Consider the following 72089-nt stretch of genomic DNA (forward strand, 5'->3'; position numbering starts at 1 on the left):
GTTGACTTTGACCGAGAGAGTTAACTTTGACCAAGGGTAAAAGAGTCATTTTACCCCAGTGCAGTGTGTAGCTTTTGATTGAGTGTGTTTATGGATTTGTAGCCGGGGAGATACCGGAGCAGCAACAGTTAGCTTCCAGAGCCATTCTTACAGCAGCAAGTTCACGAGGTGAGTCTCCTTTCAGTAGGAACGGGTCTACGGCCACAATGCCGTCCTGTTTAGTTAGCAGTAGTCCCGGACTTCGGTCCGATGCAGTAGTTAGAGTGCTTGATGTCTTTGTGATTCAAGCATGTTTGTGTTATGTGTTCCGGACTCTGTTCTGATGCAGTATGCAGTATATGTGATTATAATAGTTGATATGTGTTATGCTATGCCATGATCATCCAGTTCCGGACTTCGGTCCGTTGCAGGGGACAAGGTCCCACTCAGTTCCGGACTTCGGTCCGATGCAGCTAGTTCCGGACTTCGGTCCGATGCAGTCAGTTCCGGACTTCGGTCCGATGCAGTTAGTTCCGGACTCTGGTCCGATGCAGGGGACAAGGTCCCAGTCAGTTCCGGACTTCGGTCCGATGCAGCTAGTTCCAGACTTCGGTCTGATGCAGTGGGCAAGGCCCAGTATGTGCTTTATATGTATTGTATGGTATGTGGTATTTTGGGGGAGCTCACTAAGCTTCGTGCTTACAGTTTCAGTTTTGGTTTTAGGTACTTCCGCAAGCAAGGGGAAGAGCTCGGGATGATGTCATCGCACACACCACAGCTTCAGTTTTTTTCCTGGGAGTTGATTTAGTTTTCTTGATATGTTTGGATAACAGTTGTGATACAGTTTTTCTCACAGTATTTTATTATGGTTTTCGAAACACACAGCAAATGGTTTTATTATGTGATACTCAGTCTCGTGGTTTTGTTATAATAAAAATCAAAATTTTTGGGTGGTATTTTTGGGTTGTTTCATGCACCTGCCTCTAGGGAGGCACACCCGGCAATTCCTCGGGGAAAGATCCAGGAACTCATACACTACCGGAACATCGGAGATAGAACTCGGCCTCTCAGTGGCAACTCTCATATCCATCACATATGCTAAAAATCCCATGCATCCCTGCTGTAAACTCTGGCTCGCCCTGGCGGCAGAGTAGAAAGTTGATCCAGATCAGGTCCCCTCGCCATACACCGTAAGTACTCCCCCACTAGGGTCTCGTATGGTCACCATCTGATGCTCACAGTCAATCACAGCTCCAAACCTGCTCAACCAATCCTTGCCCACTATAACACAGATATCACCCATAATTATTGGCACCAGATCTAGCGGGAACTCAACACTGAAAATCCCTAATACACATCCCTGGAATACATTAGTGGCAAAAATTGCATGTTCGTCGGCTATAGAAACCCTCAGTGGTCGACTCAACGCCTCGCATTTGATACTAATGTGACGACTAAAGGATAAACACACAAAAGATCGACTCGTACCCGAGTCGAATAACACCAAAGGAGGCACAGAACTCACAAGAAAAGTACCTATATACAACACAATATAAGCATAAAAAAATCTCAAAATAACATAAATAAGGAGATACGTACCAGCCACAACATTAGGTGCTGCACGAACCTCCTTCGCAGTCTACTGAAACACTCTCCCACGAGCCCTCGGAGGCTCGGCCTTCCCCGGACGACCATCAGTAACATGTAAAGCAGCAGGAGCAGAAGCCTGGGCTGATCCCTGAGTGAGTTGAGGAAACTCGGCCTTCCGGTGGCTCGTTTTGTTGCAGTGAAAGCAAACCGAAAATCCCTTGGGGCAGTCCTTCACCATATGTCCCTCCTAGCCACATTTGTAGAAAATCCCGCTCGGCAAGACCCTTCATGACTCTTGCTACACTTTCCACAAGTGCAGCCCTTCTGGCCTCCAACTCTCGAATCAGCGGGCTTAGCCAGCTTCATTGTCGGCTGTGACTACACTGGTCTCCTATCCCTCCCCTGCTGCTCTCCCTCTTCTTTGGTCTGAATCTCTAGCTCAATCTCTCACCTCCTGGCATTGGTCTGCAACTCAGCCAATGTCCGATAAGATTAGTTTTCCACGAACTCCGGGATATCTCTCCTTAAGATGCTCAAATACGGGCTCGCACGTGCCTGCTCAGTAGACACGTGCTCAGGGCAGAGCAGCACCCTCTCATGAAACATCCTCGTAATCTTTGTCACGGTTTTTGTCTTCTGCTTGAGAGACAGAAACTCTTGGGCCAAATGTTCCCTCTCCATCGGGGGAACATAATCATCTCTGAACAGTTGGGTGAACCTCTCCCAAGTCACTGCAGCCTGATTTGCAAGAGTAAATTCAGTCGTCACAAACTTCCACCAATCCTTCGCTGTAACACTAGCCAAAATAGGTCAATAACAATCACATGTGATTATGCTAATAATGTATTGTGATAAATGTACTATGTATTTCATGATAAATTCCAATACAAATATGAACTTTCTTTATGATACAACTCAAAGTATACGTCCATACGATTCCAAAAATATAGAGAACGTCTGAATCTGACTTCGCATGAAGAAGTTATGATAAACCGAACACTATAAATCTCTATAGTAAGAGGAATGTAAAATATACTTCGAAGTATCTATTAAAATCTAAAAGAGAGTTGTAGTGCTAGTAAACACCTACGGGTGCATATAAAGAATGTCAAAAACGGAGTTCATATGTGAAAGTTACGACCTTCCGAAGATTCAGCTGTCAGAAACCCTAATCTGACTGAGCTCATGACGTGAGCATAGGACTCACAACGTGAGCATAGGACTCACGACGTGAGAAGTCATTTATCCATATCTCGGAATCTAGAAGGTGTGTGACGAGGCTGCAAGGAGATAAGATCCAAACTCACGACGTGAGCAAAGATATCTCACGACGTGAGGAGTCACATGGCCACCTTCCGAAGCCAGGGACGCAAATGGAAAGTCTACGGGATGAACATGCAGGACTCACGAAGTGAGAAAGGATATCTCACGACGTGAGGTTGTAAAATTCTTAATATAAATAGCACGTCCGACTTTAGCCATTCTTACACCTAAACTTCTTCCCTTTCTCTCCTTTGTTGAGGCCCTCTTGCATCCCGAGCCCCGACGACCTTATACGCTGACCGTTTCTACTTATATTACATCAAATCACGCTACCAGGGTGAGTTTCACATCCCCACTTTCTAATATTTTCTTGGGAAAACGCATGCTAAATATCGTATATACGTTACTATTATGTCTATATGATAGTATATTAGTATCAACATAGATAGTTATAATAACCGAGATTTAGTTGTTCTAAATATAATATTTTAAATATATACAACTATTATCAACCTGTCGGCATGTTATTTTACTAATTCAAATCTTAAGTTATGCTTAGGATTCTATATATATTTTATGTGTGATATAGTTCCAAAGCCATATTTGGAAGTTCTATATGTTAAGTTATAAAGTATGTTGCTATTATTGGTTTTATGTCAAGATAAAACTGGACATGTTATATGTTGTTAGTGTTTGTTTTATGTTAAGATAAAACTTAGTATTGTTATTGATTGTTTAATGTCAAGATAAAACTAGGAACATTATATGTTGTTATTATTGGTTTTGGGTCAAAAATAAAACCTAGTTTTGCTTCAAGATATAGTTGTTATACTGCCTAAATAGTATAGGAGTAATGTTTAAAAGCATAGTCTAGTAATTTATGATTTTAGACATGAAAATGCTTGTTAGAGCTATAGGAAGCCGTCAAAGTCTACATGAGTAATTGTATTCATCAACTAAGATTGGGGATCTTAGCGGAAATCCTCTGAACTGTAACCGTTAATCCCGTGTGAGCGAGGAAGTCGTGTATAAATAGTATACGGGTTGACCACCCCACTTGTGATTGTTAGCTACAGTCAACTAAAAGCAAGTGATGAACTATCCTTTTATTTGTTATTATTCCGGCGTCGATGAAGCGTACGGTGTTTTTTCTCATGGTAAATCATGAGTGTGTTTGTTTCTCATGGTAAATCATGAGTATATTCTATCAGAGGTATTATGTCATAGCAGCGGTTACAGGCTCATGGTAGCAAAATTGTTAGAAACATTATACTTGGTCGTATACAAGTATTAATGTTAAGTATAAGTTTTCCCTACTTATACCTTAGAATTAAAGAATGTTTAGGAATAACACTTAATTGATAAGTAAACTACTAAACCTAATACACATACTAAATGTTGGAGAGTCAAAATGATACTTTTAAAACTATACTTTTGAACGTGGAATATGTATTACTTTATGGAGTCAAAACCTGTGGACTCACCAACTTTATGTTGACGTATTTTAAAATGCATGTGTTTTCAGGAACTTGAAAAGTTGGTATGTATTCGAACACGAGAAGTTTTACTATTATCTTTCTGTTCATTAAGAAGTATCCCCTAGTCGGATATTATGTAATAAATACTAGGAAAACAATAATATAACTTTCAATCATCAATAAAGGTATGTATTTCCTTTAGTATTGCTCAATGTATGTTATATAAGTGTGATACGAAGAATGATGTTACACTACACGGTGATTCCGCCGATGGCTGGGGTGTGACAGATTGGTATCAAAGCTATTAACTATAGTGAACTGGTACATTCTTAGGAAAGCATGTCTATAGTTTAGGACTTACTCTATTAGGTTTAGGTATATCCCTTAGCCTGTAAATAAAAAGTATTATTAATAATTATACTGAAGGACTACTTACGGGAGCGGTGACAAGGATAGACATGTCGATCTGGGTTGCTGGATTTGAGAACGGTTATATGCTAAATTGATCCTGCTCTTTCGACAGTCCTGACTGGCCGGAGCCGTGTCAGATAGACCTGAAGTTACAAACAATAGTAAAAGCGTGAATAAAATAAATAAGAATATAGAGTCATACATATAGAATCAGACCCGCGATGAGAATACACCTTAATACCCGGAATGTTTTTGATCTCAAGGATTTAGATCAAATATTCCAACTAAAGTTTATATGTGCATAGATCCTATCACAACTAGGCGTAGGTGCGCAACTACATTTTATTATGATCAGATCATATGAACTATTTAATTTGGGAGAAATATTTGATAGACTAAACTCTTGGTGATCCAAAATGTATAGGAATCCGACATGGCACATTCATGAGAATGGATAATCATCGAGGATACGGATGAAGAAGAGGAAGTTTCATTACCTATGATGGTAGGCGATCCTTACTACCCTATAAATCCAACCACCTTTCATCCAATACCTTCTGACGATGGAGCACCTTTATCCTCCAATGAATGGGAAGAGAGTGAACCAATGGAAGAAAGCGAATCCATGGAGGGGACAGAGTCGGTGGCATCACCATTACCACCACTAAACACTCTTTACCGTAAAGTTCCAGGAGGAGTAAAAATGAAACGAACTGCACGTAAATCTATACCGATATGACAAAAGATTAAGAAGAGTCAGAAGGCAACATCTTCAGGAAGTCATAGAGTTCAAGATGAACTTGCACGGATCGCACAAACAGTTGATAGGTGGGTGGCGGAAGAAAAAGCTGCCAAGATATATGAGACTGGCCAATCATCTCGTCCACATCTCCCACATTCTGCTAAAGATAACACTTTATCTCAATTGTTTGAGAAAAGTGTGAAAATTGAAGATAAGATGGAAATTGTTGAAGGGAGGGCTACTCATCTCTCTAAAAGAGTACGAAGGCTAGAAGGACAAAGGACACGAGATCAGGAATCGGTGATGGATGTCCATCATCGTATAAATTTTGCTTATAATGAAATGATTACTCACAATGCCAGGATTGCAGAGTTAGAGCTCTACAATCAAACCTCAAGAAACGAAGAACGCATGGGAAGTCTCGAGCAGAGAACTCAAGCACTTGAAGAGCAAGTGGTTAATGTCACTGACGTGCTAGGTCATCACTTAGGTTTCTGGTAGATAAGCTACAACCAGTGGTTATGTAAATAGAGAAACTCAGACTAGTTAAGGTGAAAAGAGGAAATTTTATAGCAAGGATGTAGAAAACCTTGCAAATTTTGAAATGTTTATAGAAACTTTTCTCTTATAAACCTAAATAAACTGATGTAACCACTGGTAATAATATAAAAAGCATACGTTATAGTAATCATTGTGTTGTCTATTTTCTTTTACACTTTGAATAATAACTAGAGTATTTAGTACTCGTGTATTAAATGATTAACAAAACTCATAAAATTCTTATTATTAATAATAGGAACTAAAACAAAATGCCTAGAAGGAGTAATCGGCTAAACCCTAACCGACCATCAGCACCACAACAACAACAACCGCAACCACCACCAGAAATAAACCCCTCAATAAGTGTAGTACAACTTGAAGAAATCATAGCTCGAAGAATTGTTGCGGCTCTATCAAATGTCACAAGAGATGGAGTTAGAAATGAAGGCCATGTAGGGACCACTAGAACATGTACCTACAAATATTTTATGAATTGCAGGCCAAAAAGCTTTCATGGAAATGAAGGGGTAGTTAATTTGACGAGGTGGATAGAAAAGACAGAGTCCGTCTTTCAAATAAGCTTTTGTCCAGATGATTGTAAAGTACGATTTGCAGCATGTACTTTCACTAACGTAGCACTTACATGGTGGAATAGCCATGTGAATAAAATGGGAATTGATAATGCAAATTCCATGAAATGGGAAGAACTAAAAATGATGCTAGTAGAGGATTATTGTCCTAGGGAGGAAATACATAAGCTGGAACAAGAATTGTGGACCCTAACCATGAAGGGTTCAGAGATAAAAGCTTATACCGCTAAATTTAATGATCTTGTTGTAATGTGTCCAGCACTTGTAACCCCTGAATATAAAAAGATTGAGCAATATATTTGGGGTTTAGCATCGCAAATCAAAGGCATGGTGATCGCATCAAAGCCTACGACCTATGACAGCACCAAGAGGATAGCTCATCAGCTAACCCTCACAGATATCCAAGGAACAGAAGTGGTCTCAAAGGCTGAGTCTCCCAAATCTAGAACAAACAAGCGCAAGTTTAATAGGAAGAATCCCAAACAATCATCTGAGAAAAGACAAGAAGTGGCAACCAATTACGCAGCCACAATAGTAGTACCTACTCAACCAAAATCTTCATGGTGCAATCAGTGCAACCGTCATCATCCAGGTGACTGTTTTGTCTGCATGAAGTGCAAGAAAAAGGGGCATACTCCTAGTTACTACAGGAGCGCAACACCTGCAACAGTGAATCAGGGAACAAATACTGGAGCAAGCCATGTTGAAGGAAGAAAGTGTTATGAGTGTGGGGAGGTTGGACACATCAAGAAAGAATGTCGAAAGTTAAGGAGTCAATGAGGCATAGGACGTGGCAGGGCGTTTGTGATCGGAAGCAGAGAGGCTATCCAGGACCCTTCGGTCGTATCTCGTATGTTTCTTATAGATAATTTATATGCTATTATACTCTTCGACACTAGAGCAGATCGAAGTTTTATAACTCCGATGTTTAGAAAATTGTTAAGTTATAAGTCGAGCAGTTTAAAAGAAATCTATGAAGTAGAAATCGCTAATGGACAATCTAAGAAAACACATGAAATCCTAGAAAACTGTCTGTTAACTCTTAATAACTACCTTTTTCATGTCAACCTCATGCCAATGCTTATCAGTAGTTTTGATGTCATAATTGGCATGGATTGGTTATCTTCACACCGCACTGAAATTATATGTCATGAGAAAGCCATACGACTACCCTTACCAAACGGCGAAGCCCTGATTATCTATGGTGATAAATCCGGGAAGAACCTCAAAGTCATCTCTTGTACTAAGACCCAGAAATATCTACATAAGAAATGTAGCGCATTCTTAGCCCACATTGTAGATAAGAAGAGAAAGACAAAAGAAATCAACTACATACCTCAAGTATGTTATTTCCCTGACGTGTTTCCTTAAGATCTACCTGGAATACCTCCCATCGGACAAGTCGAGTTTCGAATCGACTTAATTCCAGGAGCAGTACCAGTAGTGAAATCTCCTTATCAATTGGCTCCATCTGAAATGTAAGAATGGTCTAGCCAACTACAAGAACTTCTTGACAAAGGCTTTATCCGACCAAGTCTTTCACCTTGGGGAGCACCAATCTTGTTTGTCAAGAAGAAAGACGGATCCTTTCGAATGTGTATTGATTATCGAGAGCTGAACAAGCTAACGATCAAGAATCGTTATACGCTTCCCAAAATTGATGATCTTTTCGATCAACTGCAAGGATCTAGCTACTACTCAAAGATAGGTCTCAAATCAGGATACCATCAACTCAGAGTACAAGAAGATGACATTCCAAAAATAGCATTTAGAACTCGTTATGGGCATTATGAGTTCTTAGTTATGTCTTTTGGATTGACTAATGCCCCAGTAGTGTTTATGGATCTCATGAATCGTGTTTGCAAACCATACTTGGATAAATTCGTGATAGTATTTATCGATCATATATTGATATATTCACGAACCAAGGAAGAACATGGTCAACGCCTGCAAATAATCTTGGAACTACTAAGAAAAGAAACGTTGTATGCCAAATTCTCAAAATGTGAGTTTTGGATTAGAGAAGTACAATTTTTAGGTCATGTAGTTAGCAACGAAGGAATTCATGTTGACCAATCCAAAGTTGAAGCAATTAGGAATTAGGAAGCACCAAAGACGCCAACAGAAGTGCGTCAATTCCTAGGACTTGCTGGTTATTACCGCAGATTCATAGAGAATATCTCTAAAATAGCCAAGCCGCTTACAACACTAACCTAGAAGGATATGAAGTTCAACTAGGAATACAAACAAGAAGCTACTTTTCAGAAACTAAAGAAAATGTTGTGCAGTGCACCAATCCTATCCCTTCCAAATGGGACAGAAGATTTCGTCATGTACTGCGACACATCAAATCAAGGATTGGGATGTGTGTTGATGCAAAGAGGAAAAGTTATCGCCTATGCATCATGACAACTTAAGGTGCATGAGAATAATTACACTACCCATGATCTTGAATTGGGAGCTGTAGTTTTTGCACTAAAAATTTAGAGACATTACTTATACGGTACTAAGTGTACTATTTTTACCGACCACAAGAGTCTCCAACACATATTCGACCAAAAAGATCTTAATATGAGATAAAGAAGATTGGTTGAATTGTTGAATGATTACAAATGTGAGATTCATTATCATCCCAGAAAGGCAAATGTGGTAGCAGATGCCTTGAGCCGGGAAGAATATATTAAACCCCGACGGGTATAAGCATTAACTATAACTATCCATTCTAACTTTACCGCACAAATTAGATAAGCTCAACTTGAGGCTCTAAAAGAAGAAAACATCAAGAATGAAGCTTTGCAAGGAATGGAAAAGCAACTTATACAAAAAGATGACGAAACGTGACACTTTATGAACCGAATTTGGACGCCTAAGTTCGGTGGAGTCAGGGACTTGGTCTTAGAAGAAGCCCATAAGTCCAGATATTCCATACATCCAGGCTCTGACAAAATGTACTTGGATTTAAAAGTACACTTTTGGTGGCCAAACATGAAGGTAGAAATTGCTACTTATGTGAGCAAATGTTTGACTTGTTCTAGAGTAAAGGCAGAACATCAAAAGCCTTCAGGTTTACTTCAACAACCGGGAATACCTGAACGGAAATGGGAGCAGATATCAATGGACTTTATCACTAAGTTACCTAAAACTCCTAGTGGGTCCGACACTATTTGGGTAATAATCGATAGATTGACTGAGTCTGCCCATTTCTTACCAATTAAGGAGAACGACAAGATGGAGAAGCTGACTAGAGTTTATCTTAAGGAAATTGTCAGATTGCATGGAGTTTCAAATTCTATTATTTCTGACCGAGATAGTAGATTCACTTCACGATTTTGGCAATCTCTACAAAAATCCTTAGGAACACGTCTAGACATGAGTACAGCTTACCATCCACAAACTGATGGTCAGAGTGAGAGGACCATTCAGACTTTAGAAGATATGCTCCAGGCCTATGTAATAGACTTTGGAAATACATGGAATACTCATGTACCATTAATTGAGTTTTCCAAAAACAATAGTCATCACACAAGCATCAAGGCTGCACCATTTGAGGCGCTTTATGGATGAAAATGTCGTTCCCCAGTATGTTGGGCAGAAGTTGGAGATACATAAATGGCCAGAGAACGTACAGGCGATACCTTACGTACTGGACCAGAAATAATCCACGAGACAACCGGAAAGATGTTGCAAATTAAGGATCGATTAAAGGCTGCACGTGATCGTCAAAAGAGTTATGCTGATGTAAGACACAAAACTTTAGAATTCCAAGTTGGAGATAATGTAATGTTGAAGGTCTCTCCTTGGAAAGGCGTAATTCAATTCGGGAAATGAGGTAGACTAAACCCATGGTATATAGGACCTTTTGAAATCCTAGCAAGAATTGGTCCTGTCTCATACCAACTCAAGTTGCCTTAAGAGATAAGTAATGTACACGATGTTTTTCACGTATCAAATCTCAAAATATGTCTATCTGATGAAAATCTTGTTGTACATCTCGACGAGATACAAGTCAATACCAAACTCAACTTTGTAGAAGAACCTGTCGAGATCATGGATCGAGAAGTCAAACGATTAAAGCAAAGTCGTATTCCCATAGTGAAAGTTCGATGGAACTCTTTACGAGGACCTGAATTTACTTGGGAACATGAAGATCAGATGAAAGCAAAATACCCCCAACTATTTGACAAAACCTTATCCACAAGATAAATTTCGGGACGAAATTGTTCTAACGGGGGGGAGAATGTAACACTAGCCAAAATAGGTCAATAACAATCACATGTGATTATGCTAATCATGTAATGTGATCAATGTACTATGTATTTCATGATAAATTCTAATACAAATATGAACTTTATTTATGATACAACTCAAATTATACGTCCATATGATTCCAAAAATATAGAGAACGTCTGAATCTGACTTCGCATGAAGAAGTTCTGATAAACCGAACACCATAAATCTCTATAGTAAGAGGAATTTAAAATATACTTAGAAATAGCTATTAAAATCTAAAAGAGAGTTGTAGTGCTTGTAAATATATACGCGTGCATATAAAGAACGTCAAAAATGGAGTTTGTATGAGAAAGTTACGACCTTCCGAAGTTCAAGCTGTCAGAAACCCTAATCTGACTGAGCTCACGACGTGAGAAGTCATTTATCCATATCTCGGAATCTAGAAGGTGTGTGACGAGGCTGCGACGGGATAAGATCCAAACTCACGACATGAGCAAAGATATCTCACGACGTGAGGAGTCACATGGCCACCTTCCGAAGCTAGGGACGCAAATAGCAAGTCTACGGGATGAACATGCAGGACTCACGACGTGAGAAAGGATATCTCATGACGTGAGGTTCTAAAATTCTTACTATAAATAGCAGGTCCGACTTCAGCCATTCTTACACCTAAACTTCTTCCCTTTCTCTCCTTTGTTGAGGCCCTCTCGCATCCCGAGCCCTTACGACCTTATACGTTGACCGTTTCTGCTTAGATTACATAAAATCACGCTACCAGGGTGAGTTTCACGGCCCCACTTTCTAATATTTTCGGGGGAAAACGCATGCTAAATATCGTATATACGTTACTATAATGTCTATATGATAGTATATTAGTATCAACATAGATAGTTATAATAACCGAGATTTAGTTGTTCTAAATATAATATTTTAAATATATACAACTATTATCAACCTGTCGGCATGTTATTTTAATAATGCAGATCTAAAGTTATGCTTAGGATTCTATATATATATATATATATATATATATATATATATATATATATATATATATATATATATATATGTTATGTGTCATATAGTTCCAAAGCCATATGCGGAAGTTTTATATGTTAAGTTATAAATATGTTGCTATTATTGGTTTTATGTCAAGATAAAACTGGACATGTTATATGTTGTTATTTTTTGTTTTATGTTAAGATAAAACTTAGTATTGTTATTGATAGTTTTATGTCAAGATAAAACTAGGAACATTATATGTTGTTATTATTGGTTTTAGGTCAAAAATAAAACCTAGTTTTGCTTCAAGATATAGTTGTTATACTGTCTAAGTAGTATAGGAGTAATGTTTAAAAGCATAGTCTAGTAATTTATGATTTTAGACATGAAAATGCTTGTTAGAGCTATAGGAAGCTGTCAAAGTCTACATGAGTAATTGTATTCATCAACTAAGATTGGGGATCTTAGCGGAAATCCTATGAACTGTAACTGTTAATCCCGTGTGAGCGAGGAAGTCGTGTATAAATAGTATACGGGTTGACCACCCCACTTGTGATTGTTAGCTACAGTCAACCAAAAGCCAGTGATGAATAATCCTTTTATTTGTTATTGTTTCGGCGTCAATGAAGCGTACGGTGTTGTTTCTCATGGTAAATCATGAGTGATTTTGTTTCTCATGGTAAATCATGAGTATGTTCTATCAGAGGTATTATGTCATTGCAACGGTTACAGGCTTATGGTAGCAAAATTGTTAGAAACATTATACTTGGTCTTATACAAGTATTAATGTTCAGTATAAGTTTTCCCCTACTTATACCTTAGAATTAAACAATGTTTAGGAATAACACTTAATTGATAAGTAAACTATTATACCTAATATACATACTAAATGTTGGAGAGTCAAAATGATACTTTTAAAACTATATTTTTGAACGTGCAATATGTATTACTTTATGGAGTCAAAACCTGTGGACTCACCAACTTTATGTTGACGTATTTTAAAATGCATGTGTTTTCAGGAATTTGAAAAGCTGGTATGTATTAGAACATGAGAAGTTTTACTATTATCTTTCTGTTCATTAAGAAGTATGTCATAGTCGGATATTATGTAATAAATACTAGGAAAACAATAATGTAACTTTCAATCATCAATAAAGGTATGTATTTTCTTTAGTATTTTTCAATGTATGTTATATAACTATGATACGAAGAATGACGTTACACTATCCGGTGCTTCCGCCGATGGTTGGGAAGTGACATTCGCTCCCAAGTGAAGTTGGTTCAGCGCAAACCAAACTCTCAAATGCTCCGGGCATGAACATGTATAAAAACACCCCTCAATTTCTGAGATCCATCTCATGGAAGCGATAGGGCCCTGGGTCCCGTCAAACTCGAGTGGCTTCGTGTTGCTAAACTCCTGGAACAACAACAAATCACCCCCCTTTTGGCCTAGCAGCAGCTACAGCCGTGGCGGCTGTGGCAGCAGCAGCCTCCGTGACAGCAGCATATCGCTCATCAAGTGTCTCAACCAACATGGTCTTACTAGAACTGAACATCTCTGGTATAGCCTCTCTGATAGTTGCGGCCACTTCCTCCGCAATGATCCTATGGATCTCCTAGTCACTGGTACCATTGCCCCCGGGGTTGTTGCAGGTAACCACCAAAGTTTCTCTGAAACACAAACACAAAATCATCAAAGACTAGCTCAAACACACACCCACTCAGTTACGCACCCCTACATGCTCCTTAGCATCCTAAGATTCTTACTTTGGTCGCATACAGATCCGGTGCATTCAGTAGTAAGGGCCTAATACTTCCTTCCACACCAACCTGTATTCGCCCAAGTCCTCCTCCTAGGATCCTAATTCACAAGTAGACTACTCAAATGCTCATCTAGGTATCTCTCCTAGATTATTTCTTGACTCAAGTCTCTCTCTCTCTCTCTATGAGGTTCCTGCTAGGTACTCCTACTCAGCACATACACGGAGAAAATAGCAGATAATATCAATCAATAGCATCCCTAGGCTAAGGTTTCACGAATCAGGCAACTCTAGCCCTAATTTATGAAATACCTAGCTTTATCCTCTAGCATGCAACTCTAATATATCATAAGTATCTCATAATATAAAAAAGTAATGGTATTTTGGGAAATCACTGTTCGGGCTCTAGCTGATTGTACACACTGCTCCGTCTCGTTTTCTTTTTAAAACTCCTACTCATTCTAGAAAAATCATTTCTTTTTAGAAAATTTTCTCAAATCCTCAGTTTGAGTCCAGACATACCCGAGAGTACATCCGAGTCCCTCAAACCATGGCTCTAATACCGACTTCTAACACTTTAAATGTTCAAACAAATTTTTCATTTTAAAATAACATAAAACCCAATATCACATTTCTCAACACAAAAAAATGTATAATTTGTCAAAACACAAGTCAACAAATGTTTGATAATATCCCAAAATCCTCAAAAACATCATCTCTAACGGGTGTGCACAATAAATCTGGCGCCTTCCCACGATCCTGAGAAGTACCTGAAACACATATCACACAACACGGTAAGCACAAAGCTTAGTGAGTTCCCCAAAATACCATATACACAAATAATAAGCCTCTCATGGCTATAGCGCGGCATGGACCCTCCAGTCATGCGTCTTGGTGAGGAACCTCCGGTATCATGCCTCGGTTTCATGTGTCTCAGTGAAGACCCTCCAGTCTTATAGCTCGGATTGGACCCTCTAGTCTTGTATCTCAATGAAAACCCTCCGGTCTCACAACTCGGTTTGGACCCTCCGGTCCTAACTCAGTAAGGCACATAATAATATAGCATATATCACAAAGAAAAAATACATAATATCACATAACTCAGTATAAGCACATAGAACCCTCTGGTAAATAACAAAAATAAGACCCTGCGGTCACATAGTATTACCACTCAGGTAAGTATAGTGAGAAGACTCACCTCGTAAGCAAGCAAGTAGATCTAGTACCCCACGAACAATCTAGACTCTGCCTACATAATATAATCATCTCTAATTAACACTTTATAACCACAACCCTAAAAAGTTAGGCTAACCAATTTTCTCACTCTCAGAAAGGGTGAAAGGCTATTTAACCCCTCCATGGTCTCCATAACTCATGTCTTAACCAAACCCTAAAAGTCAATAGAGGTCAACGCTCGAGTCACATTCCATGTTGACCCAACTCGTCGAGTGCATCTATGCGACTCGTCGAGTTCCTTCGTTTCTCTAAAAAATCAGGAAAGTCGAAATCAACTCGTCGAGTTGTCTCACCAACTCGCCAAGTTGCAACGCATCCAGACTATCCGGGAAAACCCCAGCCAACTCGTCGAGTCCCTTCAATCCATTATCTCATTCAGGCGTTTTTAAGAAGAACTAAGGCCTCATAATCTAGATCTACCCTTCTAAGGCTGAAGTATCACGTAAGGCTGCAAACTTTACGTCCATGCATGGCATATAGGGCTCAAATTGCCAAAACAAGCTTTATAAAGGTTCTAATGCATGATATCTGGCCAATAGCTTGATAAAGCTTGAATCTTTAGGCCCAAGAGACCTCATATTGTCTAGATCTGAAGTCTCGACTCCATGGCAAGCTGAAACAACTTAAGGACCCAAAGAAAGGATGTAAAATGGCCATAAACTACCTAGTCGTGAGATCTAACCAAACAATGATCAAGGTGATAACTTTTTACCTCCAAAAAGCAGCTAGCACTGAAAGAACACCGGATCCAGAGGCTTCTTCTCGTTCTAATCCCTTTTTCTCTTTAATCCCCTTTTAAAAATGCACTAGAACATAAAATCTTAGCCTTTCTCTATCTCTCTCTCTTTCTCTCTCTCTCTCTCTCTCTCACACGCATACAACGACTACAACTTGTTTAGGGTTTCATTCAGAGTGTCAAAATGATCAGGGAGGTGGAAATGAAGGCTTAAGGTCCTTTAAATAGGTGAAAACCCCTGAAAATTAGGGTTTTCACTCTCAGCTTCTACTCATCGACTTAGGGTCCTCCAACTCGTCAAGTAGACTCTAGAAATCACGTGGCCTTTTAATCCTCTACTCGGCGAGTTGGGGCCTCCAACTCGTCGAGTTGCTCGGACAACATGATTATAAATTAATTAAATATTATACCTGGGAGTCGGGGTGTTACAAAGGGATTAATCTAAATTAAGAAAGAATTTGTTCTTCGTCAAGTTTTAAAAGCTCTGCTAAGGTTGGGTTCGGTTCCTTGTGGGAAGGTTGTTGTATGCTCGGGGTTGTGGTTGTGTTCCTCGGGCCATATGGCATGCCTGGGATGGTAAAGAACGATTTTGAGGACAAAATCAAATTTAAGTGGGGAAGATTTGTGACACTTGATTCTTTGGACTTTTCAGTTTAAACCATCCGAGGTGTAAGTTTTGCGAATTTGGTCCCTAGGGAGCAAAATTGTCAACTTTGGGGAAGTTAGAGTATGATGGGCATACTCATGCAGGTTAGTCGCGTAGCTCATTCACATACTTTCGGCATACGTGGAGTTGCTTAGCGAACGTGAGCAGTTTGGAAACCCTAATTTTAGGGATTGTACCCTATACAGACCATAAGATATCCTCTTTTTGCCTTGTTTAACCAACCTCCAAACCCTTGAAAACCCGAATTTATTCCTTAGCCTTTGTGTGGTATTTTTGAGCTCTTGTGAAGCTTTTGGTGGGTGTTGTGCATCTTGAAGTGGTAGAAGAAGAAACTTGAAGACTTATTCTTTGGTGGAGAGCCTTGAGACCAGCTTTAGCACCTTCATTTAACACTCGTACCCTGGTATGTACCCTATGGCCCTTTTTTTTGAAGTTGTGCATTTTAGTCGCTAAAGTAGTACGCGGAGCGTACCACTTGGTACGCATAGCATACTAAGTTGTGGAGGAGTTTGGACCCAGGTCACATACGTTGGGCGTACGTATACTGAAACATCCAAAAATCATGATCAAAAAAATTTAATTATTAAATAAAAACCATAGTTATCAAGACATCCGTCAAAATCATAAGTCAAAGTATCCAAAACATCACAATCAGAGTATCCATATCAAAACATCTTTCAAATATATCAGAGTAAACATCTTAGGCTACAAACATCATGGTGTGTGCAATGCAATCATCCCGAACTCTTCCATTTGCTACCGGAAGTACCTGAAACCACAACTAAAAACTGTAAGCACAAAGCTTAGTGAGTCTCCCCAAACTACCACATACAATACACATAACACGCAACTAGAAGATACGGGGCCCGCCCACACTCAAGGTGTCATACCCCAAAACCTGAACGACGAAAATGTTCGGAGGTAGAGGACGTCTGTACAGTATCACAACAATGCATAATAGTAAACAAACAACATCATCCAGTGCATTAATAATATAATTTTAATACAAGTGTGTTTTGTATAGTTTATAAGACACCAAGAATATGAATCAAAATAAGAGATGAGTCTTGAACGTGCTCCATCTTCTTAAAACATGGTCATCGGTACCTGTCTACTGGTGACCTGAGAATACAAGTTATTTTGCAAGTGTAGATCAGCATTAAAGTTGGTGAGTTCATAAGTATTTTAGTGTCATTTCTTGTATGAAAGTGTTTGTATATGTTTGATGTAAATGTTTGTAAATGTTTGCAAATATTAGTAGTAACTATTTGTATCTCCTAGAAAATCCTATATTTTCTATTAATAATTAGCCTTCTACCAAGGCCCAAATGTTCTGTATGTTGTTTATTTGTAAAAGTGTGTAATTTTCCCCAAAGATAGACTATCATTTACTAGAAATGTACTTTACATTACCGTTTATGTGAGAAGATCACAATGTGAATGCAATAGGAAAATCACGGTGTACAGTAGTATTGTATGTAAGTAACTACCAATGTACTAACTACCTTAAACTAGTTTGTTAATTAAGGTAAAATGTGATATGATTGTAACCATACTTGATAAACTAGTATAACACGACGCTCTAAGGCATCGAAATGGTATGACATTAGTCACCCGTAGACCTGCAGGTCCCACTGTAGCTAGCAGCAAGTTATAGGATAGTCAATCACGTATAGATCTATACACCAACTCACGCTCTCCCTCCAGGAGACTCTAGTTGCAAAACATGACACATCAGTAGATTGCCATGCCATGAAGTAGTGGCTCATGTTAATGTTATAGTGTTCTAGTGTATTGTATGTTCTCTTGTACTAATGTAGTGTATGTTCTCTTTGTTTGTCATCATAGTATGTTCTCTTGTATAGTATAGTGTATTGTATGTTCTTTGGGTTTCTCATCATACTATGTTCTTTCTGTTTCTCATAATAGTATGTTTGTATTGACTCATGAATAAACTGACTCTTGTATGTTTCATTGTTTTAGTAATTGTAAGTAGTGACTTCCTAAACTATACATGTTATAGTTTACTAGTAATGTTGTTTGTACGTATGAACATGTTTGTGCCACTTTGCTACCAAAAGGTATTGAACTGAATGAAGAACTTTAATATCTATATACATACACATAATATATAACTAAAGATTCAAACGACCTTCGGACAAACAACCGATACCCTAAGTCCACAACCAAACAAAGAACAGGAAATAAGGTATGTTATCAGTCCTAAGTCTTTTCAATCCTACTTATATAACTATATCTATATAGATATGATTGACAAAGCATAAGTTTAAAAGAGTTTATAAATCGAGTTGAAGTAGTTTGTTTGATAACACAGTTTGAAGTATAGTAATTATGTCTGTTTAATAGTTATTAATCACATGTGGTTGATATAATAACTATAAAGTTTCAACTATTATCCCTCCCCCCCCCCCCCCATAAAATCATTAAAAAGGTAAGTTAAGGGGTATGAACTCACTTGCATTGAGTGATACGAATGAAAGATCGGTTTGTAGGATGCTAAGTGTCAAGTGAAGACTTGAGCACACACGGATCCTATTAAGCATATGATGACACATATATGTATATAATTAGTGTTTGAACAGCTAATCATGCCAGGAAAGACACCCTAGGACATAAGAAACACTTAGATTCAAGTGCTAGAAGTACAAAGGGTTGCATATAACGGGTGTATGGCCACACCTTGGAGTGTACGGCGAAAATGGTGTGTTTCATGTGTGTGTATAGCCAGAGTGTACGGCCCAAGTGGGTGTGCGGCCGCACACTCATGGTGAAACATGCCCATGAGTGATTTGAAGTCTTATTAAGCATCTAGGAAGTGTGTCTTGACCAATAGTTAGCCTTAATGCAAGTTTAATGCTATTTTGGGCCTTAAAAAGGGTGTGTATGACCGTACACCCTTGATATTCATGTAAAATGGTCAAAAGTGTATTTCAAGGTTCTATCTTGCATCCCCTAAGTGTTCTTGATCAAGTGCTAGCATAAAACATGAGTTTTGAGGCCATTAAGCACTAAATAAAGGGGTGTACGGCCACATGGGGTGTGTACGGCCGTACACTCCTTGATGATCATGGTTTGGATGAATTCTATGAAGTATATCCAGTAAGTAACGAGCATGAGGAGTGGTACTTACAATAAAACAGCCTTTAGGGGTGTTTGAGGTCCAAAAACTTAGTAGGTGTTCTTGGTTATGAACCATCAAATCAAACGAAGAAACACTTAAAACTTGAAGATCTAGAAGAAAAATCGGATGATACTTTAGAGAGAAGTTAATTTCTTGGCTTAGGAGTGTGAAAAGAAGTAAATGAAGGCTAAGACTCTCGTTTATACATGAGAGTGTATGGCTAGGATGGGTGTACGGCCGTACACCCATGTGTGCGGTGTTGAACTCAAATACACTCATCCCTAGCCTCATACATTGGTTATACAAGGCTTAGAACACTCAAATTGATTCTAAAAAATGCTAGAAGATAGCAAAAATGAGTCTGACCTTGATTGATCTGGATAAATGTACAAGATAGAAATTTCAGGTTGTCACATCATCCCCCGTTAGAGAGAATTTCGTCCCAAAATTAGAGTTTAAGCAAATAAGTAGTTACAAATAGCTAAGCGAATAGATGAGGATATTTCAATCTCATTTGATCCTCACGCTCCCAAGTGAATTGCAGTCCTCGCTTGGCATCCCAGCGAACCTTCACTATCGGGATACGGCTTTGCTTCGTTTCCTTGACCTCCCGGTCCATGATCTCTACAGGTTCTTCAAGGAAGTTGAGGCTCTCGTCGATCTCGATTTCGTTGAGTGGGATTACAAGAGTCTCATCGGACAGACACTTTTTCAAGTTCGAGACGTGGAAAGTAGAATGTATGTTACTGAGTTCGTGAGGTAGATTGAGTTTGTAAGCTACAGGGCCGATTCTAGCGAGAATCTCGAAAGGCCCTACGTATCTTGGATTTAGCTTTCCATGCTTTCCGAAGCATATCAAGCCATTCCAGGGTGAGACCTTCAATAAAACATGGTCACCAACTTGGAATTCCAAAGGTTTCCTTCTCTTTTCTGCATAGCTTTTTTGTCGGTCTCTAGAGGCTTTCAATCGTTTACGGATTTGAACGATCTTCTCCGTCGTTTCCCGAATGATTTTTGGACCCGTGAGAGTGCTGTCAGGAACACGTCCTTTAGCTAACTGGGTGTCACCCACCTCAGTCCACCACAGAGGGGATCTACACTTTCGGCCATAGAGGGCTTCAAATGGAGCAGCCTTTATGCTCGTGTGATAACTATTATTGTAGGAGAACTCGACAAGAGGTAGATGAATATCCCATGCCTTTGCAAAGTCAAACACACAGGCTCGCAACATATCTTCCAGAGTTTGAATAGTCCTCTCACTTTGTCCATCGGTTTGTGGATGGTAGGTTGTACTCATGTCCAACCTAGTTCCTAGGGAACTTTGTATTGACTGCCAGAACCTCGAAGTGAATCTACTATCTCTATCAGAAATAATGGATATGGGAACACCATGCAGTCATACGATCTCCCTAATGTATGTTCTAGTGAGTCTCTCCATTTTGTTAGTTTCCTTGATAGGTAGGAAGTGTTACTTGGTTAACCTATCTATGATCACCCAAATGGTATCGAGATAACCCGTAGTCTTGGGTAACTTGGTTATGAAGTCCATCAGTGATCGGCTCCCACTTCCATTCAGGTATCTTCGGTTGTTGAAGTAGACCTGATGGTTTCTGGTATTCGACCTTAACATTGGCGCAAGTAAGACATTTACTCACGAATGTAGCAATCTCTGCTTCCATGTTAGGCCACCAGTATAACTTTTTAAGATCCAGATACATCTTATCTGAACCCGGGTGGACGAAATATCGAGTGTTGTGCACTTCGGTCATGACCAAGTCTCTGAAACCACTGTGTTTCGGTGTCTAGATCCGATCCATGAAATATAAGGCTCCGCCACCCTTGACTTGCAAGTTCTTATCCATCCCTCTCAGGGATTCACTCGCCACAGTTTCAGGTTTCAAAGCTTCGAGCTGAGCCTCCTAAATTTGTGTGGACAAGTGTGAATGGATAGTCATAGTCAATGATTTAACTCTACGACCAGAGTATTCTTTCCGGCTCAGGGCATCAGCTACTACGTTGGCCTTGCCGGGATGATAACGAATTTCACATTCGTAGTCATTGAGTAGCTCAACCCACTCTCATTGTCTCATATTGAGCTCCTTCTGGTCAAATATATATTGTAGACTCTTGTGGTCTATAAAGATAGTGTTTTTTGTACCATACAGGTAGTGTCTCCAGATCTTCAGAGCAAACACAACTGCTCCTAACTCAAGATCATGTGTGGTGTAGTTGACCTCGTGCATCTTCAGCTGCCTTGAGGCATAGGCGATGACCTTACCTCATTTCATTAGATCACAGTCGAGCCCTTAATTGGATGCATCGCAATAGACCACGAAGTCTTTTATTCCTTCTGGGAGGGATAGTATCGGTGCGGTGCATAAGGCTCGCTTCAACGTTTGGAACTCTTTCTCTTGTTTCTCTTCCCAGTCAAAGGCCATGCCCTTCTGGGTCAATGTAGTAAGTGGTTTCGCGATCCTAGAGAAGATCTGAATGAATCTATGATAATAGCCGGCCAAGCCTAGAAATTGGCAAATTTATGTAGGTGTCTTTGGTGTTGACCAGTTCTCAATGGCCTTTATTTTGGAAGGGTCCACATGAATTCCCTCTTCACTAACAATGTGACCTTGGAATTCGACTCTACGAATCCAAAACTCGCATTAGAGAACATCGCGTAAAGCTTCTCTGGTCTTAATGTTTCCAAAATTTGACGTAGATGTTTACTATGCTCTTCCTTACTACGAGATTAGATAAGTATGTCATCAATGAATACAATGACGAACTGATCCAAGTAAGGACGGCATACCCTATTCATTAAATCCATGAATATTGTGGGCGCATTAGTCAATCCGAATGGCATCATTACGAACTCGTAGTGTCCATAACGAGTTCGGAAGGTTGTCTTCGGGACATCCTCCTCTAACACTCGCAACTGGTGATACCCAGACCTCAGATCTATCTTTGAAAAGTAATTCGCCCCTTACAGTTGGTCGAACAAATCGCCTATGCAAGGTAGAGGGTAACGATTCTTAACGGTGAGCTTGTTTAGTTCTCTGTATTCAATGCACATACGAAACGATCCGTCTTTCTTCTTCACGAACAAGACCGGAGCTCCCCAGGGTGAGAAACTTGGTCTAATAAAGCCCTTGTTGAGCAGTTCGTTAAGTTGACCGGATAGTTCCTGCATCTCAGCTGGTGCTAGACGATAGGGAGATTTAGCTACTGGGGTAGCCCCTGGAACTAAGTCGATTCTGAACTCGACTTGACGTTGCAGAGGTAATCTTGGGAGTTCTTCTAGAAAGATGTCGGGAAAATCGCATACTACTGGGATTTTCTTTATGTCTTGCGTCTCTTGTCTCACATCGACCACATGAGCATGAAATGCGTGACATTCCTTTCGCAAGTACTTCTGGGCTCGAATACTCAAGATGATACGAAGGTTCGTGTCGAGTTTCTCGCCATATACTACTAGAGTTTTGCTAGATAGCATATTAAGGCGAACGGCCTTTTCATAACACATGATGTCGGCACGATGTAGACTCAACTAATCCATGCCGATAATGACGTCGAAACTTTTAATTGAGATTGGCATGAGGTCGATTGAAAATGAATGGATATCTAGAGTTAGAGTACATCCTATGTATATACTGCTAGTGCTCTCAGTCTTTCCGTTAGCCATTTCTATAGTGAACGGTTCTTTAAGTGCGTGTGATTGTTGCTTAAGTAAGTGAACAAATTTATGGTTTACAAAACTCCTCTACGCTCCAATATCAAACAGAATGCATGCATAAGAGTTATCGAGGAGGTACGTACCAGTGACCACTGTGGGGTCGGCAACTGCTTCCTCATGGCCTATAGCCAAAACTCTTCCCACTCCACTGGCATACCCTGCCTTCGGGCAGTTCCTTTTGTAGTGGCCCACCTCGCCACAACTGTAGCAAGCCTGGCCCACACCAGCGTTGGGGACTTGGTTGATCGGCCTTGCCGGAGCTTTGCAGAAACGCGTAGTGTGCCCCCTTCCTGTTGCAGTTAGAGCACTGCATTTCTTGGCAAGGTCCAGTGTGGTGGAAGCTACATTTGTTGCACTTCGGCAAACTCCCCACATACTACTTCACCGGCGCAGCAGCGGCAGGTGCTATCGCAGCATGAACCACTACGACCTACTGCTTTTTGACATATTTCTGCGCAGCGTTCTTCTTCTTGTCACCCAAGAATTTTCTCTTGTTATCAGCGGCTTTGGAGGGTTCTGAGATGGCTAGGGTTGTTGACGGGGTATGGACCCCATCGTTTGGCACTATCAAAGGTAGCGGGGTGTGAAGCTAGTACATTCGCCTGGAATGGAGGCACCAGCCCCCATATATACCTCTCCACCTTCTTTGCTTCAGAAGGGACCATTCCCGGACATAGTGCTAACAGATCGCTGAATCTGGCAATGTAGGAGACTATGTCGGAGCCCTTCATGGTTAGGCTCCAGAGTTCTTGCTCCAACTTCTAAACTTCGCCCCTTGGGCAGTACACTTCGATCATGAGCTCCTTCAGAGCTTCCCAGCCGATAGCATTCGCCACTATAAGAGATAGTGATTTGACATGGCTATTCCACTATGTCAGAGCTCGGTCCGTGAAGGTGCAGGCAGCAAATTTAACCTTGCCCCCTTCCGGTCAGGAGCAAATCTCAAAGATCGACTCCGTTTTCTCGAACCGTTGCGAGAGGGAAATGATTCCGCCAGTTCCATTGAAGGCCCTGGGTTTGCAGCTGGTGAAGTCCTTGTACGAGCACTCTCTAGAGCGCACTGGAGCTTCGACAATAGTAGGAGGCACATTAGTTCCACTCCCACTAGTACCGGTCGAGGTGAATTGTGCTAAAGCTGCAGTAACAGCCACATTCACAGCAGCTTGGATAGATGTTGGGTTGTATTGAGGAGGAGGTGGAGGTAGTTGCGTAGGAGTTATCGGAGGATTACGCCTCGTCACTCTTCGAGGAGGCATTGTTCAACTAAAAGTTTTAAAAAGATGGAAATGATAGTAAGAATCAATTGAAAGTATGATTGAGTGTAGATCTAGTACTAGAAAGATGACAGCATTTGGATAATAATTTCCATGAGATTAGATATTTGTCAATAATATTGGTATTACAGATGTAACAAGTTTGGGAAAAATGACCTAGACGTAGGTCTTACATCAAACCAAGATAGGAAAATTTTGACAGACTAAAACTTAGCAAGATCTAACACGTTTAAAGTCTTATCATAGATAGGAACTAAAACTACAGCTTTTACATAGATCTAAGTTATATCCAAAAAGTAGGCTCTATCTACGACGACGACCACTAGAATGAGTCCTTGATTTGGCCAGACGACGCTCCATATCCCTCATGCGCCTTTCAGACATTGCCTGCCGAGCTCGAAGTTCCCTGACTTCAGCTTGGGTTGCAGTAAGATCTCTCTGCAGGGCCGCATTCTGGTTCTAAGTCCTTTCATAAGCAGACTCTAGATGACGAATGTGAACGGTATTGACTTCCGCATCGGCATCAACTTCCATGATTCGGTTGATGGCCGCTCTACCATGCTCATCATTACAAGCAATCCTGCGGACCAGAATAGGCAAGACTCTGTCCGCTAAGCCTCTCTCGCTCAAATTATAGAAGCTTCGATCTCCGTTGTAGGGTAAGGGTTGACCATGTTCATGGCTCCCTCTATTCAAGTTTGTTGCCCACAGGGGTGTGGGACCTTGAAATGTTGGATGAGGGTTGGGGTCTGGTATTTGAGGCACTGGGGGTAGGTTATTAACTTCGGGTTCGGATTCAGAATCCTCCAAGAAGTTCTCTGCGAAGTCGTCATCCAAAGGGATTGGATGATTCTCTTCTGGCTCCGCATTGAGCCATCCTCCGTTGCCTTGGTTGGGAAAGTACGGATCGTCGTGGGGATGGAATCCAGCCATGTTATCTACGCGAGAATAGGGATAAAAGAAATAGTTAATAGATGTACTAATTATAGGATGATCTTTATCAGTTACTTCAATACTAGCATAGTGCATACCAGTTACACGCAATCAAAACAGGATAGACCTTCAAATAAGTGACCCTAACTCCAAATCCACTACCAAACAAGGAATAAGAAATAAAGCAAAGATCACGGATTCTAATTCTATGACACCTTAATCACAGATAACCTTAGCGTATCCACCAAGAACTATTGACCTACTAATAAAGACCTTTAGTTCTCAAATAAGTAATTATAGTAACACAAAATACTCCTATAGTATTTTAAGTTTATGTTCTGTTCTAATGTTTTCATTGTAGTAGTGTTGCAAAGTTTTAGACTTGCTGCAACATCACAACCATTCCTAGGCACATGCAAATCACTTCTCGGAAACATATAGTTGATCAAGCTATATCACTCCCATATTTGATCATATGTTCCCAAGCCTACATGTGTTGTCCAACAATCGCAATACTTTTGTTCTGTCCTAGTGACATTGATTTTAGTTTGAATGCAGGTATGTATACTTCGGTTAAATATTTTATTATTTAAAAGTATATACTATTGGTCAGATTATTTAATCCCGTTGTGTTTACAGTTTGTATATCGTTTATGGGTTGATATACTCGATTCACTATAAATAGAGCTCTGATACCAATTTGTCACACCCCAAAACCTGAACGGCGGAAACGTTCGGGGTGGAGGACGTCATGTACAGTATCACAACAATGCATAATAGTAAACAAGAAACAACATCATCCATTGCATTAACAATATAATCTTAATACAAGTGTGTTCTGTATAGTTTATAAGACACCAAAAATATGAATCAAAATAAGAGATGAGTCTTGAACGTGCTCCATCTTCTCAAAACCTGGTCATCGGTACCTGTCTACTGGTGACCTGAGAATACATGTTATTTTGAAAGTGTAGATCAGCATTAAATTTGGTGAGTTCATAAGTATTTTAGTGTCATTGCTTGTATGAAAGTGTTTGTATATGTTTGATGTAAATGTTTGTAAATGTTTACAAATGTTTGTAGTAACTGTGTTTGTATCTCCTAGAAAATCCTATATTTTTTACTAATAAGTAGCCTTCTACAAAGGCCCAAATATTTTGTATGTCGTTTGTTTGTAAAAGTGTGTAATTTTCCCTAAAGATAGACTGTCATTTACTAGAAATATAGTTTACATTACTGTTTATGTGAGAAGATCACAATGTGAATGCAATGGGAAAATCACGGTGTACACTAGTATTGTATGTAAGTAACCACCAATGTACTAACTACCTTAAACTAGTTTGTTAATTGAGGTTAAATGTGATATGACTGTAACCATACTTGATCGACTAGTATAACACGATGCTATAAGGCATCGAAATGGTATTACATTAGTCACCCGTAGACCTGCAGGTCCCACTTTAGCTTGCAGAAAGGTGTAGGATAGTCAATCCCGTATAGATCATAGTATGTTCTCTTATATAGTGTAGTGTATTGTATGTTCTCTTAGTTTCTCATCATAGTATGTTCTTTCCGTTTCTCATAATAGTATGTTTGTATTGACTCATGAACGAACTGACTCTTGTGTGTTTCATTGTTCTAGTAATAGTAAGTAGTGACTTCCTAAACTATATCTGCTATAGTTTACTAGTAATGTTGTTTATATGTATGAACATGTTTGTACACCTTTGTTACCCAAAGGTATTGAACTGAATGAAGAACTTTAATATCTATATACATACACATAATATATAACTAAGGATTCAAACGACCTTCGGACAAGCAACCGATACCCTAAGTCCACAACCAAACAACGAACAGGAAATAAGGCGAGTTATCAGTCCTAAGTCTTTTCAATCCTACTTATATAACTATATCAATATAGACATGATTTGACAAAGCATAAGTTTAAAAGAATTTAAATAAAGTATTTAATTTGTAAAAGAGTTTATAAATCGAGTTGAACTAGTTTGTTTGATAACACAGTTTGAAGTATAGTAATTCCGTCTGTTTGATAGTTACTAATCACATGTGGTTGATACAATAACTATAAAGTTTCAACTTTTATCCCCCCCCCCCCATAAAATCATTTAAAATCATGTAAAAGGTAACTTAAGGGGTATGAACTCACCTGCAGTTAGTGATACGAATGAAAGATCGGTTTGTAGGATGCTAAGTGTCAAGTGAAGACTTGAGCATACACGGATCCTAGTAAGCATATGATGACACATATATGTATATAATTAGTGTTTGAACAGCTAATCATGCCAGGAAAGACACCCTAGGACATAGGAAACACTTAGATTCGAGTGCTAGAAGTACCAAGGGTTGCATATAACGGGTGTATGGCCACACCTTGGAGTGTACGGCCAAAATGGTGTGTTTCATGTGTGTGTACAGCCAGAGTGTACGGCCCAAGTGGGTGTGCAGCCGCACACTCATGGTGAAACATGCCCATGAGTGATTTGAAGTCTTATTAAGCATCTAGGAAGTGTGTCTTGACCAATACTTAGCCTTAATGGAAGTTTAATCCTATTTTGGGCCTTAAAAAGGGTGTGTATGGCCACACAAAGAGTGTACGGCCATACACCCTTGATATTCATGTAAAATGGTCAAAAGTGTATTTCAAGGTTCTATCTTGCATCCCCTAAGTGTTCTTTATAAGTGCAAGCATAAAACATGAGTTTTGAGGCCATTAAGCAATAAATAAAGGGGTGTACGGCCACATGGGGTGTGTACGGCCGTTCACTCCTTGATGATCATGGTTTGGATGATTTCTAAGCAGTATATCCAGTAAGTAACAAGCATGAGGAGTGGTACTATCAATATAGAATCCTTTAGGGGTGTTTGAGGTCCAAAAACTTAGTAGGTGTTCTTGGTGTTCTTGGTGTTCTTGGAGAACACTTGAAGATCTAAACAAAAGGAGTAATTTCATGGATGAAATCATGTATACTTACTAGGTAGTGTAATGAATCATCTAATCAAAGGAAGAAACACTTACAACTTGAAGATCTAGAAGTAAAATCGGATGATACGTGAGAGAGAAGTTGATTTCTTGGCTTAGGAGTGTGAAAATAAGTAAATGAAGGCTAGGTCTCTCATTTATACATGAGAGTGTACGGCTAGGATGGGTGTACGGCCATACACCCATGTGTGCGGCCGCACACACCTCATGAAGGCGTGTTTGGCCTAATTGAAAGGTGTTGAACTCAAATACACTCATCCCTAGCCTCATACCTTGGTTATACTAGGCTTAGAACACTCAAATTGATTCTAGATAATGCTAGAAGATAGCAAAAATGAGTCTGACCTTAATTGATCTGGATAACTATATAAGATAGAAATTTCGGGTTGTCACACAAAGAGATACAGGTCTCACCCACACTCGACTAACGGTCCCCGCCCTATACAATACAGGCCCTGCCCACACTCAGTTATCTAGGAGATACGGGCCCCGCACACACTCGGTTATGTAACAGATATGGGCCCTGCCCACCCTCAACTACTAGTGAGATTCGGGCCCCGCTTACACTCAGCTAACTAAGAAGCACATACCAATATCACACAGGAGTATAACCAGTCTACCAATCTATTCCATATCCATACACAAATATCGCTAAGATACGGGCCCTGTCCCATACTTAGCTGCTAATCAGCACACATAACATACACGGGCCGACATTGATGACTTCGATTCGTTCAAACCAGAAGGAAACTCACCCCACAAATCTGAATGCAAAATCTCACTGTAAGAAATATCTAGCGGGTGCTCTGATGAATCCCCGAGCTATCAGTACAAAATACCACATAGTCAAAACTCAATAATCCTTCTTAGGATAAAATGACCATTTTACCCCTGATCTAATCTAGTCCATGACCTAGGCCCAAATCCATAACATGAAAGGCCCAATTCTTGATAGCCTTCACAAGCCTACTAGTGGTCCACCAATGGCGTAATTTTCTAAATTGGGCCCAACTCCTCAAATGGGCCTTCCCTTAAGCCCAAACATATTCTTAGCCCAAAATAACTGATTTCTGATTGCCCACTACGGCCCAAAATAGCAAAGTCCATGGAATGGCCCAACCCGGGGCCCAAATAACGACAAAACCCAAATCCAGTGAGTACGCAAGGCGTACTCCTCCGTACGCTAAACGTTCAGGCTACATGGCGTGTACGCCCAGCGTACTACCCTGTTAAGCCATAATATCCATAAACACTTAATCCTTAATACCTTAGACTCAAAACACATATCTGAGTCCAATAAAGTGTCTTAACCCATAAAGTCGATTACTTGGTGTTTTGCAAACCCCCAAATGGACCCAAACTTAAAATATGAAAACCTACTTCCATAGAAATAAATAATACTCATGCATAGCCACGTCGAGACCTTCAAGATGGTAACTTTTCTGTGTTTCTGACTCAAATAGCACTAAGGGTGGTAACCCTAAGCCTAGAAACGGATATAGAACCATAAAGTTCCATTCTTAGGACCAAAAAGGTCCAAAACCCCATTACAAGAGATCTAACCATTCATGAGGCAATTTTTGAGCTTTTTACCTCAAATGAGTGCTAAATGATGATGATGTCTCAGATATTTAAACTCAACTTCCTCTTTCTCCTTCCAAGCTCCAATCCACTAAAATGGGCTTCACAATATCAAAATCACACAAAGATGAGGAATGTTATGTTTCTAAGGTTTCTAAGTTAAGGAGGTTGATGAGGAGGCTGGGGTGGGACATAATGATGTGTGTGTGTGTGTGTATATATATATATATATATATATATATATATATATATATATATATATATATATGGCCTAAACCCTAAAAACTAGGGTTTTGACCCAGCTCGTGTATGTTGCATGTATATGCATTACCCCTGCATCCAATGTTGCCACTACGCCCTATGTACGCTAAGCTTACGCCCAGCGTACGTCTTTAATCAACCCAAACATATAACTGCCCACTCAATAAAGGCTCAACTCAATAATCCAACATTAATCTAATTAATTACAAAAATTAAATAATTAGCATTACCTCAAGTCACGAGTGTTACATATGCATACGTTGGGCGTACGTGGACTTTAATGAAACCCTAGTTGGGAGTTTTGCATCCAATATATGCATCCATATTGATTAGGATTGGCCTCCCTACTAGCCTCTAAAGCCCCAAAACCCTAGAAACGAGTCTTAGCCTCCATCGTTGAGTGTTTGAGCCCTTGGAGAGATTTTGGTGTTCATTTTGTGCATTTTGATGGAGTTGGAGAAGATTGAAGTTGTTTAGCTTGGAGAGAAGGTCTTGGATCCAGAACCACCAACATTCTGGAAAATCTTTTGAGTTATCAAGTTCTCATCTTGACTTCTAGTTGTTTAGATCTCTTTTTGGGATAATTTGTCATGCTTTTGGCCATTTGTGAGTGGATTGTTAAGTTAATACGTCCTAAGGACTTATCCTTTCATATCTAAGATTATCTTGGGCTCGTTAAGCACAAAGGTGCCAACTTTATGGAGTATAGGGCCTCATGCATGCATTAAGTCCCTTCTCGAGTCCTTGTTGAGCTTAAGAGCTTCTTTTAGCCATGAATGGACATAAAGTTAGCAAATTTACATGGTAATCCAGCTCAAGGAAGTCAGATCTTCATTTAGGAGTGAAGTCTTAGCGGGTTAAGAGTTGAAATGAGAAGGTGGCTAAATTGGAAGAATACGTTGGGCGTACAAGCTTGTACGTGTAGTGTACAAGCCCTTGAGCCAGCATGCTTAGCGTACCAGCTGTGTCACACCCCCGGACCAGACGGCGGAAACGACTGGAGGCAGCTGACTTCATTGTGCAGTATCATAGCAATTGAATATAAATGAAGCATTGCAAATCCAATAAATAAACAAACTACCTTGTTTTACATCATGTTTATGTTCTCAAATTACACAAAAGAGACAATAGTGAGTAAATTCCAAACTACATCAAAATAATCTTGCATCTGCATTCCACTAATGTGCTTACTGATTTACTGAGAATACAAGTTGTTTGAAAATCGTCAACATAAAATATGTTGGTAAGTACATAAGCAATTTGTATAAAAATCTGTGATAGTTAGAAAACCAAAAAATCCAATATTTTCTTGTCAAAATAGTTGCAAGTCTTTTTTCCAATCAAGTATATCGTTTTCGAAATTGTATAAATCGTTTTCCTCCAGAAAATCCTATATTTTCTGATGTACAAAATAGTAGTCTTAAAACCCTAAGACTTGCGTGGTCAAAGCTTCATTTAAAGTATCCAAACAATCGTTGTTTATCATCAAAAGTTGTTTTAGTTTATCGTTTTCGAAATTGTATAAATCGTTTTCCTCCAGAAAATCCTATATTTTCTGATGTACAAAATAGTAGTCTTAAAACCCTAAGACTTGCGTGGTCAAAGCTTCATTTAAAGTATCCAAACAATCATTGTTTATCATCAAAAGGTGTAACTTGTGTATATTTCTAAATAATACATTGTTATATTCTAAGTGAGTCGTTATAACCATACTAATATGACGAAGTGTCTGTCTAGACATTCTTCAGGTGTCGGTTTCGTTTAAGACATTTGTCACCCTGGACTGGCCAATCTAGTTGTAGCAAACACCGAAGGTGCGGGGTATCAACCCCGTATAGATCTATACACAATTCCCGCTCTCCCTCGAGGAGACTCTGGTTATAACTCTTACAGGACTTTAAATGTACGCTAATATATATATATATATATATATATATATATATATATATATATATATATATATATAGCGAAGATGCGTCTGACTAGAATACTAACAGATATTGGAGCTAATAGTTGAAATTTATCGTTTATTTAATAAATAATAATAGTTATACTCGTTGTCTAGGTGTCTCGTTTTCGATTCGTAACGTTAGTTGCGTTCGTTGAATAGGAGTTTCACTTTGTTTTGTTTATTGAAAATAATCCTCATTAAATCAAAATGACTCGGTATTATCGATGTGGGCAAAAATGACCCTTTTATTATAAATTATCAATTAAGACTCACATTTGTCAAAAGTGTCGTGAGTGGTCCCATAATACTAAATGACCCACTTCTTCTAAAATACTCATTTTATACTTATTTTTAGGAAATTATTCAAAATGGCCCTTATTTATCAATAGTTCCATTTTTGGCCCACCTTAATTGAAATATTCATTAATAACCCAAATTTATCATTTTTTCCAAAATGGCCTTATACATATATTTATGACCGAAAAGAGTCTGAAAATAATAAACTTTTCATAATTTAACCCTTTTCAAGCTTTATGTCCAACAACGTGTTTGAGTAATTTCTTTGAGCAAAATCCTTGTGGTTTTTGTCATAACAATTTGTGACTTATAATTTGTAAAATGCTAGTTCTTGTTTTTATACATAATTTCTAGAATATAATTCAAACTCTTAAGACTAATTTAAGATTTCTAGTTCTTGAACTAACTCATAAGGAGTTTCATAACTCAAACACATATACTTAGCAGACATGCATAACAAGCAATTATATCAAGATATAAACAAGACATTGACTTGTATTCTCCCCCGAAAACAATGAAAACATTAAAAATAGAGGTATGAAGCTCACCTTGGGTAGAAGATAGTGTAGTTGAAGAGATAAGGTGAGAGATTTGGAGCCTAGAACACTTGATGTGTTGGATGAACTTCTTTAGGATTTGCTAGCATAAGTTTATGAACAAATAAATTTATGTGTGAGTAGAAGATTTAAATAACTAATTGTATGAATCATTTAACTAGGCATGATTTACTTACCAAATCTTAGGAAGAATTGTGAAGGAAATGGTTCCTGGAACTTGGGTGAAGTCTTGGGAGAGTTTACAGGGAGTTCACAGAAGTGGGAGATGAATTGTGAAATGCTAAATGGGGTTTACTGCCCTTTATATTGGATAAGGAATTTGATAGGTGCTTGGTTTACTGTTGGGTAATACATAGTTTACTGAGATTTGCATTGGAAATAACCAATTAACAACTCACAATCCGTAAACATTCTTGAAATGGGGAAGGGTTCACAGTACAAATGGACCTTAAACTGAGATTTATGGTCTAAATGGATTCCCCTAAGGGGTTTACGGTCAAAAGGATGGTCCACTAGGTAGTTTACGGCCTAAAAGTTATCTAGGATAGTGTTCATGGTCATTCTTGTTCCTTAAATGGTGTTCATCATCAAGACTTGGTGGACTTGGGTGGTTCACGGCCAAAGTGGTCCACTAAATGTGGTTTACGATCAACCTTTGCTCAAGGAGAAGACTTTACGGCCAAAGCTTGATTTCTTAAGGGTGCTTACGGCCTTGAATGCTTCCTAGGGAAGTGTTCATGGTCAAGAATGCAAATGAACTTTAATGTACTGGTTTTATGTTAATAAGATCAATATCTTGACGTAACGTAAATTTCTTATTGTTTGCATTTACTTAGGAGGCTTTAGGGTAGTATAATTCTCAAAACATTACGTTACCAAAGCATAATAATAGCATAGCTACCACTATTACATATATGGGACTCTTTTGGCTTGGTTTCTAGACTTGAAAATTTCCAGCTGTGACATCATCCCCCTGTTAGAAGGAATTGTTGGATTAGTGTCTAAGTCCATAACTATTTTGGTATGTACTTGACCCGATGGTGCATGGTCCTTTTGGGTTGCCTTCACCAAAGCAACTTAATTGGAGAAATAAATAGAGAGAGAGGTTATTATGATATGTTATAAGAATAATATATTAAAGGAGAAATCATATTTGTTTAATTAATATTGGTCAATAATTAATTAAGAATTAATTTTGTGATCAAATGTAATTAATTAAACTAGAGGGGCTGAATTGTAATTATGTGATAGTTGCAAAATAGGGCAATGGTTATCCTTGTTAAAGGATGGACGAATTCAAGGATAAGGATATCCTTAAAATCGTCCAAGGTCCAAGAGATAGGGATTTTCAAGGCTTATCTTATGGTTGCTTGATGGGCAAGTAACTAGATAAGGATAAGGACTGAAACCCTAATCTCAACCCTATATAAAGACCCCTAAGGCCTTAGGATTTCGTGCACTTGATCCCTAGAGCATCTAAGGACGAATTTCTACCTCTCTCCTCTCTCTTTATACCTTCTCCACTTGCTTATGGTGTTTGTGAACCATTAGAGGAGTGACACTTGTGACTCTAAGCCTTTCAAAGTCAATTCAAGGAGGAATTGGGATTGTTATTGCTACATAACAATCAAGGTAATATCATAAACCTAATTATATGTTAATATGATTATTTGAATGCTAGAATTAGGGTTTATAGTCTTGGATTCAAAGCATGTACAATAGAGAAACCTAGATCCAAGCATTAGGGTTTGTATGAGCATATAGGATGTCTTATGACCAAAACCCATAAGGAATTTCGTCCCGAAATTCTTTAGCGGTCATTCTTACGAACTAGCAAAAAGGTGAGGGTACTTTTGCATCATTTGATCCTCGTGTTCCCACGTGAATTCCGGCCCGCGCTTGGCATTCCATCTAACCTTCACAATTGGGATGCGGCTTTGTTTCGTTCGCTTAACTTCTCCATCCATGATCTCGACAAGTTGCTTGACGAATAGAAGGTCCTCGTTCACTTCAGTCTCATCTAGCGGAACTGTGAGGTTTTCATCCGATAGGCACTTCTTGAGGTTTGACACATGGAATACAGGGTGTACATTACTAAGTTCTGAGGGTAGTTGGAGTTTGTCGGCTACCGGACCGATTCGGGCAAGGATCTCGAAAGGTCCGATATATCGGGCATTTAGTTTTCTTCTCTTTCCAAATTGTATCATCCCTTTCCAAGGGGAGACTTTTAATAGCACCCGATCCCCCACCTGGAATTCCAGAGGCTTTCACCTTTTATCTGCATAGCTCTTTTGTCGGTCATGCGATGCTTGGAGTCGTGCTCTAATTTGGACTATCTTTTCCGATGTTTCTCGAATAATCTCAGGTCCAGTGAGTGTGTTGTCAGACGTTTGCACTTTTGCTAGCTGGGTGTCTCCCACCTCAGCCCAGCAAAGGGGCGATATACACTTCCGGCCATACAAGGCCTCAAAGGGAGTGACTCTTATACTCGTGTGGTAACTATTGTTGTATGAGAATTCAATTAGGGCATGTGAGTATTCCAAGCTTTTCCAAAGTCTATTACACATGCCCAGAGCATGTCTTCTAGAGTTTGAATGGCTCGCTCGCTTTGGTCATCAATCTAAGGGTGGTAGGCAGTGCACCTGTCTAGTTGGGTTCCCAAAGCTTTGTGGAGTGACTGCCAAAAACGAGAGGTGAATTTTCTATCTCTATCAGAGATAATAGATATGGGAACCCCATGGAGTCTCACTACTTCTTTTAGGTATATTCGCGTTAGTCTTTCCATCTTGTACGTATCCTTTATTGGCAGGAAATGGGGGGATTTTGTTAATCGGTCAACGATCACCCAGATAGCATCCAAGCCATCTGCCGTCTTTGGTAATTTGGTTATAAAATCCATTGTTACCCTCTCCTATTTCCACTCTGGTATTTCGGGTTGTTGAAGTAGACCCAAGGGCTTTTGATATTCCACTTTAACTTTGGCATAAGTGAGACACTTGCCCATGTAAGTGGCAATCTCCACTTTCATGTTCGGCCACCAATAATATTGTTTGATATCCAGGTACATCTTATCGCAGCCCGGATGGATTGAGTACCTTTTTTTTGTGAGCCTCATGTATTATAACGTCCCGGAATCCACCGAACCTCGGTGCCCAGATCCAGTCCATAAGATAATAGGCTCCGTCTACTTTGATTGTCAGATTCTTTTCCATTCCGTGCAATGCCTCATTGGCGACGTTTTCTGGCTTCAAGGCTTCCTGTTGAGCTCCTTTATTTGTGAGGATAAATGGGAATGGATGGTCACTGTCAGCGTCTTTACTCGGCGGCTCGAGTATTCCTTTCGGCTTAAGGCATCGGCTACCACATTTGCCTTGTCTGGGTGGTATTTGATCTTGCTTTTATAGTCGTTTAGCAGCTCGAACCATCTCTATTGTCTCATGTTCAATTCCTTTTGATTCAGAATATGTTGGAGGCTCTTGTGGTCTACGAAAATGGTGCACTTGGTACCATATAGGTAGTGCCTCAAAATCTTTAACGCGAAGACCACAACTCCCAGCTCGAGATCATGGGTGGTATAGTTTACTTCATGGGTCTTTAGTTGCCTGGATGCGTAAGCTATAACCTTTCTGCGCTGCATAAGCATACAGCCTAACCCTTGATTAGAAGCATTGCAATATACTATGAAGTCTTCCGTTCCCTCTGGCAATGACAACACTAGAGCACTACAGAGGGCTTGTTTCAGGATTTGGAAGGCCGCTTCTTGTTTGTCATTCCAATGGAAAGATACACCTTTCTAGGTGAGAGTGGTGAGAGGCTTGGCAATTTTGGAAAAATTCTGGATGAACCTTCAGTAATAACCAGCAAGGCCTAAAAATTGTTGGATTTCAGTTGGGGTTCTTGGGGTTGCCCAGCCCTCAATAGCTTTGATCTTGGTAGGGTTCACATGTATTCCCTCTTCACTGACTACATGTCCCAAGAATTTCACTCTACGAATCCAGAACTCGCATTTGGAAAATTTGGCGTATAGCTTCTCCGCCATCAGAGTTGGCAAAATAGATCATCGATTCGAGGGAGTGGGTATCAATTCTTGACAGTAAGCTTATTTAACTCCCGAAAATCGATGCACATTCTGAAAGATCTGTCTTTCTTTTTGACAAACAGGACCGGAGCTGCCCAAGGTGAAAAGTTTGGCCTGATGAATCCTTTGTCGAGGAGTTTGCTTAGCTGGCCAAATAACTCTTGCATTTCGGCAGGAGCTAATCGATAGGGCGATTGGAGTGGCTCTAGGTACCAGATTGATTCGAAACTCAACCTGCCGCTCGGGGGGTATTCCTGGAAAATCCTCAGGAAATACGTCGGGAAAGTCACATACTTTTGGAATATCACTAATGGTTTTCTCCTCCTTTGTTTTATCCACAACATGAGCAAGAAAGGCGTGATTCATTTTATGCAAGCACTTTTGTGCTTGGATGCAAGAAATGAGTCGAAGGTTTGTGTTGGGTTTATCGCCATAAACTATTACGGTTTCTTTGTTGGGAAGATGAAGGCGAACGACCTTCTCGTGACACATAATTTTAGTATGGTGGGGGCTTAACCAATCCATGCTAACAATCACATCAAAGCTCCTAATATTAACAGGCGTCAAATCGATTGGAAAAGAGTGATTGTTTAATACTAATGTGTACCCTACGTAGATATCGTTGGTTGATTCTGTTTTACCATTGGCCATTTCGACCATAAAAGTTTTGTTCAATTTGTGGGGATTTTTATTGAGTAGGTGTTTGAATTCGTGACTTACGAAGCTCCGCTCAACACCACTATCAAATAAAATGTACGCATAAGAGTTGTTGAGGGGAAACGTACCAGTCACTACAGTTAGATCTTGCATGGCCTCTCCTTGTCCCATGGCTAGGACCCTTCCCGAGTTCTGATTGTTGTTCTTGGGGCAGTTGCCTTTAACATGGTCGGTTTCTCTGCACCCGTAACATGCACGGCTGGCTCCGGCGTTGTTCTCAGTGGGCTGCTTGTTTTGTTGTGGGGCATCCTACAATATCGGACAGTGTGCCATTTTCGATTGCAGTTGGTGCATTGAAAGTCCTTGCATGCCCCGGAGTGGTGGTAATTACACTTGTCACATTTGGGATTGGAACCCGCATATGACTTGGTTGGCGCTGTTGTAGTTGAGACTGGGGCGGGTGGAACTGGTGTGGTAACAAAATGGACTGCTACTGTCTGCGGTTTCTGGGATGACCCTGATTTCTATCCCCTTTTTCGCTTGTTCTCCCATTTCTTCTTGTTACCTCCTTTTTTTTATTTTCCCCTCGGTCGTCTTGGTACCTTTCTTGTCACCATGATTATAAAGCTTATTAGCCAATCGTTTTGCACTGTCGAAAGTCTCGAGTTTCGAGGCAGTCACATTCCCTTGGATGGGAGGCATTAATCCCCAAACGAATCGTTCGATCTTCTTTCCCTCGGACATAATCATATGAGGACACGGAAGTGCTAATTCGCTAAATCTCGAGATGTACGCGTCAATGTCCGAGTTCTCCCCAAGACATTGTGTTTGGAAATGGGAGTGCCATGGCCTCAATGTGACCGTTCCACCATGACAATGTCTGATCAATGAATGTGCAGGCCGTAAATTCACCTTACTCCCTTCCGGACACTCGCATATTTCAAATACAAACTCAACCTTTTCGGTCCATCGTTTTAAGGCGATGACTCCTCCAGTCCCGTTGAAAGTGCGGGGTCTTTCATTGAAAAAGTCCTTGTAGGTACAGACCTTTGCAAGCCCTTGATTCATCCCTTGGTGGGAGCTTCCTGTCCCTTGGCCATTCCCACCACCGTTGTTTCCAATTTGAAAGTAGCCTAGAGTCGCTGTCACTGCAGTTGAAACTGCTGCTTGGAATGCGGCAGAATTCATATCCGGTGAAGGCGGCGGTGGTGGTGGTGTTGTGTTGCTATTCTTACGGGTTGATCTCTTCGACATCTTTTTGTCATGGAACAGAAGGATAATGAGTATATAATGATTTCGGATATCGATGATTGTTTAGAGATCGGGGTGGTTTGCTTACGCGATATTACACAATAATAGAAAACATAGCAGATACGTCTAAGATAAAACACAGAACTGTTTCATTAAGGATAATTTCTTAGTATGCGCATGAAAATTTGCCTTCGAAAGGCATTCGGTACATAGAGGAAACAAAATCTTCTAGCACATTGATTCGATAAGGAGTTCGGTTACTTAGCTTTTATAGTTAATCTTACATTCTTAAGCAAAAGAGAGTTGTGTGGTTAACGGCAGCAAGTAAAACGGGTTCTACTTATTTATCTTAATATGGTTAAATTAATGAGTTATAGGTGTATACACCTTGTATTCAAAGGTGTTGTGTGTTTAAGGAGGAAAACATTGGGAACCGAGAACCTTGTCCGAAGCACAAACCCTCGCTTCGACGGTAAACTATCAGACTGCAAACAGTTCGCAGCCGTAAACCTCGGTCTTATCCCCCCGGTGTGGTAACCAAGGAAGGTGTCCCATTAGTTTTGACCCCAATATAGGGGCTGGACCATGAACTCCTCCTCACTTCTTCATTTCCAACTGAAAACACATCCCTTCTCTCTCAAGAACACTAACCGAAAACACATTTTCTCTCTTAACTATCATCCTTCAATCCTTTGAATCATCTTAGGATCTTGCTTGGATCTTCAAGTGTTCTTCATTCATCAAGATCATTGGGCCGTAAAACCTTGAATCTGCTTCTTTTCATCAAGAACACTCAGTCGAAAACCCTAGAATCTTCTTAATTTCACCAAGAACACCAAGAACACGCCCTTTGAATCTTCAAGTGTTTACATCCGAAAACCACCTTGGGCCATGAACAGTTTGCGGCCGTAAACTCCAAAAAGCCCCTTTATTTCGTTTCTAACACTTCATTTGTAAGTAAATCTTACATCCCTGGGTGTTTCCTTAACATACTTGCTTATATATTCACTAATTGTTGTGTTTAGGACTTGATTTTGTTACGGGACTTCACTAGTGGAAACAATCATCCTATATCGAACATTCAAACGAATCAATCACATAAGGTGAGTTCATAACCCTACAATTTATCTTTTTAAATGTTTTTAGGGGATATAGGTAGAACACAATTTAATTGTGTTAAACATTTACAGGTGGAAACAATCAAACAAAAGGATTTCTTATGCTTAATATTGTCAAAATCATTTTAAAACTCTTTTAAACTACTTTTAGATTTCTTTTTATATCAAAATCATATTCATTTATATATTTATGTATATGTATGCTTTAACGGACTTAGGACTGTTGCTAAATATTGTAACTTCTGTTCCTTGTTTGGTTGTGGGCTTAGGGTAGGATCACTAGTCCGACTATCAGCTAAATCATAGTTATACTAGCTAAATATATACATAAATATTAAACCCCATTTTCAAAGAACATACTTAACTCGGTTTCATAGGTTGAGCAATTGAGTCTTTTCTCCAAAACATTTACAGTTCAAACAAACATACTAGTAAATTATAATAGGTATAGTTTAGAGGATCAATGCACACTATTTACTAGAACAAAGGAACATACATGAATTAATACATACATACTATTACTATTCATTACAAAGTATACTATTCATTTACAAGGACAAGAAAGAACTTACATACTATAACAAGAACACGATAACTAAAATGTGAGATAGTATTTCAAGGCATAGCAATATTCTTGTTATGTCACGTTTTGTAACCAGAGTCTCCTGGAGGGAGAGCATGACTTTATGTATAGATCTATATGGGATTGATCATCTCACACCTTGTTGCTAGCTACAGTGGGGCCTACAGGTGTACGGGTGACAAATGTCATATCATTTTCGATGCTTGAAGAACGTCGTGTCTTATACTAGTCAGTCAAGCATGGTTATAACCTAATCACATTTTAACCTTAATTAACCAGTTTGGTTTCAAGGTAGTTAATGCCTTAGTGGTGTATTTTTTACAATACTACTGAAAACCTTCATTTTCCATTACATTCATACAGTGATATTCTCACATGAGAATTGCATTCTATTTTTCTAAGTAAAGATAGTTTTACAAATATGGAAAACATTCATTTATACTATTTTCAAGAGAACAGATCAGACAAACAGTTTGGTCTTGGGTAGAAGACTACTTTTCATTTAAAACAGAAAATATAGAATTTTCTAGGAAGTATACAAACATTTTCACTAGACAGATACAAACGTTTTCACTAAACAAATACAAACATTTTCATGAAACAAATACAAACACTTGACACTAAAATACTTATGAACTCACCAACTTAAATGTTGATACTCTCTTTCAAAATAACTTGTATTCTCAGGGAACCAGTAAACAAGTACACTAGATCAGGTTTTGAGAAGACGAAGCAAGTTCAGACTCATCTTTTATTTTTGTTATACATTTTTTGTGTCTTACAACATTTCACAGAACAGACATGTATTAACTATTCTATTAATGCAATGTATGTTGTTGCTTGTTTTACTATTATGCATTGTTTTGATACTGTACATGACGTCCTCCGCCCCCGAATGTTTCCGCCTTTCCGGTTTGGGGGTGTGACAAGTGCATTCAAGGTATTTCAGGTATCTACATCTCTAATGACCCTTCTCTTGGGAATAAAAACAAACGGAATACTTTGGGTTAGTGTTATGCATTCTCTCTGAGTCGGCTTTTCTATTAAGTCCTTGATTGGAAGATCAAACCTTAGCTTTACCCTTAACGTGATAAAACTTATTCTTGTTTGTAATATGCCCAATAGCCAAGACATGAGCAGTAAGGTTGGAGATTTTGGTTTTAGCCATACTAGCTTCGACAGTTTTCAACATACCATGAAGCTCCATAAGGGTCTTATCAAGATTGTTCATATTATATATAACTCATGATGAGCTGGTAATACGAACTAGAAAGAGAGTTCAATACCATGTCAATAGCCAACTCCTTTGGAAATTTAACACCCAAATACCCCAGCCTGTCAATGAATGACTTAATCTTTTGAATGTGCGTACACGTAGAATTCCTATCTTGATGTTTGCATGCCATCAAGGATTTGACAATCTTGAATCTTTCTTTCCGACTTGCTCTTGGAACACTTCCCTGAGACACTTACTTTTTTCAAATGTCCCAAGACTCTTAAAACTCTTTTGAAGCTGAGGATACACGGTCGCTAACATAATGCATGGAACATTTGTAAATTCATCATTATGTTTGTTGTATGCAACAATATCTTCTTCAGAGGATTCATCAACTATCGGATTATGGTGCATAAGGTCTTAACTAAATTGACATATTAAATAAAAGTAAGTCCTTTTTGGATTGCCCTCATAACTTGGAAATAACTTGGATCATTAATAAGAGATAGATAAAAGATTTATTAATATATTATATTATTAATATATTAATTTCAGATAGTTAATGATTAATTAAGAGTTGGTCGAATTAATTGGAATTAATTTTGAGTTAATTAGAATTAATAATAGGTGCAAGGGTTGAATTGAAATTGTCCAATAGTTGAACAAGAAAGACAATTCTAGAACCCTCCAACCTATGGACAATTTAGAGAGGCTTTGGAAGGGTTCCAGAAGAACCCTAAATGAGATAAGGAATCAAGACCTGAATAGGAATAAAATAGTATTACATTATTATTCAATTAGGGTTTCAGGTAATCTGAAAACTATATAAAGGGTCCTAACCTTATGCTAAAAACTGATCTCTCCTCCTTACTTAGAGAAATCATTCTCACGCTCTCCTCTCTCTCCTATTTCGATCGTACAGTTTCCTAGGGTTTAGATGTGACACATTAGAGGCTTCCACATTATTAGAGCTGACATTCTAAAGAAGGGTTCCTAAAAGTAGGTTGTTATATTCGATCATATTCGAAGGTATTTTTCTTTCTATGTGACTTTCTATTTGCGTAGATTGGTTTAGTATTTTCAAAGAATGTTGCTATTATGACAAAAACCATAGAATTATAGGTTGCATGTGCCCATAAAATGTTTATGTGAAATTCCGCTCTTCAAATCATGTTAGATTAGTTTTTTAATTGTGACCTACAAAACTCATCGGTGGTATTAGACCATAAGGTTTTGTCTATAAAATCCAAGGTTGTAAAAATCGTTCGGCGGTAGCTCGGCGGTCGACTGGGGTTAATCGATTAATCAGTTTGGCAGGAATTAATCGGATGATTAATCAGGGACCATAAATTACTAATAAAACTATTTTAAAACTTAATATATCTTAAGAAAAAGTAGTATTTGAAAATTTAAAAATTTTAAATTTTGAAATATTTGGTATAATATTTGAATATTTGAATATTTAAAAATTTAAAATTTTGAAGTTTTGAAAATTTTGGTGTAATATTTGAAATTTTGAAATTTTGAATTTTTTAAAATTTTCCTACCAAGGACCGTCTATGACCGCCTAGCCTGAGTTTGACCGATATTGACCAATTTCCGCCAAGCACCTCTAATCGTAATCGTTTGCAGATCGCCTAGCGCCTAGGCCGATATTTACAACACTGATAATATCACATTAGTAGAAACCCTAAAAGAAACTGGAATTTTAGAAATTTTTACTCCACTAGGGTTTTCGATTTTGGCCTCCTACTTTCCTTTTTCTAAATTTTCTTGGATTTCCCTAGTTTCCTTATTTGTTATTTTACTTGCCTAAAATTTGAAGAGCTAAAACTAGGTAACTTAAATACCCTAATTTTGAACTTAGGGAATAGATTAAGATTAAATAGATTAACTAATTAATTGTTTAATTAAAGATAATTATTTAATTCTAAAAAATATTTCATAAAGTTTTAATTAATTGTTGAATTAAAAAGATAAATATTAAATAAAAGATGGTTTAAAAGATTAATTAATTAATTGTTATTCAAGATAATTAAATATAAACCTTCTAATTTTAAAAGGATTTAAAATACACCATATATATATATATATATATATATATATATATATATATATATATATATATAAGAGTATTAATATTGTATGTATAACATAAAAGTCAGTCAAATCATTAAAAAGCCTCACTCACAAAGCCACTATAAGAGAGGTATAAGAAAACATCTTATAAAATGACCATTGAATGAATGTCCTTTTCATCCACTACTTCTTTGTATGGTGGAGAGTCGTTAGCAGGTGTTTAATAAGACACTAATCACATTAAAAGTATAATGTAAAATTTGTAGAACACAATCACATTAAAAGTATAATGTAAAAGTTCTAGAACATTATGCATAATCACACTCTAGTTACTTTAGGAAAACCATGAAATTGTAAGCTAATACATGAAAAACCACATTGTTTCTTTGTGAGTTATTAGTGGAGCATGTATGGTTAACTGGCACACTAATTTGGTACTATAAAATTGAAATGACGGTACATACTCGAAATTTATGATTTCTGATGGAGCGTGTATGGTTAACCGACATGTACTGCATCCATACAAAGTCCTCGACTATAACGCCGACTTGCCAACTCTCCTATTGACATGCATATAACATACATAACAATCATACCTAAAATAAACGGGTCTCTTTCAACCCCAAGTGAATAGTATGGACCAAATCATAGTCTTACAATCGCTTCCTATCATGGGCTAAATCATGGTCTTTTCGTTGCAATGACAAGGGCCAAATCCTGGTCTTACACACAAGTTTCAGGGCCAAATCCTGGTTTTTCATACATTTTCCAGGGGCCAAATCCTTGTATTTCATACAATTCCCAGAGGCCAAATCCCGGTCTTTCATATAATATGTAAAGTCATATGGATCAAATAAACAGTTAAACAGATGATCCCACCCAAAAGCAATAAATCAAACAAGAATCATGCAATAAGGCTTCAGACAAATAGTTCTCAAACTATCTAACTTGACCACATACAACCATTACTATCATTAGCCTAACCAATCATGTAACCTAACAACATCATATAATGAACATGTAAGACCCATACCAGTCCAATATACCATGACACCAAGTGTCATATATTGCACATGTATAACAAGGATGCACATGCATAACAAGGAGTTATCCTAGTTAACTAGCATGCTTGTATTCTAATAGTTAACTAGCATGCTTGTATTCTAATAGTACATATATATCTTACCATACAAAGGATATACATCCTTGTTATACAAAGGATATACATATATATCCTAGTTAACTAGCATGCTTGTATTCTAATAGTATATATATATATATATATATATATATATATATATATATATATATATATATATATATATATCCTACCTTTGTGATATATAATGTCACATGAGGCATAAAAAGAAGACTCATGAAACAACAAAAAACAAGATAAAACCACTAAAGTGGCTACGATGGATTGTCCAGCTCCTTGAACATGGACAACCCATATAAATAATGTCTACTTAGTTCATATTGAAATTATTAGATAATGATACTTAGTATTATAAGTATTTATGTTATAACTAAATAAACCTTGAGCGATTTATCCTTCTATATCCCATCGATCATAATTATTAGTTTAACTCTCAAAACTCTAATATTAGAGCCTATTCATCATTTATAATTTTCAACCTCCAATCCTACAAAATATAACATTCACACAATTTGCATTTTAATAGTTTGAAAAATCATTTAATAAGACTATTTAAATATATTGCTAATTTATTAGCCCCTTTCAAGATTAGGCCAAACCTTATTACCAATCTTGATTCTAAGTATATTTAAATTTATCGCAATAAGTACATGCTTTAATTGGTTCCATACCAAAGTCCTATATTTAAAGTTAGTCTACATATGTTTAGTTCGTAGCACAAGGATGGTTATAATTAACTATATTATAAATAAAAATTAGGTATACAGTTCCCACTTTCCAATCCATGTGTACTTGAAGAATCCGTGATTTGCGGGGATGGATTCGCCAAAGAAATAATGAAATCTAAAATACAAGTACAGAAGTATCAGAGATCACTCCAAAGAATAAAGCCAGTCAAAGCTATACCTTGGATTCCAAAAAAAAACCCAATGTTTGATTGTTTGATTTCATTGTTTAACAAAATCTCATAAACCAATACCGAATTGTAACTATTCCAATTTAAATGCCAAAGCAACCATTGGTTGAGACAAATCTACCTGTCAGCATCCCAACCAAAAATTGTTACATCATATAGCCATTGCCATATTAAGTATAAAAACAAATAAATGTGAACCAATTTATCCATATTAATGGCTACCTTTTCTTCCTTGTTAGATTGGTAATGGGTGAAATAAAAGTTCATTGTTGTTTGACATATAACCATATTAGACGATTGAAACCCAAAAAAAATAAAGTACTTTGCCTTTTACAAAAAAAAAAAAAAAAAAAAAAAAAAAAAAAAAAAAAACTATGTTGCCTTATTCTACCCAAATATAGTATTGTACTTTTTCTTATTAAAGCATTGTGTTTTACTATATTAAGGTACGATTCCTCAATACAGACTTTCAAGAATTTGTATAGTGTCCTTGTAATCAAACGAATAAATTAAAATCTTGATAACCCATCTACTTTTTGGCGGTGGTAAAGCACACAACAGCTATAAAATAAGATAAAATATATTAACTCATGAGAGGGGCATGAGCTTTTACATCATCATTTGTTTTAAAAAAAAGTCACAGGAGGGGCATAATTAACTATAAGAAAACCGGATAAGAAAAAATCACATTCTAACTAATTTATGGTATTATGTGACTCATAAATATTCAATTTCTTGAAATGTGGTTCGAAAAATATGCATTTAGCCCTAAAAAATAATTAAAAGAAATGTATCACTAACTTTTTTGGTAAGTAACATAATCTAGAATGATAACTTCTGTTTTCTTCCTTTAGATGCATTTTTTGACTTGGTGGCTGTCACTTATTTACTGGAAACCTTTTCTGCTAGAGCTTTTATTCAAAAGAAGAATAAAACTCTAAATGTTCAAAATTAGAAAGGTATATGTATAAAATATTACAGCAGGGCACCTCTTTTTCCATTTTTTTGCACTCCCAAAGGAAAGGCGTAACAAACATCCTTAATCATCTAGGAATGAAAACTGAAGATGAAAATAGAAGAACTTACAGTAGCCATCTTGGATGAAGAAAACATGGGGATAGAAAAGACGAACGTGAACAATTCAACATTCTTTGTCTCATAGATCAGATTGAATTTTCCTGCACTTAATAGAAACCAAACTATCTTTTAGTTTGTTGAATTCATAAATAAGGTTAAAAACTTGAAATTAAACACTAAGTGACCTTAAAATTTGGCATACCCTAGATAACGGATTTGGATAAAATTTCACAAACCTGCCTCAAGCATTTTATTGAGCATTTGGTGTGCATCATAAAAGTCACTGGGAACAGACGTGCCATGTTCCCTTCACAATAACAATCGATTCTTCAATTTATCAACAATTTACACATATCAAGAATGGTTGTATATTAAGGTAAATCAATAAGAAAATATATTTCAGATATCACCTTATAATCTACCTAATCTATATTTTTTCCCAAAACATGGTGAAAGAAGATGTTATACACATCTCTTATGTCTGAAAAAGAATAAGTATGCTACCTTTAATCCAAGTTGGCTATCTTTACATTAAAAAAATTTAATGAATCCACCTGGAAATTCTTTTTTGGGCACTTTTGAGATCTTCCAAAGTTGATAAATAAAACAGATTAATATTTATATTTTGTGAAAGTGGAACCACCATTCACTTCAGGGACCATGGCTAACCATATCTTACCTTGTCTGTTGCACATAAGAACTCGGTTGGATACATCATGGTGTGGAGCCACGTGGACATAGGAACTGTTTCCCCATTCCAATTTCGATCTATCACACTTGAAGTTTGGATTCCCTTCCATCATCAGCTTAGCGATAAAGCTTTTTGATTGTAGGGTAATAAACGGTGGTTATGGTGTGAGGTGAGAGGTGGAATGGGATACTGCAAACAACTGTACAGGTCACTAAAAAGCCCTAGCTTTGTTGTCATAGTGACGATTGTAAAGCAAAAGAAAACGGTGAGCTTCCCTCATGTTTGATAACCGGTGGAGCACTTTCGTGGTTAAAGAAGTGGAGATGAATGTTGAATCATAATCAAATATCAGAACGATCGACTATGGAGGTTTGAGGCGGTGGTTTGGAGGAGTGTGGGGAGAAATCGGTTCTGACGGAAATCAGATTAGAAGAAGAAGTCGGTAGGTGGACCGGTGAGGGAAGTTGGAGTGAACGATGGAATGATGGGGAAGTGATAAGACAGAGAAGAATAGATGATAGAATAGAGTAGATCTATGGATGATAGAATGGGAGGAAGTAGGGGACATTGAAAAGAGTGTCTATGGGTTGCGGCTTTTCTGATCAGATAACACGTAGCGTGGTCTGACCATCACGTGGAGAATGGAAAAGGAAAAATAATATAAAAATAATTCTACCAATTATAATAAAGTACTGTTCATAAAAGGGTTCAAAATTAATATATTATATAATAATAAAAAATATAGATATACTAAGAAATATATTATAGATAACTTTCAAGAGAAAGTGTAAAATTCTTTTTAGTTCTTTGCATTTCATTCGTCCATTATTTACAACTTTTTTTATCAATAAAAAATTAAAAGTACAGAAATTAATAACTTTTTATTCTTTTTTCCAATGTTTTCAAATTCGATAAAAAAAATTATTTTTTCCTGGAATTTGTGCAGATTCACAATGCGAATCTAAATTCACACGGTGAATCCGAAAAATATATAAGAATTTAGACATTTTTAGTTTTTTTTCTATAAAGAATAAATTCTAAAACTTGAAAAAATATTTGGTTCATTGGAGAATCGTTCATAGTGGTTCTCTATTGAACTTATACACACACACACACTCATATATATATATATATATATATATATATATATATATATATATATATATATATATATATATGGCCTCGTTATCCACACCTCCAGTCGGAAGAATGGAGGACCGACCGACCAGGGTTTTCACGAGTGTTGGCGGGTTCTGGTTTGCTTGTCAAGGATGCTAGCGCATACTCCGAGGCAATCATCACCAACTACACCTCAAATCTTGGCACAGTGGAACGTGTAACCCGCCTATTGTTCCATTCAACTATATTTGTTCCTATAATCTGTAGCCTGACAGAACGTAGCAACAAGGGGCAACCCGCCCATACAGCAAGCAGGGAGGATGACACTACTGACAAAGACCTTCTAGCGAAAACGCCACAGGCGCTAAGCATGGTAGGCCTGCGTCGAGGGACCATAGGGAGGAAAGGGAGTTCAGACGGTGCAAGAGCTAGGGGAGGCCGAGTCGTTTGACGGAAATGGAAAGTTTTGGACTATGAACCTTTTGTTAAGGATCACGATTTTGAAGTTTAATGGGAGCTGAAAAAAGAAAATATAGGAACTTTCATGAAAATGATAGCTTTGATCCATCTGGTTTGCATATTGTCAAATTTGCCCCAAATCAACATTTTCTTTACAAGGCTAATTTCAAGAATTAGCACAAAAACCCCTAATTTGATTATTTATTAAAATCATTATTTTTATTATTATTCATTTTAAAGAATATTAAAATTTATTAATTCACATAAACTAATATTTGTAACATTATTCCCTCTTGTAATTAATTATTTATTTCACTTGTCTTTTTAATTGCGTTGTGACAACTAGCCTTTTTAACTAAGGAAATTTCGTCCTCAAGTAAGCAAGGACTATTGTGAGACTTGTGCTAACACACCTAAGTGTTCAATATGAGTTCCTAAGGAGCCATATAGTGTTAGAATGCAAATCTCTCCAAGTATAACGAATCTCTCCCAAATCTCTCCAAGTATAGTGAATCTCTCCCAAATCTCTCTGTGTGTGAAATCTCTCCCAAATCCCTCTAAGTATGTGAAATCTCTCCACGTATAGTGAATCTCTCCAATAATAGTGAATCTCTCCCAAATATCTCTAAGTATGCGAAATCTCTCCAAGTATAGTGAGTCTCTCCCAAATCTCTCTAAGTATGCGAAATCTCTCCAAGTATAGTGAATCTCTCCCAAATCTCTCCAAGTATGTGAAATCTCTCCTAAATCTCTCTAAGTATGTGAAATCTCTCCAAGTATAGTGAATCTCTCCCAAACCTCTCTATGTATGCGAAATCTCTCCAAGTATAGTGAATCTCTCTCAAATCTCTCCAAGTATGTGAAATTTCTCCCAAATATCTCTAAGTATGCGAAATCTCTCCAAGTATAGTGAATCTCTCCCGAATCTCTCCAAGTATGTGAAATCTCTCCCAAATCTCTCCATGTATCTCAAATCTCCCTAAGTGCCTTCCTCAATCGAAAACAGCTCAAATCCGGAAGAGGAAACCCCAAAAGAACCCTCTTGCTCCCGAACCTTCTTAGTCCAGAATGCCTTATGAGGATTTCATCTGAGGTTCAGAGTTATGAGATCGATTAATTTCCTTAAAAGGGATTATCGGGTGTTGCGTAGCACTTTCCAGGGGCAGGTGCGTTATTGCTGGTGGAAATAGTTCGTGAGGTTGTTGATGTGTCAGATAGTGATGGTTCGAACCCTAAGTGGGGGAGAATCGGGTGGTTTATTGAGAGAACCAGAGATTTGTGCAAGAGCGATTACGGGTTGGATGCAGAACCTGCGACTTGAATTCAAGAGATCAGGGTCATTGGTGGTCAAGGAAAAGGTGTAGGGCGAGATAATGCATGTGGTGTATGCCTGAGGGAAGGATGGGTGTCTCCACGGCGGGTGGTCAATGGTCAGGAATCTGGTGGTGTTCAGAGTCGTTTCAAGTGGAAGACTCGTAATGATGGTATGGGCAGTTGAGAACTTCTGGGTTGAAATATGGGTAGCAGATTATCGAGTAGCCAATTCCCGGGCTAGGATGTGTATTCTTGCTTGAATTTTGAGCAGTAGTGGAAAGGGTTTCGGAGGATCATCAGTGTGTTCTGAAGGGTTAGCGCCTTCCTTGTATTCCAATTGAGTGTTTGGATGCACTGAAGTTGCGCATCGTGTGATATCAGAAATTATTATGGGATTCAGAGGAAATGTATTGTTGTGTTTGTATGGTGTTGGGAGTAAGGGAATCAGTGGTTGTGGCAGGATCTTGTGATGTTCTGTTGGGATATTCCGAGGTATCCGGGTATGATATCTTTATTTCGGAGTTACTCGTGAATCTTGAGTTGAAACGATTTGTGGTGTATCAGGTATCTATGGATCTAGTGGGAGCCCTTCGAGTATGGGCATCCAGGGAGATTATTTAAGAGAGTGGATCTTCGCAAGGGTGGGCATTTTGATATGTCGATTGCCTCCAGAGTTTGTGATGCATATTCGAGTCGAGTATGGGTAGCTGCCTATGATAGCCTGCGAAGCATGAGCTAGTGGAGTCAGAGGGTGTTGTGATACTGCGGGAAGCTGTAGTACTCACTAGTCAGAGGGTGTTGTGATATTGCGGGGAGCCGTAGTACTCACTAGTCAGAGGGTGTTGTGATGCTGCGGGGAGCCGTAGTACTCACTAGTCAGAGGGTGTTGTGATGTTGCGGGGAGCCGTAGTACTCACCAGTCAGAGGGTGTTGTGATACTGCGGGGAGCCGTAGTACTCACTAGATGGCAAGAGAATGTGATGATGGAATGTTCTCCGATCAGTGTATGATGTGGAAGAGTTTTGGGTTTGAGTAGCCCTAGTATTGAGTTCTGGAGCCTGGGTGTTGAACCGGGGGCGAGACTGGGGTCTCCGTCTCTGTCGGGAGATGCGGCGAGATGCGCAAGGGATATGCGCAGCAGAAACCAGAGATCAGAGTTGAGACGATCCTTGGTTGGATTGTATTTTCTCGCATGAGGAAAAGAGAATTTTGTGACTTGCATGTCCCTGGGCCGGGATAGTTGTCACGGGGAGGAAGTTAGTGGGATATTTGGATCATGATATGGATGACCTTTGGAGGCTCAACTGTGGAGTCAAAAGCTGACCTGGTGCTCAGTCTCGAAGAGGGATATGAGAAATGAGCTAGAGCTTATCATGATGATGTCTAAGGACACTTCAGAAGCGAGTGATTCAGACGCTCGAAGACATGCTTCCGGCATGTGTATTAGATTTCGGAGGGAGTTGCGGCACGTATTTATCCTTGGTTGAGTTATCCTATATCAACAACCATCATTAGTGCATTGGTATGCCACCCTTTGAGCTGTTGTATGGGAGGAGGTGTCGGACCTTCATTTGCTAGGAAAAGGTAGCGCATGGACCCGAGAGCCCTTGCGAGCAGATCCAGAGCATGTGCGATACATGGAGTAGTGGCAAGATTGGCAAGTGGATTTCCCTGGGTAAGGGAGGAGAAAGGTATGTAACCCCCCGGGGGAAGTGTTGGTTCACGAAAGTGAAAGTAGTAGTGAGAGTGGATGATTTGGAGTATGGTGGTTGAACACTGTGTCTGTGACAGTGGTATGGAATGACATCATGATGGGATGTCTGCTGAGGATGCGGAAGGGATTCCGCGGGTGTAGAGCCAAGAGTCTCAGGATGAATGCAGGGATGGAGTCTGGGACTCCTAGCTTGATTATGATCAAGGGTTGTGTGTGTAGTGGTGGTTCCTCCTGGAGATGTTAGAGATGTCGTCAGTGTGACAGGTTTTCCTAACCCAAGGGTGCGAAGGTTGGTGCAGCATGTGTGTGTGATTGCAAGAAGAGGACTCGTGGGAGTTTCTCTGAGATTGAAGAGTAGGTCTTTCTGTCAAGCATGGATGGATAGAGTGGGATTCGGATCGGGGATCCGGTGGTTCGTCATTATTTCTAGCTCGTAGGGGGGGTCGGGCGATTGTTGAGATTTGGAGCAGTGATGCATCTCGGGTAATTCTCGATTGTTGAGTGTGATTATCAGAGGGTACAGCCGGTGCCCGGTTTGAGACGGTGGTCAGGACACCGCAAGGGAAGAGGAAGTGAGTTCGAGTTCGATGGTTATGCTTTGAGGAACCTGGTCCAGTTAGGGCCAGGTGGCGCGTCGTGGGAGTATTTTGGAGTTGAGTTGCCATAGGCTTCGAGGACGAGCCTAATTTAAGTGGGGGAGAATTGTAACATCTCGAAATATCAAGAGTAGAGTTGAAGGGCTAAAAGAGTAAATTGGGAAAGAGCGACTCGGCGAGTCCATGTGCGGACTCGGCGAGTAGAGTCGCGACTTGGTCGCGTGTTAAGTGGCCGACTCGGCGAGTCAGAGTAATGGACTCGGCGAGTAGGCGCTGAGTGGAGAAAACCCTAATTCTCGGGGTTGAGCCCTATATAAAGAACATAACATCCATTCCCCCAGCCTCCTTACTAATCCTCAAGTCCAGAAACCCTAACCCTTGTGTGTGAGTGGATCAAGTGCATTTGGAATCTTGGAGAAGCAATTGTTGAGGAAATCATGAAGGGTAAGAGGCTTGGAGCAAAGGGGCTTTGCTTGGATTCGAGTTTCATTGCAGTTGGGGCGTTCCTTTGAGGTAATATCTCGTTTTTGAGCTGCTATTTCTTAGATGCATCGTTTTGGGGGTGTTAGAGACCATATCCTTGGATGTATTGGAGTTTAGAGGTTAGATCTGAGGTTGCTACCTCAGATCTGGAATGGAGAAGGGTTGGAATGCATGAAAGTCCCTGTTTGTGAGTGGTTGATGGAGCTATTTTGTCCCAAACCCAAACCCTAGAGTGAAAATGCATAGATCTCTTTGGATTCACGTAAAGTTTGCCACTTTACGTGATGGATGAGTTGTAGGAGGCTAGATCTATGTTTTGGATCAATTGCATGGCCTGGAATGCTTCTGTATGAGTTCAGACCGGTGGTACTCGGCGAGTCACATGGGTGGACTCGACGAGTTGCTTGATGATGAGCTGGAACTCGACGAGTTGGAAGAACAACTCGGCGAGTTGGATGAAGATGGCCTGGAACTCGGCGAGTTGTATGAACAACTCGGCGAGTAGGTTGAAGATAGCCTTAGACTCGGCGAGTCTGCTGTTGGACTCGGCAAGTCTTGTCGAAGAGTCCCAATATTTTCTGGTTGAGTCGAGAATCGGCGAGTCAAGGGATGACTCAGTGAGTTGTGTGCGAGTGGACTCAGAGTTGTGGGACTCGGCAAGTCTTAGGGTGACTCGGTGAGTTGAGTCGCAGATTGGGGAAGTTCTGAGCATGGGGACTCGACGAGTCGACGGGTTGACTCGGCGAGCAGGGTCAACCAGGAGGGTTGACTTTGACTGAGGACTTTGACTTTGACCAAGAGTTGACCGTTGACTTTTAGGGGTTGGTCAGCGATGTGGCCTTTGGGCGAAGAGAGGGGTAAAATAGTCTTTTACCCTTAAGAGGGTGCCATGAGAGGGTTGATTCTAGTCTCGAGAGTTATATTCATGAGAGTATATGCCTTACGTGTTAGGCGGCGGCGAGTTCGAGATTCAAGTGTGGGGATATCTGCTTTCTGCTTGCCAGGTGAGTCTTCTCACTATACTTTACCTTGAGTAGGTAACCAGAGTTATGTGACAGAGTATTTGTATGCTATGTATGTTATGTGTTGTACTGCATTATTTCTATGTGATTTATGTTGTGCATGTTTTCAGAGTTGGAACCGGAGGGTTCCTAGAGTTAGAATCGAAAGGTTCACAGAGTTAGAACCAGAGGGTTCACAGAGCAGGGTCCACGGACCCACAGAGTTATAGCCTCGTGTGGCTAATATGTGTTGTGTGTGGTATTTTGGGGAAACTCACTAAGCTTCGTGCTTACAGTGTTTTGTTTTATGTATGTGTTTCAGGTTTCTTTCAGGACCACGGGACGGCACCGACTTGATTGTACACACCAGAGAAAGAGTCATGTTTTGAGGATCCTGGTTTTCTATACAAGTGAAAATGGAGTCATGTTTTGTAATTCGATTATGAATGAGATGTTAAACAAGTGTTTCTAAGAATTAAATGATTATTTTTAAATGAAAAATTGTTTGAAATTTTCGGTGTTACAGCAGTTCTTCATCGAGCTCTTCTAAAGCTTTTGCGGGAAGTATCATTTACATTAGCAGTTCTTCATCGAGCTCTTCTAAGGACATGTTATATCTCCGACTTCTAGTATTTTCTCGATCAAGTGGCATTACAAATCTTAAAATTTGGGTTGTTACATGATAATTTTTGGTGGCTTATATCATTAGCTTATTTTAAGATCATTGTGACTTAGAGGGGGAGCTCTTCAAAGACAAGAAGTGATTTGGTTTCTTTGTTCTGAAATGGGTTTTTATGACAGGTTTGGCTTTATTGAAGATCTTTGGGATTACATCAGAAAATGAAGTTTAAAAACATTACTTCAGTGCTTGGTTTTTATATATATATCCTAGAACCCATGGTTGAAGACTGTTGAAGAATCAAGATTCGTGGATTGCTTCAAATATTCCTCGTTGCAAGATCTTTTCTTATTTTCTAGATGTTTGTTTTGGAAGTTAAAGCATTGTCATCCATTCCATACTTTGAGGGGGAGATTGCAGGGTTTCAAAGTACTCCATGGATGATGGCAATGGGCCCCCTTGATGAAATGTAGGTTAAAAGCCCAAGACTTGTCTTTTCCCGATAAATAGTCATGTATTATTCATAATTAGGTTTAAGAGTGAGGCAAAATGTAGCCGCCACGTTGTGAGGTTTCTTATGTAGTGTTACATTCTTTAGTATACGCTGAAAGTGTAATTTATTCCTCATCTTTTGAGTAAATCGAGTGATCATTTGACATATCTTCATATTTGTGTTTATTCTTATTTTTCGCATCTTGTTCATCACATCACAATTAGGGTTTTAATCCCAACAAATTAGAATTATAAAATTCCAATAAATCAGAAAAGAGATTTGAATTTCCTTTACATTAGTCAAGAAATCAGTAATTGTAATCATATTCAAGATTAAAAAACGATGGCTAGATCATAATATATACCTCCAACCCAACAACCTCGCTTTCTATTGCGTATAATTGAAGATTTATTGGATTTGTGGCATCAAATTTATGTTCATATATACCTTCAACCCATCAATTTTAGTGTCAGTCACAGTTATTTGAAGATACCTTCGATTTTTGCCAAGAAATTGATGATTATTCTGCTCTTACCATTTATTATAGTTTAGTTTGAAAGTTCTTCTTCATGTATACGACGTGTATATGGCTATTCATACTGATATGTTTGTTTGGATATGTCATTTTTAAATTTATCAAGGTGCCGCTACAGACTTTCGTTGCTATCAAGAACATGTTGAAGAAGGCAACCCTCCTGGTAGGGAATTTATTTCCAAATTTTTGTCTCAGATTGCATTAATTAAATAATTAGTTCATGCGTGAAGAGCATCAACTGATGGATTGTTGTAGCCAGTGGTTCTATAGGTTCGATGATTAGGTTGTCCAAAACCAGCGATGGGAGCTAAAATGGTTAAATTCATTTTCTGATCATCATCATCATCATTTCGAGTTTAGGTAAACTATTATGGTCTAGGGTTTGTTTACTTTAATGACATATTGCTATCTTTTTACGTGTTTTTGTTACTATGTTTCTTTCCATGCAAGATTTATACTACTTTGATGCTAGATTTTGGTTATCATACAATATATTCATACTACTCTGATTCCTTTTCTTATGTTGTCGTGCATGTCAAATGAATCAAAAAGATTATTAGAGGGACTAATTGCAAAACAAATTGGGTATCTTTCTATTTTTATTGCAAATTAGGTATCCGGATTTGACTTCATTTCCAACATTATGCTCTTAAATAGACTGCTCTACATAATTCTTTAGGTTATTAATTAATGTTCGATGAACTGATTTAGCACTAACAAACTTTTTTTCTTTGTTTCAGTCCATAAAGTTATTGGAGTTTCTACACCTGCCTTCCAACTATTCAGCGGAATGTCTATCTCAAAACCTTCATTATAATCAATTGCATAAAAATGAGTAGGGGATGCAAAGAAATGTGTTTCCAAACCTTCATTTTCGATGTTAGTTTGCTAATTTACATTTTGATCCCTTGATTTTAAAGCTACAAAGAACCTCAATTGGTTTATATCTTGCTGAGGAAGTTCAAAAAGAAGAAACTGTAGAATTAAGAGGCTCACCGGTGCACCACCAACACCTCACTTTCTTTATCACTTTCTATTTCAAAATATTGGGTTTTTTTTTGTTTTTTGTTTTCTTTTTTCTTTTTTGATGGTCTATCTTTCTTGGTTTTTTATTTGTGTGTTATTCACAAGCTTATAATGAAGATGTAGATTCGATCTTTAGCTTGCCTAAACAAAAAATACATTTTAATATTGAATTTTACCATTTTTTTGATATTGAAATTTAGATCCTCTCTTCACCATTGTTTTTATATTGAAATTTAGTTTCACTATTCTCTTTCTTGAAAATTCTTACAAGTCATTTATAAATTGTTTATTTCATTATCTAATACAAATTCTTAGATATACTCTATAAGTTTATTGATAGTGCTATAGATAGAGTTGGTAATGCTGAAAGATAGTTGTGGGTTTGGAGGACAATAAAGAAATGTATTGTGTCTAAGAAGATTCATCATACGGTTTTTATAACTGATTTTGTTTGCATCGTCTTTTCTTTATGTTTAGTTTGTTTTCGTTTTCCCAAGGTTTTTTTTAAGATGTTCTTGATTTATAAATCCATTTTTTTTCAATTATTTAAAATTGCCATCTAATTAATATTTTAAGATAATCAGTCATACATTCCTTAATTTTAGTTGGTATTGACAAGAAATTGACCGTATTTTTGAATGCCTTTCAAATTGCCAGCTAAGTCATTGAATTTGAATGACTGCTAATGTATATTATATGGAATGCTGATTGTTATATCAATTTAATTTTAGTATCTCATCAAACTCTTAATTTCATTTTTCTTTCAATCATGGAATTTTGTATTTCTTTCAATTATATGAGACTTCATACAAAATCGTTCCATACATGTAATAATTTCCAAATTTAGTTTTCAATTTCATATATATATATATATATATATATATATATATATGTATATGTGTGTGTGTGTGAAAGTGTAATTCCCTTCAGTGTTAATATCAATTTCTCTAGAACTGACATTAGCATACCAAGAACCATACAAGTTAGTAATTCCATTCATTGTGTTGACCTATGTGTGTGAGTCTGTATGTAATCCATTTTATATCATCTGTTTACAACATTCTTGAAACTTGTGTAATTTATGATCTTAATATCAATGAATGTACTGCTTTATTTGGAAAATTGAAAAATCAAGTGTCAAATGCAATTACCAGATTTACCCATGCCACTGATGTTGTCCTCTGTTTGTGAATTTATGAATATGTGTGTATGTGATGCTATATCCTTTTAATTGATTTTTTTAATGTGATAAACTATGTTTGTTTGTGATTCTGTTTGTAATGGATGTTATATCTTCTGTTTGCACCTGAAATTTGTGTAATCGATGTTGTTAATATGTGATAGTTATCAAATGTTATCATGAATCAGATACAACCTAGGCTGGAAGATTTGGTCAGGTTTATATAAGGCGTGGCGGGAATAACTTTGCTTTGGATAATTTTGGTTATTTATGTTTAGTATTTATCCTTTTATGTTAGTCTTTATCTAGTTTTTGTCTTTGCTAGGATATTGTCGATATCTTTTATGTTAGTCTTTATTAGAATTGAAGTCAAATTAGTTTGTTTGTTATGTTAAAAGGACATTATAAATAGTGCTACATGGGATCTTGTTTGATTTTTATCGAACTAATAAATACTGAGAGGTTTTAGGAGTATTCTTGTGACTCGAATAACAGGTAGGGATCTCACATAATCTGATATAGTATTATTTGGTATTAGATCTTAACGGTGCTGATGACAGAAAAACCAGAAGGGAAGGTCACCAATGCCGAAAGACTTGCTGCGCTTAAAGATGTCATCAACCAGGTGCTCAATGCATCTGAGGCTCATCGTTTGGAAGTGACAACAGAGATGCAGTGCTCACCAAAGTCGTTTCTAAGTTGACTAAAGCGATCAAGGGACCAAGAAAGAAACACAAGAAATCCTCCCACAGTTCCTCTACCAATTCATGAGGGAGTGATGAAGAATATGACCAACAACTCGAAGCGAGCCAAGAAAAAGAAGAAAAATCAGGATCCTTTGCTTGGTTGTTGGAAATTGAAGATTTCTGTCTTTAATGGCGCAGATGTTCACGAGTGGGGTTACAAGTTTGAAAGATACTTTGAAGTTCATAAATTTAAGAAGAAGGATCGATTCCGGGCAGTAGCAATCTGCTTAGAGGGTGCTCGTTTTCATAGTTTCGTTGGAACGATGCCAAGAAGACATTCTGTTCTTGGGGAAGGTTTAAACGAAAGCTTCTTGAAAGGTTTCAAGGGTCGCTTGAGGGCAGTATTCAGGAACAATTCCTAGCCATCCAACCAACAAGGACGATATGGGAATATGTGGATAGATTCCAAGGGTTTGCAGGGCAAGTACACGACGTTTCAGAATCCATTCAGGAGAGCACATTTATTAAACGTTTGAAAGAAGATGTACAAGGTTGGGGGATTGATAAAAGGGACAAGCAATGCGTCTAGGGCAGGGTTTGGCTTCTAGGGCAAGTCCAACACCATGACTGTTGTTGTAGTGACAAAGAAAGAGGTCAACTCATCGGGCGGGGGGGGGGGGGGGGTAATAGACTAACTGCCACAGAGCTCGCGGATAAATGCGCCATGGATTTGTGTTTTAGGTTCGATGGAAAATTTGCACCAAGATACAAATGTCTTAGTAAAAGGTTACAAGTTCTTATTGTAGATGAGGAGAATGCCGAGGAAGAAGAGTTGGAGAGCGAGGAAAAGGTGCATTGCGATATGGCAGAGGTGTCTCTTAATTCATTCAGCGGACTCACTCCACCATGAACAACGAAGGTGAGAGGGAACATCAGGGACACATTCCAATCACTAATAAATCAGGTATTCCAAACCTTCTTGCGATGCTTTGTACTCATTTTCTTCGACGATATACTCATATATAGTAGGTCCCGGGACGAGCATATGCATCATTTATCTTTGGTACTACTAATGATGCAAGAGCATAAAATTTTTGCAAATCAAAAGAAATGTTCGTTTGCTTAGAATCAAATTGAGTATTTTGAGCATTTGGTTTCAGCTGAGGGTGTATCAGCTGATCCCTCGAAAATTGAAGCTATGTTGGAATGGCCAGAACAAAAAACGCTCCAGGAATTATGCGGGTTCTTACGACTGACAGGGTACTATCGCAAGTTTGTCAAGGATTATGGGAAGATTACAGGGCTACTTACGGATCAGCTCAAGAAAGATAATTTTTGATGGAAAAAGGATGCTTCACAAACTTTTCAGTGGATAAAGACTGTGATGATTCGTGTTCCAAATTTGGCCTTACCGGATTTTACAAAAAAATTTGTGATGGAAACTAATGCTTCAGTTGTTGGTATGGGTGCGGTATTAATGCAGGATTCTCGCCCAATTGCTTATTTTAGTAAAGTTTTGGGTGCTCAGGATCGTCTTAATTCCGTGTATGAGCGCGAATTAATGGCAATTGTTTTTGCCATCCAAAAGTGGCGACCTTACTTACTGGGGCGAAGGTTCATGGTCCGTACATATCAGTGAAGTTTAAAATATTTGCTGGAACAATGGGTCGTGGCTGAAGACTGTCAGAAGTGGCTGTCTAAACTTTTGAGGTACAACTTTGACATCGAGTACTGTCCAGGGTGAGAGAACAACGTAGTTGATGCATTGTTAAGGAAGAATGGGGATGAATTGTTAGAGTTGGTAATTTCACAGTTTATTGGGAACAGTTGTGGCGAGAGGTTGAAAATGACCCTGAATTGGTCGATCCCACGCAACGCGTCATTTCCGGTCAACAGTTACCAATGGGTCCTCAATGGACAACAAGTGACTATTGTTTAAGGTTTGTTTAGTGTTAAATCGCAATTCTTCTTGGATTCCACAGTTATTTCATGAGTTTCATGGGAGTTTGTTGGGTGGTGACTCGCGAGTTCAAAAAACTTATTTTCGGATGTCTCGAGAACTGTTATGGAGGGGAATGAATGGTGACATATTGTGCATGGTTGCACAGTGCAATGTCTGTCAATGCCAGAAATACTCTACCATGGCGCCTAGCGGGTTGTTGCAACCCCTTGAATTACTTAATAAAGTTTGGTCAGAAGTTACTATGGATTTTATTGATGGCTTACCGAAGTCAGATAGGTTTTGTGTTATATTTGTGATCATTGATAGGTTGAGTAAATATGCCCATTTAGTTCCTCTGAAACACCGATATAAAGTTCTTACAGTTTCTTTGGAGTTTTTAAGGGAGGTGGTTCGGTTGCATGGTATTTTGAAATACATCGTCTCGGATCGAGATAAAGTTTTCTTAAGTTTGTTTTGGCAGGAGCTTTTTCGGTTGAAGGGTACCAAGCTTAAGCGAAGCACGACTTACCAAATGCAAACGAATAGCCAAACCGAGGTAGTAAATCGGTGTTTAGAAACCTATCTTCGTTTTTTGTGTCAGATTCTCCCAAAAAATTGGCGAAGTGGTTGTCATGGGTGGAGTTATGGTACAATTCATCTTTTCACACTTCCACCAACACCACTCCATTCCGAATTCTTTATGGTGGGGATCCCCCCTATTTGGTTTATTATGGCAGCCAACATACTTCTGTGGGTTCTATGGAGGAGTATTTGGAAGAGTGGAATGTCGTGTTGAGATAGTTGAAGGGGTTTTGTTGCGTGCTCAACAACTGATGAAGGCTAAGGCGGACAAGCATAGCAAGGATGAGGAGTTTGTTGTTGGGGATCGAGTTTTTCTCAAGCTTTAGTCGTATAGGCAACATTCGGTGGCGTGAAGGGTGAATGAGAAGTTATCTCCATGTTACTTTGGTCATTTTGAGGTGTTGCAAAGGGTGGGTCGTGTGACTTATTGTCTGCAGTTTCCTGATTCCTCAAAAATTCAAGATGTTTTCCATATTTCTCAATTGAAGAAAGCTATCGGGAATCACTTGGTTCTTCCTCAGCTGCCAACTACTTTGACTGCTGATATGGAAGTTTTGTTGCAACCGGAGAAGGTGGAGGGTCTTCGTGAAGGGGTTTCGGACCGTGAGGTTTTAATCAGGTAGAAGGATTTAGTGACTTATGAGGCGACATGGGAGTTGTTTCATGATATGGTGAAGCAGTTTCCTGATTTCCACCTTGAGGACAAGCTGTCTGTTTGGGAGGGGATTAATGATATGACCCACGCTGTAAAATTTGGTTAGGTTTATCAAAGGCATGGCAAGAATAACTCAGCTTAGGATAATTTTGGTTATTTATGTTTAGTCTTTATCTTTCCTCGGATATTGTCGATATCTATTATTAGAATTAGTGCTCCATAGGATCTTGTTTGATTTTTATCAAATTAATAAAGACCGGGAGGTGTTAGGAGTATTCTTGTGACTCGAATAATAGGTAGGGATCTCAAGTTACCCATGATCGTCTTATATTCAAATAGAATGGTATATAGTAATGAATGGATCTACGATATTTCTAGTCACCACAAAAATACTCCTCTAGATTGAATACTCCTATTCTACAAAAACTTCTATTTATAAAGAAAGAAAGACTCATTTATTTATTTACAAAGAAACTGGTATATTTTTAGAAAAGAAATATGAATCAAGTACATTCTTTAGTTCCAATTTTATGTCACTTATAGCATCTTACTTATATGTTCTAAAACAAGTATTAAAAGAAATACAAGTATGTTGCTAAAAATGTATCAATATCATACTTGTAGGTTTTAACAATATTTTTAACCCATAATGGCAACCAACTTTCATTTTCAACTTGGGAAATCTGGGAAAAGGCCATTTTGTTGCTATTGGATGTTGTAAAAACGAAAGTATGATGCTATTTGTGATTAAAAAACGAGAGTAGGATGCTATTACGTGATGAAAAGTGTTTTTTTAATCTATTCATTGTTATTTAGTAGAAATTTATATGAATTAGCATGGTAAATAGGTTTATAGGGATCAAATTTTAGAAAATATCAATCAACTTTTTGTTACTGTTGTAGTGTTTTTTTTTTATAATTAAAAAAAATCAAATTTCCAATGCAATTACCTGATTTACCCCTGCCACTGCTTCTTTTTTGTTTTTTTATATAGAAAGATGATTTATCTGTTTGTTAAAATTAAAGTGCTCAATGCAGCAACCTATTTTATCCCTGCCACTACTGATGTTATTGTTTGTAAAAAAACCAGTTTATAACATCTTACTTTCAAAGTCCGTGTGTTTCTTTTTTTTTTGTGTATAAAAACCCATTTTAGTGCATCTTACTTCCAAAGTCTTCCCATTTTTTTCCACTTTACAAACTTCAAGTTTTCTTACCCACCCACTGTCCAATCTTGCAATATTTGTCTCAAACTGTCATTTTATTTATGTATGTGTGTATATTATTTTATACATGATGGGATTAAAACAACTTTTAATCTAAGAAGATCGATTAGATCATGAACAAGTATATGAATATGAAACAGTTAAAAAAACGCAATAATAAGAACAAACAGCTTGAATCAAACGTGTCGAATGATTAAATAAAATCCTTAGAAGAGCTCGATTAAGAACATCAACTGTAAAGGATTAGAAGATTACAAGAATGATTACAGAAAAATATAATACTCTCGATCAATCGCTGTATCAATCACCTCTAAAATCTTAACCTAATATGCATGCAAGCATTTAACTTATATACAATACATAAAAGGCTCTCGGTTGGACAGGCCCAAACCGGAGAATAAAAGGCTAATCTAACGAGCCCAAAAGACGCAACATCAAAACTCTTTTCAGCCCAACAATCTCCCCCTTTGCGTCAATTTGGAGCGAGACTTTCACTTCCTACTTGGGCCGGCGGCTGAAGCTGGTACCTTCTTCTTCACGGTACTAAACAGACACTTGGTTATGGAAAGGATGGTCTGTCTAAACCGGATGTACCAATTGATCATATCATTGAAGTATTTGATATCATCAGCCGAATTGTCTTTACACTGCTTGATGATGAATAAGATGTGCTCCAAGCAAGTTGTAGTGTAAAGATGTTTGTCAGCTAAAGCGAAGAGACATTTCTGTCCTTCGGCTCTAGTGAACATCACAGAGTTTCGCCTCGAATCTATCTTGCCCATTAGCATTTGATTCAGATCACTGGCCGATCCCACAGGCTTGACTTTCGGTTTCTTCTTAAAAACTGTGGCAACCTCCTGATCCATTAGGGCCACCTCCATGATGTAGCATGCCAGCATCCTTTTGACATGGTCTAAGATGGGACCATATTCGGCTTCGTTTGTCAGCAGGATGTTGTACAAGACTATCCAATCATGAGGGTTCAGATTGGGCAGATCCGCCAGAGAGATCATGTGGGCAGTTCTTGCAGATCCTCGGATAAGCTTGAACTTGACGTTTGTAAATCTCCCCACGGCAAAAGGCTTCATCACCCGAACATTGACAATCTTCTGGGCGCTCCATGTAAGGAATTGAGGGCGAGCGGCCTCCAGGTAGAAGTCAATGAGCTCCCTGTCAAGCTCATCGTTCGGATGCGGGACTTCAGAAATGTTAGAGAAGGCGTGGAAGATGAACGCCTTTCGAGTCAGTGGCATATCGAACTGCGAATCAATGGTGTTGTTGCAGTCGAACGATATTACCGGCTCGAGCCATAGTATGCATGGAGTCTCTATGGCCTCTTTTATCAATCGATCCTTGGTCCAGGCAGGGAAGAGCAACTTTCGGCTCTCAAGGAGATCGTTGGCTTCTTTTTGTTTACGTTCGGCTTCTTCAGCTTCACGTGCCACACGACTGACATCGTCATCAGTATTGCGACTGTTCTTTCTCTTTAACATGTCCGCAATAGTCTCCTTGTCTTCATCTTCATCTTCATCTCCATCCTCTGCTATGTGTTTGCCCTTGTTCTTCACACCCGAACCCGAGGCATGACCAGTTTGGGGTGGTTCGGTTGTGTGAGTAGCGTTGGAGGACGGAGGTGGTTTCGATCCTTTCTTCTCTTCTCCCCCTTGTTTCGGAATGGACACGAAACTCGGAAGGCCTTCAATTTTGCTTAAGAGGGCCATGGCCGGGGAGAGCTTTTCAGCGAGGGTGCGCCTCACCGAATGATTAAGGATGGGGTCGTGTGCTTCCAGGATGTTGGATAGAGCCGCGTGGACATCCGAAACACACGTCTTGATGACTTCCCTCTCGGATCGAAGAGCTTCCAATTGTTGTTCAGAGTTGGAAAGCTGCGTGCTCTTGACCTTTAGGGCAGTTGTTTTACTTGCCAGAACGTCCATCAGAGAGTTCTCTGCCGCAAGATCCTCTTGTAGTTTTGCCAGACGGGCATCGATGGAGGCACGGAGTGCCGAGTTGTCGTCGCTGAGGTTTTGGCGGAGGGTAGCGAACGAAGTCAACTCCGTCGAGACGAACTTGGACAATTGTTGAACAATCGGTTCAAGAATCGTCTTTGTGGCATTGGCGCTTTCCTGCAGAGACTTTAGCAGGTCCGAAGCGTCGGAGAATAGTTTATCGACTTTTTCGGTCGCTGCCTCACAGGCTCGGGTGGAGGCGTCTATCGCAGCAGTTGCTGAGGCTACTGAGTCATGTTGAGCCCTGGAGAAGGCATCAACGATCCTCTGAAGGGCAGCTTCAGATAAGGTGGACTGCTGGTTTGAAGAAGAGGCGAGAAGTTGATCAACCTTCTCGTTAAGATCGCGGAGATGCTTCTTTGTCACTGGAGCATCATCCTCCTCATCACTTTGAACTTGAAACGGACTATAGTAGACCGAATCAAAGTTCATGTGATCACCACCAAGGAATTGATCATCGCCATCGGAGGCGTCTTCTGGAGATTGAGGTGGTGGTGAAGCTGGGGGTGTTATGGGTTTAGTTGGTTCAGGTTGAGTAGGTGGGGGGTTAGTTTCGGGTGGTGGTTGTGGATGGGTTTCGGTTTGTGGAGGTTCGGTTACGGGAGGGGTTTCGGTTACAGGTGGTGTTTCAGTTGAGGTGGTGAATATGGGTGGAGGTATAGGGAATGAGGTTGGTGGTATAGTAGGGGTTATGGTGGGAATGGAAATAGGTATTGTGGGTGGAGGGGAAGGAACTGGGGATTGGTGAAGTTCCATCTCCGGGGTTGGGGACCGAGGGGGTGTGTTGCCTCGTAGAGGAGAGACATCGCCTTGTGATCCCTCAGCGTCCGAACTCTCAACTTCGGATTCACTTGATGAGGAGGAAAGGATTAGCTTTCGCTTTTGTTGGGTCTTCCTCCTTTTCGGTTGTGGTGACGAAGCAGCCTTCGGTTGTTTGCGCTTCTTGGGAGAAGGTTTTGGGGCTTTGGATGGTTTCTTCCCCTTGTCTGCCTTTTTACCCCTGGCCACCGGTTTGTCGGCATCATGAATTGATCGCAGCATGTCCGGTGTCAGGTCCCTCGGACCAGATGGCCCTAACTCCTTGATCGCCTTGATCATACTGCTGTCTGATGGCACACTACCATACATCGACTCCGGGATAGAGCCAATGAAGGAGAATTTCGATGCATCGGATACGATGATCTTCTTGGTATGGAAGGTACCAACAGAAGACATCAGGGCACCGTCAGCAGTTGGGACCTCAAACCTATCCATGGCCCATCTTGTGATCAAGATCCAGAACCGGGCCAGCGACACTTCAGAGTGGCGAGAAGTGGAAGAAAGGCTCTGAATCAGTTGTTGCCAAAGGACAAAACCATAATCGAGGTTGATCCCGTTGTACACCCCGTACATGATTGACAGGAAAAGACAACTGGCTCCGTCCGATCCTGAGCTCCTCTCAGACAGTCCCTTGAAGAGAACTGTAAATAGCCCATTCCACAGGGGCGGTAAACATGACTTCTTGAACCTGGCGACGGAGGTAAGAACTTCCGTGTAGCCCATATTGTAGAACATGTTGTAGAGCATACCAACCGGAATCGTCTCCGGGTGAACACGCGATGGGTCAGCAGCAAAACCAAGCATGGTGCAGAAGCGGGGACGAGAAATCGACGTTTTGTGTTCCGCCACTTCGAAAAATATCCTGTCGACGCCCTTGTCGTAGTAGGCAGTCGCATAGACTTGAGATAGAGCCACCATTGGCACCGTTGCAATTCTGGACAATGCCGGAGCAAGCTGGGAGTACTTGAGGCATTCGATAACCGGCGACATGTAGGGATCATAGGCTAGTGGGTTCAGATCAATCACGAGGCATTGCTGAGGACGGATTGGAAGAATTTGAGAAGTAGCATGGACGGAAGAGGATTCAGCCATTGTTGCAGGTTGGAGAAGAAGATAACCGGGAGAGAGTTTGGAAGTATATTTGCTTTGGAAATTATGGGGCAGTAAAGAGGTAAAAGGTGGTCTGGATGGGTTTTTATAGTAGGTGATAGGAGAGAGAAAGATCGATTCAAATCTCTTATGGAAATACGGAAGGGTTTTTGAGTGACTGATTGGTGACAGTTGGGACGTGCGATGATCACGTAGGAGAGAGAGTGTCAGATTCCTAGGATCACGCCGCCCAATAAGCGCCGGTTCAGAGAGAGGAACCGTTTCCATTTCCACACGCGCCATTAATGCCAGATGGATGACGCTTCAATACTACACACGCGTCCAAAAGTGTCAGAAAAAGCGCGGCCGCTTCAAATTCACGCGCCCTCCTTTTTACCGTCGTTTGAATATCTATCCTTTGAACTTCCGCCGCGTCAGCAACTTTTTGTCTTTTTCCCCTTTTTAATCAGCTGTATTCAATTGAGGACCCACGTGGCTAATTTTTTGCCACAACTTCATTAGTAATCCCTCAGTAATAAACCAGCCTGTAAAATAATTAGTAACGGAATTTTGAAAATCTAGGATTTTCGTGCAAAGAGTGTAAAAGATAAGGAAATAAAGCAACTCTTTTTGGGATAATCTGTGATGTCAATTATGACACGAAACTGATGATCCCGGGCACGAATCTCTTCCTTCAAGATCAAGAAAGACCTCAAAGTGTTAGTGTGGAATCCCGTTGAATTACGATCAAACATTTATTAATAAATGTTGAAAGGCTTCTTTTAATAAGGCTAATTAAGGGTGGTTTCGCTTTGATTCAACAATTCAATTCTTGATATGAGAACGAAAGTGAACAAAGTACTTGTGAGACCGGTGTAGTCTGTTGAACAAGTAGGGTAGAGTTGATTTTTAAGTGACTTGGTTAAGTATAAAATCTCAGAAAAAAATTATAACAGGATACCATGGGAAGAAATGTTATGGTGTGTAACAATTTCATTGGAATCAAAAATAAAAAATTGAGATTTCATGAAGGTACATTCGTCAATTCATTGGTGAAAACTTGATCAAGTTAATTGGTCACCGTCAATTCATTGGTGTTGAATTTTGGGTTTCACTCAGCTCATAGTGGCACGAAGCTAAGATCATAAACACAGATGTTGTGTAACCATAAACCTCAGCGGTAGTTTCTGAGAGTCTCAGGGGTTACAGTGATGAAGCGAATGTTATGGAGAAGTGTAATGGGGATGGTGAAAGAAGACATAGTACCTCTGCTGCGAACAAAAGGACCAAGCAGGAGACTCTGAACTCATGTGAGAAAAGAGTGAGGTAGCTCACGATTAGAATAAATGAGTTAGCCTTATTGGGAAGACAAGGTTTGTGTATACCAGGTCATGAAGGCCATTATTCAAAATCTTATGAGGCTTGGGACACATACAGCAGCATGCTTCTAGGGACACTTAAGTAAGTCATCAAATATATCCCCATAAACGAATGAGCACACGAATAAATAAAATATTGTTGCAGTTTTTGAAATGTTTAATAAAAAAAAATTAAAAATAGTAAAAAAATAAAAAAATAAAAAAGTAAGAGTTAAAAAAAAAGTAAGAGTTAAAATAAAAATAAGACTAAAGAAAACTCTGGAAAGAAAAAAATTGTAAAACCGAACCCGAATGTTCGGTTGGTTTCGGTTGGAAAAAGTTGAAGAACCGAACCCGAACCTTCGGTTGGTTTCGGTTCAGGAAAATTTTGAAAAACCGAACCCGAACCTTCGGTTGGTTTCGGTTCTTGAAAATTTTGAAAAACCGAACCCGAACCTTTTTGAAGTTCTGGTCTTTGAATATTTTTAAGAAACCAAGGAGTTTAGAAAAAAAAAAAAACTTGTTACGTAAAGAAAAATAAATTTTGCACAAGAAATATACAACACAGAAAAACTACCTTTGAAGTAATGAGCGAGTCAGATGGTTGAACCGAACCCGAACGTTCGGTTGGTTTCGCTTCTTACGGTTGAGATTGAGAGGTAGTGTGAGGAACTGACTCTGATTCCATCATACCGAGCCCTTGCAATATTTTATTGAATGATGCTTCAGGAAGAGCTTTGGTAAAGACATCAGCCAGTTGATCAGTGGTTCTTACGAAGTGAACTTCGACATTTCCATCTTCCACATGATCTTTGATGAAGTGATACCTCAGTGCTATGTGTTTGGTTTTAGAGTGTTGCACTGGGTTATGACAGATCCTAATTGCACTTTCAGAGTCACAATATAGTGGGATCTTCTTCATATTGAGTCCATAGTCTCGAAGTTGACTCTGGATCCAAATCACTTGTGATGTGCAGGATGCAGCGGTAATGTATTCCGCTTCAGCAGTAGACAGCGACACACATGTTTGTTTCTTGGATTGCCAGCTGACCAACTTCCCATCAAGAAATTGACAGCCACCAGTTGTGCTTTTGCGGTCGAGTCCACATCCTCCAAGGTCAGCATCAGAATAGGCTTGAACGAAAAAGCCTGAATTGGATGGATACCATAGACCTAAGGAGGCGGTTCGCTTGAGATAGCATAGGATGTTCTTCACTGCCAGCATGTGAGGTTCGCGTGGGTTAGCCTGAAATCGAGCACAATAACACACAGAAAACATGATATCAGGCCTGCTAGCAGTTAGATACATCAATGAGCCTATCATTTGACGATAGAGCATGATGTCAATAGCCGGTTTATCTAGTGAAGGGGTCAGCTTGGTGCCGAATGCCATTGGGACTTTGACTTTTGAGTCTCCCATCATTCCAAACTTCGCTAGGAGCGTCTTCGTGTAAGCTTCCTGATTGATAAAGATGCCTTCAGGTCCCTGTCTTATGTTTAAACCAAGGAAAAAGTTAATAGGACCCATTGAGCTCATTTCAAACTTAGTCTCCATCAACTTTCTGAATTCAGCTGTTAAGCTGGGATTCGTGGAGCCAAAGATGATGTCATCGACATAAATTTGAACTATCATAAGGTGGTTACCTTCCTTTTTGCGAAAGAAGGTTGGGTCAACCGAACCTTGTTTGAATTTGGACATCTTCAAAAATTTTGTAAGCGTTTCATACCAGGCTCTCGGAGCTTGTTTGAGGCCGTACACAGCTTTATCCAGAGTGTAGCAATGATTTGGATACTTTTCGTTCACGAACCCAGGAGGTTGCTCCACATACACAGTTTCTTCAAGTTCTCCATTGAGAAATGCACACTTGACGTCCATTTGGAAAACCTCAAAGTTTTTGTGAGCAGCATAGGCCAGAAATATTCTAACCGATTCTAGCCTAGCTACTGGAGCGAACGTTTCTTCGTAATCAATCCCTTCCTCCTGACAGTATCCCTTGACAACCAGACGAGCCTTGTTCCTTATGACATTACCTTCCTTGTCCATTTTGTTTCTAAAAACCCATTTAAGACCAACAACCGAAGCATCTGGAGGAGTTGGAATGAGGCGCCAGACTTTGTTCCTTTCAAACTCGTTCAGTTCGTCTTGCATCGCTTGAACCCAATCAGAGTGATCGAGGGCAGTGTTCACTGTCTTCGGTTCAACTTTTGATACGAATGAGTTAAACATACAAAACTCAACCTTTGAGAATAAGGATGTCTGTTTTGCCTTCAGTTGAGATCGGGTCAGAACCTTTTCAGATACATCACCAACTACTTGGGAGATAGGATGATCTTTGGTCCATTTTGTGAGAGGAGGGTAATTCGGATCGAAGGTTGGATCTACTTCAGCATTGATCATCTCTTCGGGCTCAGATTGGCTATCGTCATCAAGCGTCAAATCATCATGCTCCCCCTCAATTGATGAGTCTTGAGAAACATGAGTTTCAGGCATTGAAGCACCTTCGTTTGGAGGGGCACCTTCGGTTGGAGAAGTACCTTCGGGTGAGGTTGTAGAGCTTTGCTCCCCCTCGATATGAGAACATGGCTCCCCCTCGACTGAAGCATTGTTGGTTGGAGAGTCATCAGTGGGCGATTCTCCTTCATGTATTCTTCTTGCAGCTTCTTCGACAATCTTCTTCATATGATCTATCTTGTTGTCAGCTGCACCTGCTTCGGAGAGAGAAGCTTTTTCCGGTTCGTCAAAGAGATCCAGAAAGTTCTCGTACATATTGGCGATTGAGACTGTAACTTGACCAGTTTGAGGAAAGATTTCCCTGGCAGTGTCATCTATGGCCTGTAGCTTCTTGACATAGCTATCGTCGAAGGTCACATAGTATGTCTCTTCAATCCTTCTTGATCGTTTGTTTAGGACCCTGTACGCCTTTGAAGTGAGTGAGTAACCCAGAAAGATTCCCTCGTCAGCCTTGACATCAAACTTGTTGCGGTGTTCTTTAGAGTTAAAGATGAAACACCTTGAGCCAAACACGTGGAAAAATTTCACGTTGGGTTTTCTGTTATTTATTATCTCATATGGTGTGAGCGTGAATCGCTTGTTGAGATAGGACCTGTTTTGTGTATAACACGCAGCAGAAATAGCGTCAGCCCAAAAATAAAGAGGTAAGGAAGCGAAACTTAACATAGTTCGGGCAGCTTCACACAACGATCGGTTTCGTCTTTCGACTATTCCGTTCTGCTGTGGTGTGTAGGGAGCTGAGAAATTATGACTGATTCCCTTTTCTGCAAGAAACTCTTCAAACTCTTTGTTCTTGAATTCGAGACCATTGTCGCTCCTTATGTTGCGAACGACCTTCTTGAGCTGGACTTCAATTTGCTTGATAAACACTTTCAGCTTTTGAGTCGCTTCAGATT

The 72089-nt window shown here is 39.2% G+C and overlaps 1 long non-coding RNA gene across 1 annotated transcript; it reads right to left on the reverse strand.

Annotated features, from left to right (window-relative positions):
* Positions 1-26138: 26138 nt before the first annotated feature.
* Positions 26139-47489, reverse strand: LOC145063356 (uncharacterized). The gene is made up of 3 exons (XR_013687928.1): positions 47322-47489; positions 47095-47186; positions 26139-26244 (listed from the first exon to the last, which is right to left on the reverse strand). It is a non-coding gene; the product is annotated as an uncharacterized LOC145063356 (long non-coding RNA).
* Between the last annotated feature and the right edge of the window lie 24600 nt (positions 47490-72089).

Source organism: Lactuca serriola, chromosome 7 (genome assembly GCF_051521515.1).
Source record: "Lactuca serriola cultivar US96UC23 chromosome 7, Lser_US96UC23_V15, whole genome shotgun sequence".
Taxonomy (NCBI): Eukaryota; Viridiplantae; Streptophyta; class Magnoliopsida; order Asterales; family Asteraceae; genus Lactuca; species Lactuca serriola.